At 48.3% G+C, this 72,089-nt stretch overlaps 1 protein-coding gene, 1 long non-coding RNA gene and 1 pseudogene across 2 annotated transcripts; 1 reads left to right on the top strand and 2 right to left on the bottom strand.

Moving 5' to 3' along the window:
- Positions 1–31,545: 31,545 nt before the first annotated feature.
- On the bottom strand, positions 31,546–34,484 carry LOC120674614. The gene is made up of 5 exons (XM_039955768.1): positions 34,082–34,484; positions 33,861–34,006; positions 33,751–33,822; positions 31,887–33,668; positions 31,546–31,812 (listed from the first exon to the last, which is right to left on the bottom strand). The coding sequence occupies exons 1-4, from the start codon at positions 34,482–34,484 to the stop codon at positions 32,082–32,084; spliced, it is 2,208 nt and encodes a 735-aa protein (XP_039811702.1). The 3' UTR covers positions 31,546–31,812; positions 31,887–32,081.
- A 37-nt stretch (positions 34,485–34,521) lies between these two features.
- LOC120675785 lies at positions 34,522–35,633 on the bottom strand. The gene is made up of 2 exons (XR_005675487.1): positions 34,988–35,633; positions 34,522–34,716 (listed from the first exon to the last, which is right to left on the bottom strand). It is a non-coding gene; the product is annotated as an uncharacterized LOC120675785 (long non-coding RNA).
- Positions 35,634–67,846: 32,213 nt separating this feature from the next.
- LOC120675794 overlaps positions 67,847–72,089 on the top strand; it is a 7,804-nt pseudogene continuing 3,561 nt past the window's right edge.

Here is a 72,089-nt window from a genome sequence, read left to right as displayed (position 1 = left end):
CTACCGCACTAGTAGTGACGGGCCATATAGAAGAGAAGGCAGGGTGAGGAAGAAAGTGAGCGAACCGAAGCAAGTGCCAACGCAACGGAGGATGTGACATGGAGAACGACGCATTGCTCTTGGACGCATTGGCATCTACATATTCCATTTTCCTGAGGTACGACACGGCGTAGGACACGATACCTCTCGCACATGAAGTGTGTGGTGTGTCAACTTTTGACCTAGCACGCACGCGTACCGGTAACAAGCAAGCAGCAAGAACGCGCGTCCAAGTGGTTGGCGAGAACAATAGGTGCTACCCTTTCATGAAATCTTTGTTTCGTGGTAGTGGTAGCTGGTGATCTGGCGATTGCCCTCCTGACATGCCTGTGGCACCGCGAAACCTGAAAGATACGTGGCTGGTGCCTGTTTACCCCATTTGTTCGCTTCTATACGTACGGTGCGCGTTAGATATCTCAAAATGTGGACAACGAATGAAATGCCAACAAAACTCAGGATGTGGCGTGGCATTCTTCTAGCAGGAGCCTCCACGAAATTACACAGGACACAATGGCTCTTGCCTGCATTGTGTCAGTTTTAATTTTATTTGAGGTATATCGCCACTCTTAGCACGTGTACGGGTAACGAAGCAAACAGGATAAAGAACGCGTCCAAGTGGTTGGCGAGAATAATAGAATATAACGGGTAGCGTGCGTTTGTTAGCGCTGCCTGATCATTGCTGAGCTTGTCTGGTTGCGCATTGTCGAAGCAAGCTTTCATTATCTCTGTTGTTAAGCTGATTGAGCTGTGTACGGCGATCACACATGTACTTGCTCATTCGTATTTAATTCGGGATTCATATATTTTTCTTTCACTCAGTTGAAGATTCCGTTTCCATGATATGCGGGGCCCGCTCCCCCGGTCACTGAAGAGATCGACCTACTGCTGGCTACTGTACGTCAAGATCCTAGCTAGCATCAGATATTCCTGTGCTAATTAATCCATGTCATGGCCAGGCCCGCGAGTTCACAGGTCCATTTGATCTGTTCTCGCTTTCTGCTCTCAGATTTTTCTTTTGCCAAATTTGTTCCACGTCATTTTCCTTTATTATTTTGTTAGGAAGACCGTACCATTTCCTTTGTTTTTGGGACACTTGTTTGTTGTGTAAGTGCAAGTCATATGATTGCATTGCCTTCAGCTTCAAGGCTTCGTTGTTCCATTCTCGAACTGCCAATAAAGGAGTTTGGTGTCAGTTTTGAGGTTTTGTTGTTGACTGTCTTTAAGAAAATAAAAAAATCTAGAGATTGAGGAATGGGATAATGATTGTTAGTACTATTCCCTCCATCCAAATGTATAGGAGCTGCAGTTTTGGGGCCAAAACCAGAGAGTGAGCTTTTAAACCAAAGCAATCGAGTGTGACTGTGACTCAGAGGAACTAGATACGTACGTTGGGTAAATAAACGAAACAGTATAAGAATAATGCACAGCATGAGAGCCACAGCCACATGCACTTCGCTATTGATGCGCATGTTGCATTCAACAGCTAGTAGTGGATACTGTGGTCCATCCCCGATAACAGGTCGTCGTTCATTGCGTACCGAAGGGATGCGATATTTGTGGTGCTTGTTTCCGTTTTTTTAGGAAAAAGTTCATATTTCAACCTCCAACTATCATGTTTGTCCGATTTCCAACCTCGAACTACAAAACCAGACATTCTGCACCCTTGAACTGTTAAAACCGGATGAAATACACCCCCTAACCCAAACTACCCTAGTTTTGATCCGACGTGGCAGATGACAAATCATCAGTGGGACCCACATGTCAAACCCTTATCCTCTCGTCTCTCTCGTCGGCCCCGGCGGCCTCGCCATCTTCGTCGGCCCCGGCGGCCTCGCCATGGCCTCCTCCCTCCTTCCCATCTCTCTCGCCGGCGCCCTCCCTCCCTCCCTCCCTCCCTCCTGGAGCCCTGCCGCACCGGGGAGATGGAGTTGCGGCGGCCCCTCCCTTCTCTCCTCCCCTGCACCGGCTCCGCCCCATCCCCTGCTCCATCTGCCGCCGCCCCCTGCAGCTCGCTAGGTTCGCCGCCGCCCCGTGGAGCTCGCTGGGTCCGCCGCCAAGGGTGACGCCGACTGCGGCAGCGAGCTTCTTGATGCCGGCCTGGAGGGAGGCTCTGGATCCAGGTGCCCCTCCCCCCTCCCTCGTCTGCCCCGGCCTCCTCGCCATGGCCTCCTCACTCCCTCCTCTCCTGGCCTCCTCCCTCCTTCCCCATCTCTCTCGCGGGCGCCCTCCCTCCCTCCTGGAGCTCTGCCGTGCCGGGGAGATGGAGCTGCGGCGGCCCCTCCTTCCTCTCCTCCCCCGTGCCAGCTCCGCCCCATCCCCTGCTCCATCCGCCGCCGCCCCCTGCAGCTTGCGCAGGGCCATGGCGGCAGCGGCCGGAGCCGCGCGTGGCTATGGCGGGGGTTAACCGCGTGCGAGGGCGAGCGGGAGCGCAGGGGAGGACGCGGCGGCGGCGAGGCGGCGGCAGGCGCATGCGGACGGGTGACGCGGCAGGCGCATGGCCCACTTGTCTGTGAAAGAAAGAGAGAGAGGAGAGGGTAAAAGGAGAAGCTGACGTGGCTACTGGCGCCACGTGGACGGGTGACGTGGCTGAAAACCGGGGTGGATTCGGCTCAGGGGGTAATTTGCACTGTTTCGTTAGTTCAAGGATGCAGAATGTCTGATTTTGCAGTTCGAGGTTGAAATTCGGACAAACGTGATAGTTGGAAGTTGAAAAATAGACTTTAGCTTTTTTTTTATGGCGAGATGGAGACGCGGGGAGGAAGCGTATCTGGCAAGATCAATACGAATGGCTAATATATGTCTTGGTTGCTACAACGCATCTCGTGGTGGGTTTAATGAACCTTATTTGACGTCATATATGCTAACATATCTTTCGTAAATTGAATGTTCGAGAATCTTGACAGCTGCCCCTGTAAACTCGTCGACACGAGACCACTCTTTGAAGTCCCAACAAAATAAAATAAAAAAATTGTTCACCAGGTTGTTAGCTGTATATATAGTGTACATGCATGGGACCGGGTGCGTTCGACGTGATCGCGAGTTGTCGTAGTACTCCAGCGCATGCGCATCGAGAGTTGCTCTGTGTATGCCTTGTGTTACATCGATGGAGATTCGTGCCCTGTTGATTCCGGCGAATTGATTAGCGAAAAAGGAGAATGGACCAGCCCCACGCCCCCAGCTGCCCCACACATATATATATTTCGGTAGACACGGAGAACAATAGTACTATATATCCGGAAGAAAACCAGCAGGGGATTTATACTAGAGCATCTCCAGCAGTTTGGCAAATTGAATTGTCATCTTTGATTTTTGGCAAAAACGTTAAAAATACCCCTCCAACAGTTTGACAAAAGACTTGGCAATTTTTGGCAACTTGGGAAAAACCAGCCTCCAGCGCGTATATATACGCACGCGGCGCGCGGTTGGCATCGTGGTTTATAGTCAGGTGGGAGGGTGAAAAAAGAAATAAATAACAGAGAAGGATTCCTGATTTAAGTTTTCAAGAGGTGGAATGGCATAAATATAATTTTGTTTCTCTCTCAGGGTTCCTGATGTAAGTTAGATCTGGATTTGGCAAGTGAATTATGCCAAATTATTGGAGATAAGTTCTTTTTTTATTTGGCATATTTTTTTAGAAGTTGGCAAAACACAAGATATGCCAAATAAAATATGGCAAACTCTTGAATATGCTTTTACTGTACTGGTAGGTGCAGCCAACCGAGCCCGTGGTCCGTAGCATTCACCGGCGGGTACTAGTAGGTGCAGCCAACCGAGCCCGTGCTCCGTAGCATTCACCGGCCCCGACGCACTAATCGATGGATGGCTCGCTCGCCTCGTCACCCGAACTCGCTGGTGGCTGGTCGCGACCTTTCCCAGCGCGCGGACAAGGCGAGGGACAGACGGGGTGGTGGTTGATGGCAGGCGACACTGCCTGCCTCGCGGACAACGCGGAACGTCCGTTACGATTGGGAGCGCAGATGGTCATCGGTTGCCTGCTGGGGGCTACTGCCCGCTGGCGCGTAGCGGTGGCGGCGGGCGTGGCCACGACGGGGACGGGCCCGCATGGCCGCCTCCTGCTGATTGCCGCCGGCTCGGCTCGCTAACCATCAATCCTCGGCGCGGTCCCGGCGGCGGACGTGGCGCCGGCGGCCTCCCCTCCCTACCCCGGGCCCGACCGCCCCCGGAAGCCACCTCCTCTTCTTTCTCGCTCAGGAGGCATCAAGGCAGGCTGCCTGATCAAGTCATGATCGGCGATCACCCTCCAATCTCGAGCGCATGGGGCGCCCCCAATCAATCATGCAGCGGGGAACCGTCGCTGCCCGCGTGACATCGGCGCGGCCCGGCGGGCACATCGCTCCCTGTTTTCCGGACCGCCGAGCACAGTGAAAGGACCGGTCCAGCTCCGGCCACGCCGACGGGTCACGTCACGTGGCGGCCGCGACCAACCACGTCGGATTCTTCGCTCTCCCACGTCGCTGCTTGCGTGACCCGCTACTGTTTCTCCACCACCTGCGCTCCGGTGAGATCTGCACAGCGCACAGCGGACAGCGCGCCCCGGGGCCCACCGAGGATACTCGCGGGCCCCGCCTGCAGGGCCGCACGGGACACGTGCGTGGCTGGCCGCCCGCTCGCGTCGCGCGTGTTTGGTGCTGCGCGCTCGGGTCGACCGGTGGAGGAGGAACGCGGCGGCGGGCGGCGTGGAGAGGAGAGGGGATACGACACGGCGCACGAGCGCCGCGCGCCAGCCGGGCGGCGGGGCGGGGCGGGGGCGGCACGGGTGGACGCGGCGACCCCGCGCGCAGTGCACAGAGGGTTTGGAAGCAGCTGGTTATTTTCTTTTCTTTTCTGCGATCCTGTCGTCCCTTGGCGACGCGGAAATGCAATTGATCTTTGGACTGCGTGGACAGGAAGGGATGTCCAGGGACGGAGACGGCCGCTCGGCACACATATCGATCGATCAGAGGTTTATCTGCGGTTGAAGGTTCTGGAGCGACGAGCAAGGATGATGGAGATGATTCTGGGATAGAGCTATATATACCGCGTCAAAGGCAATGTTGCGTGATGATTGACGCTCGTGTTTCACCCTTTCCCCGTTCGTGATCCGCGGTAGATTTCTGATAAGGGCAACGGCAACATCTTAAGGTTCTTTCTTAGGTTTTTGCAGATAAATTTTGATATGTCTATGTTTTGACATAGCCTAGTTTTGGTTCGGTAAATTTTGGAACCCAACCAAACAGACCTAAAATGTGCAGGTTGTACAGCCTTGAGGAACGTTCTCTTGTTTGACAATACTTCCTTCTTTCTTCCAAGTTTTCCAATCAACAGCCCTGATGAACATTCTCTTGTTTGACTTTGACCGCCATGCACACCTGACCGAGTTAGAGAAATCGGGCCGGAAACGCTACAAAGCGTGATCGACCACCGCACAAACTTTTTTCAGGTTCCTTGCGGTGAATAAATATGCTGAGTCAGATGCGGAGTCCCATCTGTACGTACCATGAAGTCACAAGCTTTTGGTCATTTGCTGAAGGTCGGTGGGCGGTGGCCGTGGCGAGCCTATAAATAAGTACATATTATAAAACACGCGCAGGTTCCTTGCTAAACTATGCCCGTGTCATTGTCATGCTAAACGTAGTTATGGAGTTTGGGCAAGCAACCTGATCGTCACCCGGAAATTAGAGAAGAATAACTGGCGCCGCGTAAGGGCCCCATCAGTCGGTGCTGCGCCTTCATCAGAAGGAGACCGTTCCATGTTTTTTTTTGCTCACAGTGACCATTCCATTTATTTACTGCCACCTGATTCGTTCGTCGATCATGTGAATATTAATTCTAGCTAGGCCGGCCATACGCCGTAAGCTTACACGAGATGCGCCTTGATAGATTAATGCAATGATGATCTGAGAAATCAATGCAAACAAGAGGTTTGTTCAGGTCAAAATGTCCACGACGAATCCCAGGCCATAAGATGCAATCGGCCGGCCCACCATGCATGACACATGCAATAGGTGGAACACCTACGTATTTTTTGATACAGACGAGTTCCGGTATATATATTGTCACGGCCCCTCTGTTTTGGCGTGCCGCGCGTCGACGCCGGCGCCGTGGCCACGCGTCGGCCATCCTCGCTGTCCGTGCGAGCCAATGGGAGAGCGACGTCGCGCCGTCACCCATACCGAGACCGAGTTCGGCGGGTCGACGCCACATGCCGGCCGTCGAGCGCGATTCATCCCCTTCTCCGGCGTTCCTCTGATTCGACGTGCGTTGCACGAATCGAGGCGCGCTGCACGTCACCACCGCCACCGGCCATCCTCGTTCAGCACGCCCATCCGCCCGCTCGCTCCCTTCCCATTTAAGCAAGCCGGCCCCTTTCACCTCGAACCCTAGCCCCAATTGCCCCCAAATCACCATTACCGCCGCCACCCGAGCTCCGTCGCCGCCGTTGATTCCTCGGGTGGGGAGTTTCTCCTATCCTCGGCCGATTCCGAGCCTCACCCCCTCCTTCCCTCTCCTCTGCAGGGCCCTCGGCGGAGCCCTCCGCCCGCCGCCGGTGCGTCGCCGCTCCCCGTCCGCGCCGCCGCCGGTGAGGTCCACTGCCACCTCCTCATCGTCGTGCGCACCTCCGCCGGCCTGCTCCGGACCCGCCTCGTCGCGCCGCCTCGCACCGCCGCCGCTCGCCGTCGCCGCGCACACGCGTGCGCGCACGCACCGTGTCTTGCCTTGACCCGGCGGGTGGGTCTGCAATCTTGAAAAATGCATAGAAAATTGTACCGACCTCAGAAAAATGCGAAACTTGTTTTGTTGGGTCCGTACCGCTGAGATCTACTTAGAAAAAAAATGTTGTTTTGTATGTTTCCTTGCGGTTTGTTAGGGTTTTAGTGTGTTTTCGTTTGTTCTGTCTGAAAAGGGTTTAATGTAGAACTTTTGGCTGGAAAGTGATAAAAGGGTGAAACCAGTTCTGTTAGCCTTGTGTCCATGTCTAGTATCTAAGATAATTTTTTTGGATTTGTGTGGGTATGTTTGCATGCCTTTTCTGATTTACCTTGTTTCGAGTAGTTGAAAATTAGTATATTTATGATTAGTTATAGGAAAATGCTTTTGCCGCAAAAAAAATTTTCATGAGCTCTTTGTAATGTCATCTGCATGCTCAATTTAAAATGTGATTTATGCTTGCCGTATAAGTTTATTTCTTAATTCTTGCATCGCATTCATGCATTATAGTGACCGAACCGTTGGAGGTCGAACCCGTGGAGCCCATCGGGTCCGTAGAGCCTGAACCCGGAGTCCCACTTGGTCGAGCCAGAAGTTAACCAAGGCAAGCAGCTAAGCATGATTCCTTGCACCTATCTAATTTGATTAGTTTAGTTATCTCACTTGGGTACTGTGGGTTGCATATATATTATGTATGTATTGCATTCTTGTATCTATCTGCGTGCATTATTCTTCCTTGATTTGTTATCCTTGTTCTTGGCACTAGTTAGTCAGTTAATTACATAACTTGACTAGATGTTTAGCCCTGCTTAGAATATTTATTTTGCTCGCTAGACAGGAATAGTTTGGAGGATCACATTTACCAGTTACCCTTGATTGCACTGGTTCGATTTGGTTGTGAAGGGTTTGGTAGTATCGAGATTCGAGCGGAATGGTAGGGCCTAAGAGAATGAAGTCACATGGGCATAGTCCGCTTAGATCGTTTAAGGACTGTCCGTGGATGACGTCGGCTTTGAGAACCTTTCCGTGCTACCACATATCCAAATAATGGTACGGATGAGCCAATTACCTTCTTTGACTTGATCATTAAAGCCCGGTCCCAGATGTGTGGCCAACGGGCTATGCAGGGAGGCTTAGGGGTGTCCCCGGTGCACCTAAGTTACTCGACACACAAGCTGGGCGTACCCTCAACGGTTGAGCCTCGTTGGAAACGGTTGACGCGAGTACCCCCTCATCCAATTTAACTGGTTGGGTGAGTCGCATGGTCCTTGCGTCGTGTGGGTAAAGTAGTACACCCTTGCAAGATTTAAATCAATTCGAATTGCCGCGCTCTCGGTTATGAGCAAGCTCTTTGTCAATTGAACTCTTCGTAGAAAGTTTCGGTTGAGATGGCAATGGTTTATGTCATAGCTATGATCAGTTATATATTTTATTACCCTCTTAATCAACTAAAATTACTTGGGGTTGGGTAAAATTATTAACTCTGATAGGTGGTAGCGTAGAGAGCTCATGCTTATGCAATAATTACTTAACCTTAAAGCTTTTACATGAGCCATTGCATAATCCTTGTTTATTTAATCGCGTAAGTCTTGCGAGTACCTTTGTACTCAGGTTGCTTTCTAAATCTAGTTGCAGGTGAGTCGGAAGTGGTGTTCGGCCACTTCTACCCCGCTGATCCAAATGCGGGAGAGTAGTAGGTCGCTGCGGTCGTGGTGGTGTCCTTGACCAAGACACCGTCATCTTAAGTATGTTGATATCGTAGTCGAGCTCCGTGAGAGCATGTAAATTCAATAAACTCTAAGTTTCTGTTTAATATAATTTTTGTGAGCCCAAGGCTTGTAAAGGAAGTTAGTTTGAACCCTCCTATGTTAAAACTATGCTGAACTTGGTAATGTAAAATTGCTCTGATGGTTCTGTAGTGACATATCTGATTGTAAATGGTATGTGCATATGTTGGATCCTGGACGTATGTTGGAGCACATACCGGGACTACCGGATTTGATGTTATTTTGGACGGATGATGTGTCGGTTATTCGTGTCTCTAGATGTGGGATAACACATGGCACGCTCTCCGGCCAGCACGTGTTAACTTTCATCTGGATGATAATGACCGGCGGTTTGTTTAAAATAGTATCAAATTGGGCGGTTCTCACAACGGATATCAGAGCCGAGGTTTCATAAAATGAACCTAAAATTTGCTTAGTAGGGTGAGGGTAAAATAAAAATTTGATTACTTCCACTAAGATTTATTTTTTAAAAAATTTTGAACTTAAGGTAAAATGCTAACTTTCTTCCTTCATTTTAGAGCTAATTCTTCCTTATTGCTTCATTTGTTTAATTAAGATATGCTTAACCCCTCTTGTCTTCATAAGTAGCGGGAGCGTAGGAAAACCCTTTCACTTGCTGGAAACCTTTTGAGCCTTTTATCGGGGTTGAGAAGTTGGGAATCACCCATTGTTCTAAGTGCTAGTAGGAGGATTGTAGCGCTGCTGGGTAATGCGGTTGTTTCGGGTCGTAAGTGAGTGCTAGAACGCTAAGGTGTGCTCACGATGTGAGAAGATGTCATGTGCATTCATACCTTGCATGCATGCATATTTTCTTTTGGTTTCCAAATCTGCACCTAACCAATCTTTTGTGCCGTGGTCTAAATTTCGTTGATTTTGTTCTTGTTAATTTTAGTGGGTCAAATCTACCCTTTCTCTTAGATATGTTATTCTAATGTTGGTTATGTGTTAGATTTTTATCAACATATTGTCTTTCCACCCTGCCTTTGAGTATCATTCTCTAACTTTCATTCCTAACCGCTAATCGTTTTGTTTATTAACAGGATGGTGTTGCGTTCGGGAACTGAGAGGGATGGTGCTAATGGTTCGGGTGGCAATAACAACCATAGCAATGAGGTCCCCCTTCCTGACCCTCCCGTTCATCCAACCCTCGCGGACGTCCTGGCCCGACAAACTGAACTCATGGCGCACATAGTCAATCAGATGGGCAATGCCGGCAATCATGGTCCAAGAGGTGAGCCTCAAGTGAACAGGTTCGGGGAATTCTTCCGCACCAACCCTCCCATCTTTCGTGGCTCCAAGGATCCTCTTGATGCGGATTTCTGGCTCAATATCATTGAAGAGAAGCTCGCTCTTATTGAATGTGAGCCACATGAGAAGGTTCTCTTTGCTGCTCATCAACTTCATGATGCCCCTGGGGCTTGGTGGCGGAATTTCAAGGCCTCTCACCCTGCTAACCACCACTTCACATGGGGGGAGTTCCGTACAGCTTTTCGCTCCTTCTATATTCCCAAGGGTATCATGGACATCAAGAAGAAGGAATTTCTAAATCTTACTCAAGGAAATCGTGATGTAATGGCCTATGTCAATGCCTTCAACACTCTCTCCCAGTATGCACCTGAAGAAGTGGCCACCGATGCCGAGAAACAAGAACGCCTGTATGATGGGCTTTCTGAAGAATTGCAAGACAAACTCTCCACTACCAAGTTTGAAGACTTCAATGACTTGGTGAATATCGCCATCAGAGCTGAGCATAAGATGAAGAATCTTGAGGCAAAGAACAAGCGTCACGCTCCTTCCTCGGCTGGCAGTAGCTCCTCAAGTCCACGTCTGGGGCCTCCACCTCCTCCACTTCGGGCGCCGGGTGCTCAAGCTCCACGTCCTATGTGGATTGTGCGCCACCCTCAACCTCCTCAAGAACAAGCTCCTAGGCCGGCCAATGCCTGTTGGAACAACCCAGGTGTTGCCGCAAAGGGGCCATGCTACAATTGTGGTGGCATAGGCCACATCTCCAGGGACTGCCCCTCTCCAAGGTGTGGCGGTGCCTCCAATGCACCCAGGCCCAATAATCGTTCTCCTCAAGCATCGCGTCAAGAAGTCAAGCCACAACAAGTTCCTAAGCACGGTCGTCTTAATTACACCACCGCTGAAGAAGTTCCGGAGAATGCGGAAGTACTCATGGGTACGCTCCTAATCAATTCCTACTCTGCAGTTGTTCTTTTTTATTCTGGGGCAACTCTTTCATTCATCAGCAAGAAATTTATGCTGCATAGTAAACTTGAGATGCAAACCCTACAAGTGCCATACCATATAGAATCACCAGGTGGAGAGATCATCTCTAGAAACTTTGTGGATAGGGTTCCAATTCTTATTGAGGGAGCTACTTTTCGTGCTAATATTCTCATCCTTGATAAGATGGGCTTAGATGTGATTCTTGAAATTAATTGGTTGGGTAAGCATGATGGAGTTATCAAATGTGGGCCCCGCACTATCGATCTTTTGCACCCCTCTAGGTGTAGAGTTCTCCTCTCTCTTTCCAAGATGGAATCTCATCTGTATGCTTTGACAAGTATCAAAGCCACTGCATTGGAAGATATTCTCGTGGTTTGTGAGTATCTAGATGTCTTTCCAGAAGAATTACCGGGTATGCCTCCTGATTGTGAGGTTGAATTTGTCATAGAGCTCAAGCCCGGAACAACTCCTATTTCTAAACAACCATATCGAATGCCTCCTAATGAGCTAAGGGAGTTGAAGGAACAACTCAAGAATTTATTGGACAAGGGTTTCATTCGTCCGAGCTCCTCTACTTGGGGATGCCCGGCTCTTTTTGTAAAGAAGAAAGATGATAGTTTGCGGATGTGTGTTGATTACCGTCCGTTAAACGAAGTCACCGTCAAGAACAAATATCCTCTTCCTCGGATTGATATCTTATTTGATCAACTCTCGGGAGCTCGTTATTTCTCCAAGATTGATTTAAGGTTAAGTTATCATCAAATCAAGATCCGGAAAGAAGATATTCAAAAAACGGCCTTCTCTACTAGATATGGTCTCTATGAATTCACTGTCACGTCCTTCGGCCTCACCAATACTCCAGCTTATTTCATGTATCTGATGAATAGCATCTTCATGGAGGAACTTGATATCTTTGTGATCATCTTTATTGATGATATTCTCATTTATTCCAAGACCCAAGAAAATCAAGCTCGTCACATTCATACTGTCCTTCAAAAACATAGAGAACATCGTCTTTATGCCAAGTTCAGTAAATGTGTATTTTGGCTTGAAGAAGTATCTTTTTTTGGTCATATTCTCTCCAAGGATGGCATTACTGTAGATCATAGTAAGGTGCTAGATGTTTTTTATTGGAAGCAACCTCAGAATGTCCATGAGATCCGGAGTTTTCTTGCACTTGTGGAATATTACTGCCGGTTCATAGAGAACTTTTCTAAAATTGCAAAGCCTAAGACCGAGTTACTGAAGAATGGGGTCAAGTTTGAGTGGTCCCCAGCTTGTGAAGAAGCCTTTCAAACCCTTAAGGATCGTCTCACTACCGCTCCAGTTCTTGCTCAGCCAAATATTTCCAAGAGTTTCGATGTTTATTGTGATGCTTCTCGCATCGGTCTTGGCTGTGTTCTTATGCAAGAAGGCCGAGTAGTGGCCTATGCTTCTCGACAACTCAAGCGACATGAAGAAAATTATCCTACCCATGATTTAGAGCTTGCGGCTGTTGTCCATGCTCTAAAGATATGGCGTCACTATCTGCTGGGCAATTATTGCAATATCTACACCGATCATAAGAGCCTCAAATATATTTTCACTCAATCTGATCTCAACATGAGGCAACGTCGGTGGCTTGAATTAATTAAGGATTATGATATTGAAGTGCACTATCATCCCGGTAAGGCAAACGTCGTCGCTGATGCACTAAGCCGGAAGTCTCAATGCAATTGTTTGACCATAGCTCCTCCTGTGCATACTCTTTGTGATGATCTTCGGAAACTTGGAATTTCCATAGTCAAAGAAGGCTATCTTGCCACTCTCACGGTCAAATCTGACCTTTATGATCAAATTAAGGACGCCCAAAAGAAGAATAAAGGTATGGCTCGAATTCGGGAATTAATGAAGGAGGGCAAAGCTCGATGTTTCTCTACTGATAATGAAGGAGTTCTATTCTTTGGGAAGCTTATTGTGGTGCCTAAAGATCATAACCTCAGGCGAATTATTCTTGATGAAGCCCATAGTTCTCAATTTTCTATTCATCCGGGTAGTACCAAAATGTATGAAGATCTCAAGCATAGATTTTGGTGGACTCGCATGAAGCGAGAAATCACTCGATATGTCACTGAGTGCGATGTTTGCCAAAGAGTTAAAGCTGAGCATCTCAAGCCGGCTGGTACTCTTCAACCGCTACCTATTCCATTATGGAAGTGGAAAGAAATTGGAATGGATTTTATCACTGGGTTACCCAGGTCTTCTCAAGGATATGATTCTATATGGGTTATCGTGGATCGTTTGACAAAGTCGGCTCATTTCCTTCCAGTTAAGACCACTTATCAAATTAAGCAATATGCGGAGTTGTATCTCACTCGTATTGTATGTCTTCATGGTGTTCCTAAAAAAATTGTCTCTGATCGTGGTACTCAATTTGTCGCTCACTTTTGGAGAAGTCTTCATGAAACCATGGGAACTGATCTCACCTATAGTACTGCTTATCATCCTCAAACCGACGGTCAAGCCGAGAGGGTCAATCAAATCCTAGAAGACATGCTAAGAGCTTGTGCTCTCATATATGAGAAGAAATGGGTTACTTGCTTGCCCTTCGCAGAGTTCTCCTACAACAATAGTTATCAAGCAAGTATCAAAATATTTCCTTTTGAAGCCCTCTATGGAAGACGGTGTAGGACTCCTATTAATTGGTCCGAATTTGGGGAAAGACCTTTCTTTGGTCTGGATTTGGTAAAAGATGCCGATGATCAAGTCAGAATTATTCGTGAGAATCTTCACATTGCTCAATCTCGCCAGAAGACTTATGCTGATCGTCGACGTCGAGAACTCCATCTCAAAGTTGGCGATTATGTTTATCTCAAGATCTCTACATTTAAGGGCACTCGCTGTTTCCAAGTAAGAGGAAAGCTATCGCCACGTTATGTGGGACCTTTTCGGATTATCAAGGAAGTGGGAGCAGTGGCCTATCAACTGGAACTTCCTCAATCACTCTCCGCAGTGCACAATGTTTTTCATATCTCTCAATTGAAGAAGTGTCTTCATATTCCCACCGACGACATTGATCTCGAGTCACTTGAACTTCAACCGGGACTTACCTACGAAGAACACCCAATTGCCATTCTTGATCGGGATGAAAGAAAAATAAAGCGTAGCATGGTGAAGTTTGTAAAGGTTCAATGGAGCAATCACTCTGAAGATGAAGCCATTTGGGAGCGTGAGGATCGATTACGTCAAGAATACCCGGAATTCTTTTCCGAGGAGTAAGTTTTCTCTCTATCACACCCCACTTCCTTGATGAAGTTCATAGTTCTAGATGTTATATATGTGGACACAGTCACCATCAAAATAAAAATTCTAAAAATGTCTCATCACATCACATCATCCCTGCCCTTGTGCACTATCTCTTAGATATTTATCTTGTCTAGGTGAATATGGCCAACCGAGTCCGAGTTTTCTCCTTCCCCTCTTGTTTACCTAAATCTCAGGACGAGATTTTCTTAAGGGGGGAGAGTTGTCACGTCCCCCCTTCGGCTCCTCTGTTTTGGCGTGCTGCGCGTCGACGCCGGCGCCATGGCCACGCGTCGGCCATCCTCGCTGTCTGTGCGAGCCAATGGGAGAGCGACAACCCGCCGTCGCCCATACCGAGACCCAGTTCGGCGGGTCGTCGCCATGTGCCGGCCGTTCCTCTGCTTTGACGTGCGTTGCATGAATCGCAGCACGCCGCACGTCACCACTGCTGCCGACCATCCTCGTTCAGCACGCCCATCCGCCCGCTCCCTCCCTTCCCATTTAAGCAAGCCAGCCCCATTCACCTCGAACCCTGGCCCCAATTGCCCCTAAATCACCATTACCGCCGCCACCCGAGCTCCGTCGCCGCCGTTGATTCGTCGTCTCCGGTGAGCCGTGGCTCGATTCCTCGGGTGGGGAGTTTCTCCTCCCTATCCTCGGCCGATTCCGAGCCTCACCCCCTCCTTCCCTCTCCTCTGCAGGGTCCTCGGCGGAGCTCTCCGCATGCCGCCGCCCAACGCTGCCGCGCCGCTCGTGCGTCGCCGCTCCCCGTCCACGCCGCCGCCGGTGAGGTCCACCGCCTCCTCCTCATCGCCGTGCACGCCTCCGCCGGCCTGCTCTGGCCCCGCCTCGTTGCGTCGCCTCGCGCCGCCGCCGCTCGCCGTCGCCGCGCCCTCGCGCGGGTCAAGGCGCGTGCCTTGCCTTGACCTGGCGGGTGGGTCGCTGGCCCATGGGCTCCGCTTGTCGGCCTCTGGGCCGGCTCTGTGGGGTGCGTTTAGCAATTTTGCTAGAGATTTGTGATGTTTATATATGTCTGCAATCTTGAAAAATGCGTAGAAAATCGTATCGACCTCAGAAAAATGCGAAGTTTTGTTGGGTCCGTATCGCTGAGATCTACTTAGGAAAAATGTTGTTTTGTATGTTTCTTTGCGGTTTGTTAGGGTTTTAGTGTGTTTTTGTTTGTTCTGTTCGGAAAGGATTTAATGTAGAACTTTTGGCTGGAAAGTGATAAAAGGGTGAAACCAATTCTGTTAGCTTTGTGTTCATGTTTAGTATCTAAGATAATTTTCTTGGATTTGTGTGGGTATGTTTGCATGCTTTTTCTGATTTACCTTGTTTCGAGTAGTTGAAAATTAGTATATTTATGATTAGTTATAGGAAAATGCTTTTGCCGCAAAACCAATTTTCATGAGCTCTTTGTAATGTCCTCTGCATGCTCAATTTAAAATGTGATTTATGCTTGCCGTATAAGTTTATTTCTTAATTCTTGCATCGCATTCATGCATTATAGTGATCGAACCGTCGGAGGTCGAACCCATGGAGCCCACCGAGTCCGTCGAGCCTGAACCCGGAGTCCCGTTCGTGGTCGAGCCAGAAGTTAACCAAGGCAAGCAGCTAAGCATGATTCCTTGCTCCTATCTAATTTGATTAGTTTAGTTATCTCACTTGAGTACTGTGGGTTGCATATATATTATGTATGTATTGCATTCTTGTATCTATCTGCGTGCATTATTCTTCCTTGATTTGTTATCCTTGTTCTTGGCACTAGTTAGTCAGTTAATTACTTAACTTGACTAGATGTTTAGCCCTGCTTAGAATATTTATTTTGCTCGCTAGACAGGAATAGTTTGGAGGATCACATTTACCTGTTACCCTTGATTGCACTGGTTCGATTTGGTTGTGAAGGGTTTGGTAGTATCGAGATTCGAGCGGAATGGTAGGGTCTAGAGAATGAAGTCACATGGGCATAGTCCGCTTGGATCGTTTAAGGACCGTCCGTGGATGACGTCGGCTTTGAGCACCTTTCCGTGCTACCACATATCCAAATAATGGTACGGATGAGCCAATTACCTTCTTTGACTTGATCATTGAGGCCCATTCCCAGATGCGTGGCCAACGAGCTATGCAGGGAGGCTTAGGGGTGTCCCCGGGTGGAGCTATGTGTAGGAAGAGGTGTCTCCGGTGGACCTAAGTTACTCCACGCGCAAGCTGGGCGTACCCTCAATGGTTGAGCCTCGTTGGAAACAGTTGACATGAGTACCCCCTCATCCAATTTAGCTGGTTGGGTGAGTCGCATGGTCCTTGCGTCATGTGGGTAAAGTAGTACACCATTGCAAGGTTTAAATCAATTCGAATTGCCGCGCTCTCGGTTATGAGCAAGCTCTTTGTCCATTGAACTTTTCGTATAAAGTTTCGGTTGAGATGGCAATGGTTTATGTTATAGCTATGATCAGTTATATATTTTATTACCCTCTTAATCAGCTAAAATTACTTGGGGTTGGGCAAAATTATTAACTCTGATAGGTGGTAGCGTAGAGAGGTCATGCTTATGCAATAATTACTTAACCTTAAAGCTTTTACTTGAGCCATTGTATGATCCTTGTTTATTATCGCGTAAGTCTTGCGAGTACCTTTGTACTCAGGTTGCTTTCTAAACCTATGTTAAAACTATGTTGAACTTGGTAATATAAAACTGCTCTTATGGTTCTGTAGTGACATATCTGATTGTAAACGGTATGTGCATATGTTGGATCCTGGACGTATGTTAGAGCACATACCGGGACTACTGGATTTGATGTTATTTTGAACGGATGACGTGTCAGTTATTCGTGTCTCTAGATGTGGGATAACACGTGGCACGCTCTCCGGCCAGCACGTGTTAACTTTCATCTGGATGATAATGACCGGCGGTTCGTTTAAAATAGTATCAAATTAGGCGGTTCTCACATATATGTAGTCCGCGGTAAATAAATCTGTAAGTAATAAGGCCTTAAAATTTAACACTTTGGCTTCAAACGTCAAGTACACGTGTGTTCAGGATGTAACCCTTATTACTACGTACGATACGTAGACGCTGCATTAAACTAAGCTACGGATGCACTGTGGCCACCAGCATGACAAATCTATATACGTTAGCTGGAACCCAATTGTAGTACGAACCAATTGCAGTGTATATATTGTTTGTTATATAGTAAAAGACTTAACATACATCGTCTAGGTTCAAAAGTCAACTTTGCCTTTCACGGCCTGTACATCGTCCTGTTAGATTATTTATCTAGCGCTCCTATATATATGCATGTAAATTGTAAACTGTTTCTCGTTTGTGTGGTTATCTATACATCAAGCATATGGTCGTAAAATATATATATCATAAATGAACACAGATCCAACTCAGAGCTCTCGAGGAGATTAAAAGAATCGGACAAGAGTATATAGTACTATACTATATATATTTTGTTGGCGTCAGTACCACCACCAGTAGCTGGTACCTTTGGCCTAGACCGAGCTTAGGGAGGCCAATTGGTACCGGGTTGTGCCACGAACCGGTGCTTATGTTGCAGCATAGGAACTGGTTGGTGGCACGACTCGGTACCAATAGGCCTCGGATCGTGGAACGACTCGGTACCAATTGTGTCGGTAGTGGCGCCGGGTCATGCCACAAGTCAGTGCCAGCAGTAGCACTAGCCAAAGCGAACGCCTCTGCGCTGTACGTTCGCACGTGCGCCTCCCACCAAGAGCCTCAGCCGCCGTGCCCTCGATACGCAGCCCCGCACTGCCCTCCGTACGACCGCTTCAAGTCCTCGGCCGCGCCCTTGACGCGCCGCCCACACCGTCGCGCCTGTGAACGTAGTAAGGGCATGGCTGGGTTGTGGTGATTGCACAAGCTGTGGAAAAAATTTGTGAAAAAGAATAAAGGAGCAGTCAATGAAGGGAGGAATTGAAAATTTGTGCGAGCAGCACGTAGTATTCATTATGAGGGAGATACTAGATTCTAGATGCGGGTTCTACCACAACGGTCACATCAATAAGCTTTCCGCATCGAACTCGTGAGGGGCTTAGTACTTGCTCTATAAACATGACTTGTATATTTGTAAATATCTTTAAACGTTATGTCGTGTTGTTTGTATGTTTGTAAATATATTATTGTAGATAAATAACTTAATTATATGATTGCCATTGGCTTTTATTTACTTTTGGATATTCTTTGAATTTGAACGAGACTAATGGACGTATAGTACTATAGAGCTCGGATACGTATAGCAATTTTAAAAGAATAAACAGTTATAAACAAATTAAATAAAACTAGATTTGGAAGAAACGAGAACAACACTTTAATATCGGTTGAAAAGACCAATTGTAACCAAAGGGGTCACCAGCTTGCGTCAGCGTGGCGACCCTTTTTGCATTGGTTGGTCTTTCCAACCGGTATCAAAGATGGCCTTAGGCATTAGGTAAAATAGCCGGTGTCCTAGACCATTGGGGTTTTCTAAGGCACTCTCCAATCGGTGAAGATGACCTGCTTTCTAGTAGTGGCATGTACTCCCTCCGTTTCAGATTGTAAGTCATTCCAAAATTCTTGAACAGTCAAATTATTTTTAATTATGTTTAACCAAAATTATAAAAAAGATTACAAATATTTATAGCAACAAATAATATACTATATGAAAGTATATTTAATGAAGTATCTAATAATACGTATTTGGTATCATAAATGTTGTACTTTAGTATATTATAAATTTGGTCAAACTTGAAATATTTGACTCTCCAAGAAAGTTAGAATAATTTACAATTTGGAATAGAGAGAGTATGTCCTAACGAACACAGATCCAACTCAGGGTTCGAGGAAAAAATTTTGAACAAGAGTAAATGATGTACTATATAGCTATATAGCAAAACATCACTAATAAATTGAAATTAGGAATATAGATAATTTTATATTATGAGATGGAGCAAAACTTTATGATGGTTACATTGCGAAGATTATAGATTGGTAATATATATAGAATTTATGATATTATTAGAATCACCATGAGAATTTGTTCCAAAGTATATAATTAATTTGATTTAAGATAACATTTTAATATTGCTGCTGCCGCCTTATACCAAGTCAATACTCTAACCTTGCAAAATATACATCATTTCAGATTCTCCTCTTTATGCAGGTTATGTAGAAAGGGGTTAACCCAATAACTAAGTACTTCTTCATATCTTAGCTAAGCTATATGCTACGACTAATATACGTCTGTACTAAGTAACTATTCTGTCTCCATTTAAAATTATAGTTACGCTTTAGATTTGTACTAGGTCAAACTGATTAATTTCGATCAAGTTTAAAGAGAAACACCAACATCTACAACATCAAATTAATTTCATTGCGAATTCAGCACAAAATATATCATGCACAATAATGCATTTATTCGATATTCTAGATGTTAGTATATTTTGCACCGAGTTGCTTAAAGTTAGAGAAGTTTGACTTGCAATAAACCTAATAAAATCGAGGGAGCAGAGGAAACAAATTCAAACTGTGTTCTAATAGAATCGAGGGAGCAGAGGAAATAAATTCAAACTGTATTATAATAGAATCGAGGGAGCAGAGAGGAAACAAATTCAAACTGTATTATAATAGAATCGAGGGAGCAGAGGAAACAAATTCAAACTGTGTTCTAAATAATGCGGTTAGGTCGGAGGTCGTCGTCCGCTACTCCGCTAATATAATAATGTACGCTGCCACACGATTCACATGGACGTTTTACCACGCATGCATCTGGACAAATTGTCTGTATGCACCGGACAATGGGTCTGTTTGGAATCGCGTTTCTCGCGTTTGCGGTGGCGTTTGAGCGGGATAAGCGGAATAATCCCGCCGAACGTTCTGCGACGGACGCGCGACTGGGAGTCGCCCGCGTTGTGCAGTTGGAAGAAATGAACTGGGGACCCGCGATTCCAAAAAGCGAGCTTGGAGCCGCGTTCGCGATGCAGAAACAAACAGGGCCATATTGGGCGGCTTTTAGCTAGCTGCATCGATCTGTCACCACTGGGTAGCTTTTCATACCGCTTTTCTATTATTGTCACTCCTACGCTATGTGTTAACAGTCTAACTGATATCGTAGACGTACGTGCTCAACACGTGGTTTTGTGCTGCACTGCTCCTGACCGCTAGGTAATAATATAATGGCCGGAGTGGGGTGTGTATGATTCATTGAAGCACGGCTGCCCAAGGCTGTAGTACATTGTCCTCTCTACGTGTAAAGAATTTCAAACGTGCACAACTAGAAAAATAGACATTAGTACCGGGCCGGAACCCCCGGTTAGTACCGGTCGGACACCCAGTACCACTTGGTCGGTACTAAATGTGCCTAGTATATGCCAAAATGCCCGGTACTAAAGAGATTTTTAGCACCAACTGACCGGCACTAAATTGTTATGCCTGCCAAGCTCGTGGCTTTTTTTTGTTTCTTTTTCTTTTCTCATTTTCTTTCCTTTTTCTTCTAAGAGCGCCGGCCATCACAAACTTTAGAATTACACAATCACAATCTTAAAAGAGTCACAACAATCACAACATTCCATTTCACAAGAATCGAGAATTCATTTGACAAATCATAAGAATCACAAGATTATACAACAATCACAAGCTTTTATTACATAAAAATCAGATCCGAATTCACAATAATTATAGGACTTCACCGGTCGAATTTTCGGCCGCTCCGCCACCCGTGCGCCTCTGGGAGGCCGTGCGCCTCTGGGAGGCCGCGCCCCCGGCCTGCTCCGTCGCCGGGGTGGCCTGGCCGCCGCTCCGCCGCCGGGAGGCCGCGCCCCGGCCTGCTCTGCCTCGCTCCGCCGTCGGGAGGCCGCGCGCGTGGCCGACTCCGCCCTGCTCCGCCGCCGGGAGGCCGCGCCCCCGGCCTGCTCCGCGCCGCTCCGCCGCCGGGAGGCCGCGCCCCCGGCCCTGCTCCACGCCTCTCCGCCGCCGGGAGCCAGGCTCCCTAGTTCAGATTTGTGGTGTAGGGCAATGTGCAACCTAGTTCAGATAGGGGAAAAAGGCTAATAACTATACATGTTCGGATATAATCACCTGGATAAACACATGTTCAGACTAACTAGATTGCCAAAAAAGCTAAAAAAAGGGCCAGCACAAAAAACACAAAATCGCCACCTAAAACAATCTCAGAGCACATACACACAAATTAGCCTATAGATGCTACAGATGCATGAAGCACATAAACAGAGCACATGTGGGGCCTTGGATCATGCGGGGCTCGAAAAATCACACACACATGCATCAATTTCGGTTGGGTTTGGAGTGAGGCATCCAATCAGGGGGGATCCAAGTGAGCTGCTCACCTGATTCGGGTCTGGGATTTCTGACGAACCCCCTGATGATTTGCGCTTGGATCCTGCAGATATGCTCGCTGGTGAGCTCCACCAAACAAAACAAAACAAATGGATTAGGATTACCTCCGCTCGCACAAAAACCTCAGGAAATCAAAATCACCGAAATCAAACGCGGATGTGCTTGGACTAGGAGTGAGGAGAGGCATGGATTTGGGGGGAGGGGGGCATGAACTCACCTGCACTTCCTGCGGCCTCTCGATTCCAAAATGACCTTGATGATAACCTCCACCAAAATACAACCACAAAGCAAATCAGAGAAAATCAAAAAAATCGCTGCATGCTCGAGCGGTGAGGGGGAGTAAAATCCATCAAATCGGCGTGCGAAAAAGGAGAGAACACCTACCTGGATAGATTTGTGCTTCGACCCCCCCGGAGTGCTCTCGTGAGATCCCTAGATGAGCAGATTCGGGTGACCAAAATGTCCCCCACAGAAGAGAGAGGAACCCTAGAGAGAAGATGAGGAGAGGAAATGAACCCACGAGAGAGAGAAAGGGAGGGCCGGGAAATGAACGGGCGCGCAATTCGATGTTTTGAATGAAAAATCAACGTTACTAATGATGCGTGGGCTCGCGGGGTTAGAAGCGCGTGGGCCCGCTGGCCGTGCCGGTAGATGCAGCCGGCCGTGTGGGAGGCCGGGAGGCCGCACCCCCGGCCCTGCTCCGCGCCGCTCCGCCGCCGGGGAGGCCCGGCGCCCGCTCTGCCGCTAGGAGGCCGCGCCCCCTGCCCTGCTCCGCGCCGCTCCGCCGCCGGGAGCCAGGCTCCCTAGTGCGCCGGCGGCGGCCGCCGCCGAGAGGCCGTGCGCGTGGCCGACTCCGCCCTGCTCCGCTGCCGGGGCGGCCCGCCCCCCGCTCCGCTCCGCTGGGAGGCCGCGCCCCCGGCCCTGCTCCGCGCCGCTCCGCCACCGGGGCGGCCCGGCGCCCGCTCCGCCGCCGGGAGCCAGGCTCGCTAGTGCGCTGGCGGCGGCGGCCGCCGCAGCCTGGCGCCACCGCGACCTGGCGCCGCTGCCACAACCTGGCGTCGCCGCGGTGGTCTGGTCGCTCGAGCTGAGAGAGGAGAGAAGGGAGATGGAAGGAGAGAAGAGATAAGGGAAATAGGAGAAGGGAAAGGATGAACAGATAAAGAGCCGCTAGTGGCCACTCATCCCGCAGATTCTTTTTGATGTGCTCGCGTTAGTACTGGGTGGATGCTCCACCCGGTATTAACAGAATATTTTTTGTACCGAGTGTAGACTCTACCTGGTACTAAATATTCTGGATGTCAATTAATACGGGCTGGAGCCACAAGCCGGTATTAAATAGTCGCTGGCCATTGCGTTGCTCGTGTCTGTGGAGCTTTTTAGTGTCGGCTCGGGATTCCAGCCGGTACTAACCGGCTCCCAGGGGCACTGTGAGTTCCGTCCGGTACTAAATTGATCTATTAGTACCGGACCAAAGTGCGACCGATGCTAACGTGTAGGGACGAATGAGCCGTTTTCTGGTAGTGGTGCATGTCGTGGTTAACGGCCTGCTAGCCACCTCAGGCCGCAATGTACATACACAGAAGAAGCGCCAGTGACAGATTGGGATTAGGTATGTGGATGTGTAGCACATGATATATAGGTGTTTGCACTTTCCTCACACGTGTGTACACACGTGGCATGTAAATTAAGCATCCGTGTCTCCACGTGAAATCCGCTGAGACCAAAACATATAATATATATAGTTTGACTGGATGACGTACGGCCGGCTCATGCCTGGGCATGCAGTAACTTTTTTTATTATCATACGTACTTATAATGTATATAAATCGTCATGTACGTGCGAAACCTGCGAGGAAAATCAAACATGCAGGATAGGAAGCAAGTGAGAACTACGCGGACACACTAAAGTAAGCTAGCTGGCAGTTCAGTGCAGTGTTCAAACGAACAACCATAGTATACTGCTAGCTAGCTAGTGATCTTGCTCTGAATTGATCTAACGGCCGGGCACGCGCCATGCGTGATTGAGCTAGCCTAGCATTCTGTTGTGATTCTCGCGGGCCGGCCGGGTCAAAGTATAGCTAGCGGTTGTGACGTACGTGTCCCCGAGACCGGCCCCGACCATCTAGCTTGCGAAAACTCAGACGCTATCTGATGATCTGATCGATCATGAGCGTTTGTGTCTTGCTTGCAGGTTAAGTTTCAGGAGTTGAAATCGTCAATAAGATAAGGAGCACAGGCGATCGATGGACAAGTGCACGTGATAACTGCACGGCGGATGTGCATGCCTTGTTTTATATATATATTTCTTTTTTATATGATACCGTTGATTTTTTTTCTTCAATTTTGACCAATATTATTTAATTAATCAGTTAGGTAAATGAAGTGAAATAAGTACCTTTACTTCTATTATCAAGAGTCTCTTGAATCTAACTTGAAGATTTGGCTATTTGCATAAATATTTATAGAAAAGACGAATAGTCAAATGAAGAAAAAAAGTCAATGGTGTCATATATTTAAGAACGGAGGGAGTATATAGATTTTTTTTCCTTTGACACGCGATTGAGGAGTGTGCCGCGACTCCGAGGTTGCGTACATGTACATACCTTGCTGTGGTTGGAGGACACGATGCAAGTCTCTGCCAAAGTGCCAATGCAAGGCGTTGTGTTCGTCGGAGGGGAGCGATCGACCCACTTGCACACACAGTGTCGCACGAAGACATGCATGCTGGAAGTTTGGACTGCACGAAGGTATGTAGCTCGAGTGTTTACGACTCGACGAACGAACAAACAATCCAAGGATATGATATATCATATCATCATGCACAATTACATATAATAAAGCATACAAATCCTTAAGTACGTACGAACATATATATACACTATATGTCTAAGAAATATTAAAGGACGGAGTACGCAAGGATATGATATATGTCTTCGTGGTAAGGTATGTACTCCCTCTGTCCTGAAATCACCATGTAAGGAACCCACAAAAAAATACTTCCATTAGAGACTCTGAATTAAAACGAGTCTCAAATATTATATTAGAGACGTGTGTCAACTTGACAAGTCTCTAATGTGTTAGAAACAAATGGCTGTAGGCATTGTCACCTCCATGTGGGTCCCAACCGATGACTGCCTTTCCTCTCCCTCCCATCCCTCCTCCGGCCCTCCCCGTGAAACCTCTCTCCAGAGCACCGCACCCTAGGGTTTCGTTCCACACCCCCGCGCGCCACCGGATCCCGGCGACAGCGCTCCACCCTCTGCCTCCCGCCGTCCCGCTCCTGTCGCCGCCGCCCAACCCGGCCGGCTCCTCCACGTCGCATGCAGCTCCTCTAGGTCGAGTCAATCCCCATGGCGGCTGCGGCGGCGGCGGCGGTTCCCATTGCCACAGCGGCGGAGGAGGAGGCGCGGTTATTTCGGCCGCCGCCACCGCCCCGCGATCTGCTTTTGCTGCTGGTGTGCTCCGATCTGATCCGTTTCCTGATCCGTCTGTGTGTGCAGGCAGCAGGCAAGTCGGCCGTGCTGAACAACCTCATCGGTCACCCGGTCCTGGTGAGCTCCTAGCCTAGCATCTCAGCTCCTCACTACTACAGAATAGGCGATTCAAGAACAATTCTCCGGATTTATTGTTGAGCAAGTCCTCGATCCAAAAGGCGAATTCTACTATGATGGAATATCTAATATTGACAATCACAGCAAATATGACAATATACGCATATATATGTAATTAAGAACGAATATAACTATGTAAATATATATGTGTGTCTATGTATTAAATTTCTATTTATGAGTATGTATGTATTAAATTTCCAAAAGGCGAATTCTACTATGTAATTAAGAACGAATATACCTATGCAAATATGATGGAGTATGTATGTATTATATATATAAGCACTCCAATAATATATATGTGTATATATATATATTTATATAATATTGGTCCTAGACATTTTCATATGTAAAGGAATTCACATGTATAGATATGTGTATACATATATATATATAAGTGAATTAATTTATATATGAAAATTATCTAGGACAAATATTATATAAGTAACTATATATATATGTATATATTAGTGGAGATCATATACACTGAATTCCAATACATAAGTTTAATTGAAATGCAAAAGTATAATTGAAATAGAAAAAGAATTGAGAAAAGAAAAACATGAAAAAAAAAGAGACCTTTTGTCCCGGTTGGTAACACCAACCGGGACAAAAGGGTGCGCCAGCCACGTGGGCGCTGGCTGCACCTTTTTGTCCCGGTTGGTGTTACCAACCGGGACAAAAGGTCCTCTTTTGTCCCGGTTGCCACACCCGGGACAAAAGGGCACCCCCTTTTGTCCCGGACAGGCGTTCCCGGTTGGGAAACCGGGACAACAGCGGTTTCCCAACCGGGACAAATCAACGTTTTTGTAGTAGTGCCTCCCCCCCTCCTCCCTCGTTGTGGCATCTGCGGTTTTTTTTACGGGATTTGGGTGGTGGTGGTGGTGTGCGGTGCAGCCGACGGGGGAGAACGGGCAACGCGGGCGCCGATAGTGGTGGACCTGCAGAGGGAGCCGGGTCTCAACAGCAAGTCCATCGTGCTCCAGATCGACAGCAAATCACAGCAGGTGTCCGCAAGTAAGTTGGATCTCGTCGCTGTGCTTCCTGCATCTATTTGGGGACTACACCTGATCTTGAATTTGACATTTCCTGTTTTGTTCTGTTGTGGTACAGGTGCCCTCCGTCATTCGCTGCATGACAGACTTAGCAAGGGGGCGTCTCGTGGATCAGGGAGGGTCCGCGCTGATGAGATTTACCTCAAGCTGCGGAGAAGTATAGGTCTGTCTGCGACTGCGAGTAGTATAATCATTTTAACAAACCTTAACTGTTTTCCCCCTCCGCTTCACTAGCATGGTGTTGACTGCTGAGTATATCGTCTCACTTTTGGTGATGGTGGGGATGTACTTGTAGTAATGGAATAATGATGAAACAACTATTGGCCTGCTGTATTTATGTTTGTGGTGCTGTATGCGCTGTTTGCGGTTGCACACTGCTCTGTGGAAACAAAGTAACAGGAGAAACATTTTGCGAGTAGTCCATTTCTTATCTATTTAATGTCTTGGTGAACCCTATCCCTATGCATAATCTCTTTTCTAAACCTGCTTTGAGTTAGTTGGCCTTATATTTTGTTCTGCTTTATAAAAATCCCTCACATTACTTGAATGTTGCAGTAATATGCATGCTCTGCTTTCGCAATTCTATTACAGCTGCGCGATGAGCGGATTAAAGACCTGCTGGAACCATCTCAGCGTGACCTTCAGGTATACTTTTGACGAAGAAACTTGTTCAGCAGTTGCAATAGCTGTTAATTTATGCAGTAACTTATCCAGCTTCCTTTTCCTTTTTAGATATAAGAGAGAATGGTGGAAATGGTATCCATATAGAAAACCTGACCGATGAGTATGTGTCAACAGTAGAAGATGTGAATCAGATCTTGATGAAGGTATAATGCTATAAGCACGATGAGTTCTAATACATGTCGTTCTCTCAATGTTTTTAGATTGTGTATATGAATCGGATCAGGACGTTGCTGCTTGAATCTAGAAATTAGTCTAACAAAAAAAATGACAAGACATTTTCCAAACTATGGAACTGATCGATTGGTATGATGATTCTAGGACTGTAAGTTTCTGTGATAGAATTATTTTTGCACCCATGTGATTTGCATAATCCTTCTATGCTGCCATAAATGTTACACTTAGAGACATAGACTAATCCAGCATTACTATTTCAAATTATGGTTCACACTGTACAGCGACAACTTTGAGCCATATGATCAACACATTGCTACCTCTCCTTTTCCCCTTTCCTTTTGAACTGGGGTGTTTTCGTCTCAATGTTGTTGGGGAACAAAATGAAGACCCCGTGCTCGTGTACAGCCACTTACACCACCTGGAATATAAAAAGTTCCTATGGACACACATTGAGAATTTCCATTGTGGGCCTGATGATGGTTCACTGTTATTATTGAACATTTGCCACATGATCTTTTGAGTTTATATTGTGTGACAATCTCTGGTGCACTGTAGGAAAATGGATTGCTTCATGTTAGGAAGGTGCTCAGAAGGCTCAGGCAGCCATGTTTTCAGATCCGAACAAAGTTCACAAAGTTTCAGTTTGGTTGTTGGCTATTAGATCTACCATCAGATTTTCTTTAAATAGCTAAATATCTATTGGATATGAAGTGACAAGCAAAATTAATTACTATCTCTACTGCCTGCAGCTTGCTAACACAGAGGAGTACATTGATGGGCAATTCTCTAGGAACCTATGAGAGATTTTGATCAGGTAGCCTTTTTTATCCTTTGCAAGCATGTGCCAAGGGTAAATCGTGTCATCCTGCTGCACTAGTCCTAAGGGTGGTGTGGATGTGGATCTGCAGAATTTCTATTTCAAGGAAATAAAGCTAGGGATCCTTAGAGTTAGTAGTTGATATGTATGAATTCATAACAGATTGAGTATGCGTATCTGCAATGTATATATGGATAGAGCCTATGTATTTGTGATGTATATGATGTCTATTTCATGTCCTATTTGTCTTTTTTTTGTTTTTTAATTCATCATCACAGACGAATTTTCTTACAGTCACGTCTCTGATGAGACTCATTAGAGACGAGTTTTGCTACACACGTCTCTGATGACCCATTATCAGAGACACGTTTTCTCTATACACGTCTATGATGACCCATTATCAGAGACGTGGATTTTTGCGCCTGTGTTGTATTCACATCACATACGTGAGTTTAGAGACGCGAATTTTTAGTGTCTCTAATTAGCGTTTAAACACGTCTCTAATGAAGGGTTTTTACATAGTGAATGTAAGTCATTCTGGCATTTTACCAGATTCATTGAACATTCTATTAATTTGGACACAGTAAAACACTCCCAGGATGACTTACATTTAAGGGCGGAGGGAGTACGGTCGTATTAGATATTTCGTGAAACGTGTCATGGAAACCGGAGACACGTCGCGCGCATCTCCCTGGGGTTGAGAACGTGTGGCCATCGATCGGCAGTAGTGGCCATCGGACGCCGCCCCGCAAATCGATCCGTGACCACCGCCCGGCACATGCGGATGGAATGGGCCCGTCATATGCAGGTTAATTATATGCGCGCGCGTTCGTTTGGACGGAGTACTATGTTTAAGTTGTGGTTAGTTGGCCACACTATGGACTTGTGGATTCTGAATGGATGGTAGGGCCTAATAAATCGGCGTGCATCATATACTATACGTATCTGTCTATATATATATAGCCGGCCGGCCAATAAAGTCGGCCCGATCGATCATATCGATCCCTTTTCCTATCCGGGGCATGCTGTCTCGTGTAGTCGTGTGGCACGCTAGCTCGTGCCCGACCGGGCCCGCGTGCAGGGAAGGGCCCACCTGGCAGGCGGGTCGCGGGCATATTTGCTATCTACCACACCCTGGCCTTGTTGTCGTTGTCGTCGTCGCTCTCTGATGGAGTGGGTGGTGTGTGGTCGGAGGAGGGCCATGACCATTTTGGTGGCCTGCGCGCATGGCGCCATCCATCTCCAACTTAACAATGAAGTCTTCATCAAGCGGCGGCGAATCGGAGCGAGGAGAATTATATTATTGCCGGCAAGGACGGTCGAGCTGCTGTGATGAAACTCTCCATCCCTCTTTTTCTTCATAACAACTACGTTGTCATCACAAATGCTACAATGTCACTGTATTTAATGCGCATAAAATCCTTTTATAGAAACTTGCACTGCCAATAGCCTAACATGATAGACCACTCATCAGTGGTTGGTGCAGAGACCAGCCATCATGTAGCTTGATCAATAATGCACTGCACGCATGCATGCACGGCGCTCGCTCGCTCTCCCCACAGCACATGGCGTTCCACCGCTAGCTGCTTGTAAACGCTTGTTGTCTGGGTCCGGTCCAGAGTACTGCGATGATTGATGAGGCGGCATCTCTCTGCTGATGACCTGAGTACCTGACCCACAGGGGCGGAGTCAGGAATTTATTTTTTTATTATTAAAAAAGGGGCTAACTACACTAATTTATAAAAAAATTTAATTAAAATTTAAATGTTCAATACAAATTCGGGGACGGGCAGGCCCCGCCCCCCCCCCCCTACGCCCATGCTGACCCATGCATCCTAGCATGCATGCAGATCCTAGCTTGCTTGCACTACCGTACCTGATCTATGGGATATTAAGGAATCCTAGCTACAAGATAAGAGAGAATCCGGCCAATAATTGTGGACACGCATCATCCGTTGTCATGACGATCTTGAGCAGATGATTATCCGATCCGCCGGGAGCTAGAGTATTGTTATCCTTTCTTCTTTTTAAATTGCCGGCGGCATGGGCGCATGCATCCCTGCTGCTGCCAGTATTGTATTGCTACGTGCTTCGAGTAAGTGGATTTCGGAACAAATAAATACATATCATCGAGATATGCCAATCTCCGGGACGAATAGTACTGTCATAGCGTGGGTTTTCTTAACTAAATTTGGAGGAGATTTTTAAACTTTTTTTTAGTTGAAAGTTGAAACGAGCGGTGGGTGCCGTTAGTTGCGCAAAAGTCAAAACCATGTGAGAATTTCTTCCCCCTTGAGCTAGTCGTTACTTGGTCATTAATTGATTTTGCGTGCACCCTCCCCCTAAACCACCTACACTCAAGCTTACTGTCCGTTTTCCGATGACACGTACCGCACATGCATATATGTATTTGCTGTGTTCGTTTGGCTTGTCAGCCAACTAGATAGCAATACTGTTCTCTTATACTAAATCAGCACCAGCCACCAGCTACCAGTCAGTCAGCAGTACTGTTCTCTCATAACAAATTAGCACCAGCCACCAGCCACAATCAGACGAAAAATTTTGAACTGTTTTCAACACTTTTATTTATTCATAATCAGTTCAAAACTGTGTTCCAGACTTAATACCTGAAAGTTTCTGTTTTCCATCTCTTTTCCCCGAGGAAAATTTGATGATCAAGTCAACTCGACTATGCTCTACTAGTAGGGACCAATTATATACCAGTATGACAAAACACCCGCCCACGATTCCTGTGAACAGGAGCTGACGGGAAGCTGATGCGGCGCACACAGATCGAGCTGCGCGGATTTGCTTGCTACTACCGGCCCAGGTCGCAGCAGCCAGAGCCCAGAGATTAGGCGCTCTCGTGATGTACGTGTTGCTGTGCTACGTAGTCATATAACCCTACGCGTGCACTCCCCGTCGGTGCAAGTACTAGCAGTTTGCAACACTGACTGCAACATGGATCGATTCCACGTGGCGTTGGTGGCGAGCGCTGGTGGCTTTGGTTCGTTGGTCCTAACCATGCGTGAATCTTCTTCTACCGTGCGTTTGAAGGAGGGGTGGTCACTGAGTTGGGCCCAGAAACCCCTCATTCTTCTTTCGCTTTCGCTAAAAGCCACTGCTTGCTTGGGCTGTATTGCTTTAGTTGGGCCGTAACCCTGCCACGCTGGCCCACTGGCCAGTGTCGATGCAATTTTTGGGAGTAATATAACCCTGTTTAGTTTTCAAAAATTTTCTTATAGTTTTCAAAAATTTTCTTATAGTACCCATCACATCGAATCTTCGGATACATGCATAGAATATTAAATACAGTTAAAAAACTAATTATATAGTTCAACTGTAAATGACGAGATGAATCTTTTGAACCTAATTAGTTCATGATTGGACATTAATTGTCAAATAATAATAAAAGTGCTACAGTATCTAAATCAAAAAAAATTCGCAAACTAAACATGGCCTCAGATCAGGGTTCACCTTACCGACGGTAAAGCGATTTTCGCCAACTAGCGGTATCGGTAAACCGGCGGTAAATCGCCGGAAACCGCTAGAAACCGCTCGAAATGACACTTCAAATTCAAAAAAACCGGTAACCGTTGTGTACCGACCGGTAATCGATGTTTACCGACCGGTAACCGTCAGTTTTAACCGGTAAACACCGTATGACTTTGGAAAATTAAAAATTTTGGCAGCATTTCACCGTAATTTTGTAAATATCATTACTGATGGTATATATTAAATAATTATATAACATTTACACATACATAGAATAGAAGTTCATATCCATAAAAATAGAAATTCACATCCATAGTCCATATAGATCATCAGAACAATAGTCCATGCAAATCATCACAACTACAGTCCATACAAGTCATCACAATCATAGTCCATACAAATCATCACAACCGTAGTTCTTACAAACCATCATCGTCAATATACATAATACATAGTAGTTCACACGATACATACCACATGGAGTTTATTCTTCAGTCTCATCCTGTTGATATGAGCTATTGCCATAGGCTCCATAGGCCCCATATGCGCCATAGGCACCATATGTCGCATATCCTTGAGCCTGCGTATTGAACGTGATGAAATTTTGATGAAACAATAAAAATAATACAAACTAGTTGCTAAACCGCCATTTACCTGCACATTGTAAGCATCTTGCATGTTGGTGCTTGTATAGCCAACATAGGGGGGTGGCAAATAGGGTACTCGATGTGATGATGGATATGCATATGGTTGGTCATATGGATAGTGTGGATAAGTATAGTCTGTGTTCACTGAGCTAGAGCTATCATCATCATGGGGAATAGAATGACGTGCACTGCTTCTAGTCTGTCATTGTGAGCTAGGTGCACCATGATCCGTATCTTGTGTGGCATGAGTGAACTGGCTCTCCCCGGTAAACCTCATACCCTCTCCACCTCCAACTACATCATCACCCCCGCCACCTCCGCCTACATATCCCCCACTGCCAATCCCATCATCACTAGCATCGGTGCTGCTGTCGTCACCCCCATCATCATGATCATCATCATCACCGACACTAGGATCAGGTGTGCTGTCATCTGTTCTAAATTCTTCCTCTTCAATGTCATCCTGTCTTTTTCCTTTCTTCCTTTGCCGATCCGATGGTCCAACACGTGTCTTTCTCTTACCAACATGTGTGTCACCAACAGTCTCTTCTGCCCATTCACGTACATCCAAATTCCGTAGCTCTGGAATATCACGTGCAATATCTGTAACGATGGTGCTAGGAACTGGGGTGTCACTTAAATCAGAATCCTCATCCAAAGCCGGCGCTGCATTGGACCTCCCTAGCTCCATCCACTTGCGAATAGCTGATTGTTGCCTATACAATGAGAGGTCCATCATACCGGCAATAGGATCGAAGTCACTTGGCTCAGGTGTGGCTTTAGCACGCTGGATACGAAGCCGAAGGTTGTAGTTGACAAACACCAATTTGTGGAGCTTCTTGTGACCCATCCTATTGCGTAGCTTTGTATGGATGAAGGCAAACGTACTCCAATTTCTTTCACATCCACTTGAGGACACACATTGTGAGAGTAGACGCATCGCTGCCCTCTGAAGTGTTGGTGTATCTGATCCAAACATAGACCACCAACTAGCTGGCGAGGTGGAGCGATCCATTGCCATCCTAATAGCTAAGTCGCTCCCAAATTCTCCATACTTCCTCCTGAAGTACTCATACTCCTGAAGTGCTTTGGTCGCTCTGGTTGTGTCAAACATCATTTCCATCCCCCTCTTCATATCTCCCAGTACACCGTCCGTCACTCCACTTACATAATTGACATATGGATGGAGTGTACAAGCAGCTTGCACATATGTTTGCCTTGTGTTTTGATATTCCATGAGCACTTCTCCCAAAGTTGGAGTCTTGTCATGATCAGCAAATCTCAAAAAAATGTATAGAGGCTCAACATCATCAATAACACTCTGCATGGCATTCCACCAGTCAAGTGCTGTGAGAGACCGAAATGCATACTGACCTTCAGGTGACTTGAAATGGCGTGAATTTCTGAATTCTGGAGACACCATCCATGCCATGAATTGATCCTTCTTCCTCAAAAAGGTCTCTAGAAACATGTAATTGGTGCCAAATCTAGTTGCATTCCATTTAACCAACTCACCTCCTATGGCTTTACTCATCATGGCATGTAGACTATTTGAATTGTACATCCAGCTGCATATCCTCTGGGCACTTTTGATCATTGCATCGTGCTCAGGCCATTTCCCTATATCCTTCAACATGAGGTTGATGGTGTGTGCAAGACATGGCTGCCACACGATATGGTTGTACTCCTCATGCAACAACGCACATGTCTTCTTGAAGTTTGAGCCATTATCTGTGACAATCTGCACAACATTTTCGGGCCCAACATCACGTACATTTTTTTTGATCTCCTGCATGTGATAGCAAAATATAAGATTCAAGCATTATGAAGAAATGTACATCATCCCATGGTCTTGTGAGTTGTGAACATACCGTTAGCAAGAATGCATGGTCTTGAACCACACCAGTTGCATCACAGACTTCCAAAAGTACATCATCCCATTGCTATAAATTAAGAAGTTGACGACACTGTTACGACTTACACCGGTCCAAGAATCACACATAATTATCAGACCATGTTGTGGCCACTCTTCCTTCCACTTCTCTATCTCCTTTTCAATCTCAGTTATAGTAGCGTCCAAGTACTTGCCATCTATCTCCTTGCCAGTTGGCAGCTGGACACCAACTCCTGCATTAGAACAACGTATTAGCTCAATATTTTGATTTATGTATACTCCTGCATTACAACAACACATTAGCTCACCTTGGTTTTGTGTCTCTATGATGGCTGCCCTGAAATAGGGGTCATCCACTTTCCTACCAGGTATACCAAGTGCATGCAGTGCCTTTGCCCAAGCTTTTCCCACCCTTTCCTTCGCACTCCTACCCTTGTTGGTCCATGGTCCAGTATCTATCCTTGACTGCCGCGGTCCAGAGACGGTCGCTAGGTGGAAATCTCTAAGTCTTTGAGGGATCTGTGTCTGACTCCTCGTCAATCTTGGGCCACCTCCTGAACCAGAGCCACCACCCCTCTCATACCGTGGACCGGCCTTCTGCTGAAATTGAAACTCCTGACGTGATTGATGTAGGGCCTCTTGCATATCTGGATCATCTTCCTCATCTTCCAAGTGCACATAACTACTTCTAGCTGCCTCATCGGCCCTCATCTTTGACAGCTCCCTTTCCATCCTTTTGCCTCTGATCCTGTCAAGCTCACGGTTAAAAAACGTCTTCACTTCAAGAGGGACCGAAGGACAGTCCTTCGCATCCTTCCCACGTTGCGCCAAATGCTCCTTAAGCCTTGTTGCTCCTCCCCCATTCCTCTGTTGATGGCAATAGTTGCACTTCCATCCATTACCTCTCTTCTCTCCATGCTCCCACACCGGATCCACCATTTGCCTACAACCACGATACAACAAATATTAACACAACTACATATATAAAACTAACATGAAAATATATGTACATATTGCAAACATGAACACACATCTTTTTTATTATAGCTACCATGAACAAATTAACATCTAAATAACATGTATAAAATAACATCTACATATATGCATAACACAGTTATTAGTCCCCACTAAACCAACGCACAAACACATATCTACACAACAAACATCTAAAAATCAATGTTAAATCAATAAATACTCGGCAAACCATTGCTTACCGGTCCAAAAGCGACGAAAACCGCTCGGGAATCTCCAAATACCGCTCGGTATTAGCGGATCCCACTCCACGACAGCCACACCGGTTTCTCTACCGACACCGTACCGTCGGTAATCGCCGCCTTACCACCGGAAACCACCGATTTACCGACGTTTACCGGCGTCCGCGGCAGGCCGGCGGCCGAGCGAGCGATTCCCGCTCCTACCTCCCGGCTTCCGCCGCCTTACCGGCGATAAATATCGTCTTGAAGCCGAAATCGACGGGGATCGCCTTGATATCGCCGGAGCTCGGGCGAAAGGGGTGGAGGGGGAGGGGAAAGTGACTCACGGGTTAGATGGGGACATGGGGGTGTCGGTGGGGTAGTAAAAAAAGCTAATGGGTTAACGGGTTAATGGGTCTTAACGGGTTCCGAATGTTTTTTTATTTTTTTTCGGTGCCCAAATGGTCAAATATTTGAACATGTTCTATATCAGAATGATGTATGTGATCTCTACTTTCTTACCATATTTTTGCGTAATTTATTTCAAATTTTTTTGAAAATTTTAAACTTTGGCGAAATTTTTCATAATTTACCGCCGGTTTGTGTTATCGCCTTTCACCGGTATCGGTAAAAATCGGCGGTAACCGCCGGTTACCGATCGGTAAGGAAAACCCTACCTCGGATGCAACTTTTAGCCAGTGTTGATGCCACTGGCCACTGATTTCTAAAATGACAATTTTTAATGTCAAAATTCTCTTCTGCCTATAGATAGGAGTATATAGATGTGCTGCCAAGACCTGAGCAAAAATGGGCCCGGCTGGCCGGCTCGATGGCCTGAGCCGTATGGTCCAAGTCCGGTCCTATTGGACAATCGTTTCCTCCCGAAATACACGCTCTTCACAAACCGGCACACGAGCAATTCATGCACAACAAATCGAGACAACTTCTTGAGCAATAATGAAAAAAAAATCTTTGGCTTCGGACAAGACTGCCTTTCTCTAGTACATCAGCAGGGAATTAATAAGGTTTTGATGGCATTCATCTCCAGCAGACATCATGCTTGGTTTTAGCGGAAGGGCCCAGCAACCAATTGGCAGTTCTGAGACCATAGCAGAGCAGGTGATGAACTGGCCGGCGCCCACGCCGTCGGTAAGTATAGTTGGCTAAACGGGCTGGGCCCGACGGGCCGGCACTGACACGACCCAAAAAACAACAGCCCGAGAACAATCCGGTCCATGACAGATCGTGCTAGTGCCGGGCCTGTGCCAGGCCTAGTGCCGTGCCTGGGCCGCGATCGCGGCACGCGGCCCGAGCACGAGCACAGCCCGCTTAAGGCGGCGGCCCGAGATGGCGCGGCGGCGGCCCGATAGCTTCCTACCGTTGAATGTGTTTGGATGAATAATAGTGGTTGGATCAAAATCCTATCTAAAAAACACCAGCGTCTCAGCCCTCCCTCTCCGACTCCTCGCGCCGCCGCACTCTCCCTCCGTCTCCGAGCACTCCGACTCCCTCACGAGCGTGTCTCTCCGACTCCCTCAAGCCCGCTAGCTCCGACCTCCCTGTTCCTCCTTCTGCCTTCTCACTACAGCAGCCCCGCCGGTGCTTGGGTGGCCGGCGTCCGGTGATGTGAGCAGCGGCCTCGCCCACGGCGGCGCTCGCGCGGCCTCGTCCGTGGCGGCCCGGCGGCCGGAAGCTTTCTCGAGCTCTCCTCCCCATCTCCCTGCCCCTGCTTCTCTCAGTCGCGTGGCACGGCCGGCATCTTCCTCGAGCTCTCCTCTCCGTCTCTCCCTATCCCTACTTCTCTCATGCGCACGGTGGGTCGCCGTGCCCATCGGCACGACACGGCACGGCGAAGCCCCCGTAGTGCCGTGCCTGGGCCGCAACTTCGGCACGGCGGCACTACGCGGCACGGCACGGCAGTGTCGCTGTGCCATGCTCCACCGAGCCGTGCCCGTGCCCGTGCCGTGCGGCCCGTTTGACCACCTATGTCGGTGAGGGCGAGGCTGGAGCTCAGGCCCACCACGAAGCTGCCGCAAGTGAACTCCCTCACTTGCATCTCATTAAAGCTAGTCATTTTTATATTAAATCTATTTGGATATATAAATATTGGTATTTTTATAAATTTGATCGAAACTAAAATTATTTAACTTCTTGGAAAGTTAGAGTTATATTTTTTTAATTTTTGAGACGGAGGGAGTATTATACAAGTCGATTTTTCACCGCCATTGTTGATTTGTAGTTTGTTTTGGGTAATATTGACTGTAGGATAGCATTATATTTGGATCGCTATGACAGCAAATACATGCTTTGTTCAATGCACCATCCCAACAATTGTTTTTGCTCACGTCTGCATAGAAAATGTGCAATGGTCAAAATTTGACAACAAGCAGACAAACTGAGTTAAGGTTCTTTTTTTTTATATAGTGGATGAGCTCTAAGGCGCAGACCAAGGTAACCCGGCTTATATATATAAAAAAAGAATTGCTCGTGGGTATTTTTATCAAGCAATAAAAAACCGGCTCGTCGCTATTGTAACGTTTATCTTGCTTGGTCTACGCCTTGCACGGTTCCCACGCTGAGCAAGCTGCCTTCTGATGAATCGTGTCATCAATGGCCATGTAAGAGTTTGTTTGGTTGAGTTGTGGCTTTTAGAAAAATAGTTGTGGGTTGTGTTTGTGAAAAAAACTGCTGCAAAATATGAACTGTGAGAAAGTCGAAAGCTGTTTGGTTGGGCAGCCGTGGCTTTTAAAAAAACTGCTTAACGGACCTCATATGTCATCCATAATCCTTCCCACTTATCTCTCACCCTCTCTCACCGATGAGCAGACCTTGCTTGTCAGCTCCCTTCTCCCTCTCACGGGTTAACGCGGCGGCCAGGGGTTCGCTGGCATGGGCGCGGCGGCGAGGCCTCGCCGGCCTTGCATCGGAGGAGCCAGGCCCGGTTCGGGGGGGGGGGGGGGGGGGGGGGGGTTCTTGGCTTATGGTTTACTAAATCCTGTGCAGCGACGCCTTGTTGCTTTGTTGGTGTTCCCCTTTCTATCTTTTCATTGGTTTGTCCTGTTGCCGTCTCCGTCAGGTCTATTAGACTGACCCCATTGGATCACCGATCAAGTGATCACCTACGATTACTGTCTGCCCATTAAACCATTACCCTTCTCTGACCCTCCCTTTATTTGCTGATCAACTGATAGATTCAATACTGACTATCCTCTCATGTCATTTACTACCTATAATTTTTAGCACGACAGAACATAGCAATGAGACTAGGAGAGGAGACCTGAGCGTCTGTTTGAGTGAACCAATCTTCTGGTCAGGACCAGGTGTTGATTGAGGTTTGACTCCAGTGCATACTTGACTAGTAATTGTGCAATTGTATTGTTCTTTAATTTTCAGCATGAAGAGGAGTTTATAGAATCAAGAGTGAGAACAACAATGTGAGTGATTATAAGCACCCATTTAATTTATCTCTTACAAAAATCATCCGTTATGAATGATAAATCTGTTTTTACAAAACATGTTCATGATAAATAAAATTATTTGATATGAACATTTATCTACATTAACTCATTAAGTGCTTCGAAGCAATATTATTATCATTAGTATTATAAAAGGGCCCCGATTTCCTAGTACACCCCGGGCCCCCAAAATCTTAGGACCGGCTCTGGGAGCAGCCCACGGCCTGGGCGCGGCGCGGCGACCGACCTTGCCGACCTCGCACCAGAGCTCGTGCCCCCACGGTGACGCTCGCCCCTCACGATGGAGCATGCCCCAAGCGCTACTCCTACCCACCACGGCGGAGCTCGCCCCCCACGGCTGAGCATGCCCCCACAGTGGCACCCGCTCCCCACAGCAGAGCTCGCGGCGGCGTCCATGCAGGAGGCGGTGGTCACCCCTCATTGGCCCTCGCGCCGGAGCTCAAGACCGCGGCAGAGGCTTGTGCTGGCGTGGTGGAGTTGCTCGGACTTGGCGCCACGGGGGAGGAGGTGGCCTTCGACTAGGGAGGAGGGGGCCGCCAACGTACAATCCCTAGCGCCACCACCCCTCTGCTTTTTTGTCGAGCCAATACAAGGAGATGAGGTGGGAAGAAGGAAAAAAATTGAAGCGGTACGTGTATAACAGATGGCAGGTGGGTAATTTTGTACCGAAAAGCAAGTAAAAGCAAGGAGGGAAGGTACTTCTAGATTTGTATTATACAAAAACTGGCTTTGGGCAAAAGCAGCTGTGGCTTTTAGATCCTTTGATTGGGCTTTTAGCTTTTGGATGTAAAAACCACAACTAAAAGCCCTAAATTTGATCCGTTTTGTGTGTTGTGTTGCACCGTTGTGTCGTGTGTTCTGCTCCTACAGTATGTGAGATTTGTCAGTTGTGGTTAACGGGCCGAGCGTGTCAAAAAGTTTGAATCCAACAGCACATAGCTGGGCTTCATCGGTCTTTTAGAAAGAAAAAAAGGCTGGGCCACAAACGGGTCAGACATACAGCCTTCTGAAAAGGTCTGGGCCACAAATTGTTCGGACAAACAACAGAAGCTCACAACGGCTTGACAAGTCCATTACGAAGCTGCATTCAAAAAAAAAAGTCCATTACGAAGCTGTGCTGCACATGCTATAAACAAAAGGCGCTTAACGGGCTTGCTATTTTTTTTTGGAAAAAGCATTCCATTAAACGTGAGCTCCAGGTTTATCACTGGATACCAACGGAATACAAATTCTGGTGCATGGTCCATGAATATATTTGAGGCATCCACGAGACCACGACCAAGCTAGCACAATAGGCAGCCAAACTGTCTGCAACATGCTCTACTACAAACGGAGATTTCAGCTGGAGGCTAGGGGTTCCAGACAGAAGAAGGTCGCCGAGCCGCAGGCCGGTCCATGAGAGGCTGGGTGCGGCCCGACGGGACCGCTCTCCAGATCGGGGCTCCGGTGGGGTGGAGGGGAACGATGCAAGTTCCCCCGCCGTCGCGCACTGCGTTCGCCGGTGCTGGGAGTAGCGGTCATGCCGGCCGCTCTGCTGGCCGGTCCGGGGGTTTTGGCGCGGCGGGTATGGGACGACAGTTCTGTGCTAGTGCTGGAGTCGTTGACGGCGGCGCCACCGCCGGCGCCGGGGTTGACAACGGAGAAGACCGGGATTTAGTGCACCGTTGGGGTGACATTTGCAGAATGTGGACAACCTGTTGACGCCTTTCAGGGCCAACACACGAACGCACTCGAACGTGCGGCGCGAAGAGGCAGCTCGCTGCAGCGCCTCCTGCGTAGACCGGTCAGACCGGTCGCCGCCGGCAGAACGGTGACGAAGCCTACGAACGTTAGCCCGGGAAGACCCGTCGGGGCAGGCGCACGTAGGGTTGTTCTAGGGTCGGCAGGCCACCTAGAACGCCCTCAATCGACGTAGAGACGATGGAGGAACAGCAAATAGTAGATTGGAAAAGCTAGGGCAAGAGAAAAGTAAAAAGATAAAAGTTGTATTGATTTGATCGATTGGATGCCCTAATCGGCCATGACCTTTTATATTTATAGAGTGGGGTGGACTTATCCCGCAAGAAATCCTATTACAGATCTAAATCTACAAAGAGTTCTAGTTGTACTCGGATTCCAGGTGGACCGGTCTAACCGGTCAGACCCACCGGTCAGACTGGTCGGTGTTGCCAGACCGGCTACATGGTCCAGACCGGTCAGACCGCTCAAAAGCACCGGTCAGACCGGTCTATTCGACCAGTGTCAATTTTGGTCGTCAACATATGGCCCCCTGTTTTTTGGTGATGCTAGCATGCCAAAAAACAAGCCTCTGGACCAAAATTGTCTAAGAACGATGATAAATATGCATCGGCCATATTTTGTTCCAAGGGTGATAAATTCTATCGGCCATATCTTACTTCTTTTTCAAGCTGATGACGAAACAACTTGCTTAGGCCTCCATACCTGCTTCATGGTCGCCGACCTTGCTGGTACAACCTCCACTTGCTGTTCCATAGACTCCTTCTTGCGCACCCGCTGCAGCCTTCTCTTTTGGGTGTGAGACAAGCCTAAAGAGCGCCACCTCGGCTGTAAATATTTGTTGTCTTGCTTTATGTCTTTCTCACCCTCCTTGCTGCAATCAGATTTGCTTTTGACCAGATTATTGCTAGCAACAATCGGTCTTTGAGAGGCACCATAACTTGGATATATAGAAGAATATTGAATAAAATTTGGATGCATATACATTCTACTATAATCCATAGGTGTGTAATAGTAAGGATACAACCAGAACCATGGAGCAATCGGCCCACCAAATGAATATGGCACAAAAGCATTGTTACCTTGTTGAACATGAGAAGCCGATTGCTCACAATGCTCCGATGATGGATTTGTATCTTTATCTTGATATGGTCGCTTCTTCTGTTTCTGAGTAGCTCCTTTCTCCTCATACTTGGCCAAGAGTTGCTTGAAACTCGGCCTCTCCTTTTTATTGTTTCTGAAAATTTTTTAGAAATCCCAAATGGACCGGTCGGACCGGTCTCCAGACCGGTCAGACCGGTCTGAGCAGATCTGGCGTTCTTCTTCTGCTCTTGCCCCCCGAGCGCTGAATTCTTCAATGAATCTTCAGAGACCTTCTTTGCTGGAGTTTCCTGATGAGATTTCGAAGGCTCAGATCTTTCTTCACCAATAATTATATTTTTTCCTTTTGTTGATTCGGCTTGATTTGGCCGAATTAACACTTTAGGATTACTCAATTCAAGCACATGTGTATGTGCAGGGAAAGGATTCTGATCCACCTTCATTTGTGAAACAATTATTCGGCCTTCGTTAACAGCCGATTGAATTTGCCTTCGAAGCACATTGCAATCATTAGTCTCATGAGAGAAAGTACTATGAAATTTGCAATAAGCTCGCCGCTTTAATTCTTCAAGCGGCGGTATGACATGCGACATCTTGATGTACCCATTCTTATATAATTCATCAAATATCCTCTCACATTTGGATACATCAAAAGTAAATCTTTCTTGCCGATCTTTATGAATCGGCTTAAGAGAACCGCAAACGCAAAGTTTATCATTAGAGGACCAAACAAATTCAGCGGTATAAACATCTTTATCTTTATCGTCCGAACAATTGGAATCACACCCGAGCACATAAACAGGACGATTAGGTTTTTCATTGGACTTTTGAGAATCTCTAGCTTCTTTAGCTCGGCTTTCATTAGCCAGAGCCTTTTGTAAGACTTGACTAACATCTAGAAATTCTTGTCCCTCTAGGTTTGCTTTATGAAAATCAAGTAAACCAGCAAAAGCTAGATCAGCTAAATCTCTATCAGAAATTGTCAAACTATAACATTGGTTTCTAGTATATCTAAATCTTCTAATATACTCAGAAACACCTTCATGTATCTTTTGATTAACCGATGTGAGATGTGACAATTTCATTTCAGTTTCACCACTAAAGAAATAATCATGAAATTTTTTCTCTAAATCAGCAAAAGTGAAAACTGAATTGGGTGGCAATGAAATAAACCATGTAAATGCAGCACCCGATAGAGATAAAGGAAATAACCTCAATTTGTAAATATCATTAGTGCTAGCTTCACCACATTGTATAATAAATTGACCTATATGCTCCAATGTAGTCCTACTATCATCACCAGTGAATTTAACAAATTCAGGAATTTTAAACCCTTTAGGATATGCAACATAATCGTAATTCTCAGGGTATGGCCTTTGATAAGATCGGCATTTGGCTTTAGGCTCTATACCAAAAGTTTGCCGAAATATCTTAATCACCTCCTCTTTGATACTACCTGATCCAACATCATCGGCGTTAAGCCGATTTGTGATCGGTGTACTACTAGGTTGAGTAAAGTTCGGCGGTATGGAATGTCGCAACGAACTTGCTGCCCCATATGGCACATTGGCATGAGGTGATGCATTATAATTAATTCAGCTTTGCAGATTAGCCGAATTAGTCACAATAGCATTATTAGTTGGAATTGCCGAACCACGAATTGTCTTATCGGTATTAGATGTAGACGCATTATTACTGACAGACTTCATACCAAGATGTATTTCAATTCGGCTAAAACGATCATCAAACATATCATGCATATTTTGACCAATAAATTCCAACTTATTATTCACATGAGAAGAAACAACATCATCTATAGCATTAGCTATTTCAGAATTAAGGACAGGCTGCTTGTTCTCATCGAAATTTACCTCAAATTGTGAAGCATCGAAGGCGGCATCCGTAGTGACCTTCCCTTGTCGATCGATGGAGAAGTGCGAGATGTACTGGTTCATGGCTTCTTCTTCCAGCTTCTGGATCTCCTTCTCCTTCTCTTCTCTGATCTTCTTCTAAATGTCATCAAGAATCTTCTGATGCTCGGCCGGAAGTTGTTGAACATTCGGCCTCCGGATATTGGCAGAATCAACCTCACCAGGTTTAGGAATACCGGTCATGGCAACCGATTTATTTTTTCTTTTCCTCAGCGGAGTCGCCAAAAAGTATGTTGACGCCTTTCAGGATCAACACATGAACGCACTCGAACGTGCGGCGCGAAGAGGCAGCTCGCTGCAGCGCCTCCTGTGTAGACCGGTCAGACCGGTCCCTTGGAGCGGTCAGACCGGTCGCCGCCGGCAGAACGGTGACGAAGCCTACGAACGTTAGCCCGGGAAGACCCGTCGGGGCAGGCGCACGTAGAGTTGTTCTAGGGTCGGCAGGCCACCTAGAATGCCCTCAATCGACGTAGAGATGATGGAGGAACAACAAATAGTATATTGGAAAAGCTAGGGCAAGAGAAAAGTAAAAAGATAAAAGTTGTATTGATTTGATCGATTGGATGCCCTAATCGCCCGTGACCCTTTATATTTATAAGGTGGGGGTGGACTTATCCCGCAAGAAATCTTATTACAGATCTAAATCTACAAAGAGTTCTAGTTGTACTCGGATTCCAAGTAGACCGGTCTGACTGGTCAGACCCACCGGTCAGACTGGTCAGACCCACCGGTCAGACCGGTCGATGTTGCCAGACCGGCTACATGGTCCAAACCGGTCAGACCGCTCAAAAGCACCGGTCAGACCGGTCTGTTCGGATAGCGTCAATTTTAGTCGTCAACACAACCCTAGTTCCATGAAGCCAGACCTAGCTTTCCTCTATGGTGAAAAAACTGCTAGCCAGGCTGCCCAGTGGGACCCAATGCTACAGGAACTGGTTGGAAGTCAGGCCATGCCTCACGAGAAAGGCGCTGGGGCAGAGCTGAGCGGGGTGCAGGAGACTGTGCAGGACATGGGGGCGTTCTTGGGGTCTGCTTTGGAGTGTCTTTCTTTGGACACATCTTCGTTTGACCCAATGGTGGCTGAGGCAATGGAAGGTGCTGGGAGGATTCGGGTTGACCGGGTGTTGGCTGTTCCTGTGCTGGAGCCTCGTCAGGAGTCCGACGTTTGAATTTCTGATTTGCCGCCGGGGCTGGGGCTGGAGTGTCCCACCCAGGTGGATGTGTCGCTGGGGCTGGGCTGTACTGCGCCGCAGACCGTTGGGCTGGCCTGCTCCAGTGAATTTGGGCTTTGTTCTGAGTTGAGCGGGCCGCGGGTGGCGACTGCTGAAGAGGGGAGGGCTGCTACTTTGCTTCATGGGGTCATGGTTTCAGACGCTTGCTTACCTGTGGCCTGTGAGCTCCCTCCCTACACGAAGCTGCTCCAGGGGCCATTGTTGAGTACACCGATTAAACATCAGGATGAAGCATGCTCCAAGGAGTTTCAGGCTACCCAGAAGAAGGAGGCTACTCCAATGATGGCCTCACGCAAGAGTACCAGAATTGCAAGCCGCCCGGCGTCCACCCTAACAATGGAGGAGCAAGCCACTGCTCTACTGACGAAGAAGACTTCTTTCCTGGATCGTGTGAAGGACTGAAGGGCACCCGAGCCTGGAGTGCTGAAGACATTGGCAATAAGTTTGCCAGCTCTCATAACAACACAACAACTCCATCCCCCCCCCCAGCGCTCTCCCAGGCGACTCGGGGGGCGACGCCGCCGCCGCAGAAAAAAACCCCGCCGGGGCCTCCGTTGGCCGCCATCGCCGCCGGCCGACGGCGGCGGCAGCCTCGCTGCCTCTCCCTCCCTCCAGTCCCCTTCCTTTCCCACCTCCTTCCTTCCTCTCTCTGCCTCAATCCTAGCCTGGTGCTCTCCTCGTCGCCGTCATTGCTCCCACCGCCGCCGGGCCCGTTTCCGGCCGCCGGAGGCCAGATCCGCCCGTCCGGGGGCCGGATCCGCTCTTCCCTTGGCTGGATCTGCTGGCCCTGGGTAGGGCCCTTCCCCTCCTCTGCCGCCGTCTTGCTGCGGCGTTGGGTCGCAGCCTGGGCGCGTCGCCGCCCCCGGCCGTCCCTGGCGTCCCTGCCGCGGTGTTCGCGGCCTGGTGAGGGCGGGGCGCGGCGCCGCCCCCGGCGGCCGTGCCTGGCGCCCCTGCCGCGGCGCTTGCGGCCTGGTTGGGGCGGGGCTGTGGGTTCGGCGCAGATGCGCCCCCACTGTATAGGTTCGGGTGTGGTCCGGCCGTGGTCAGGGACTCCCCTGCGCCTCACGTCCATCTTCTTCGCGGCTCCCTGCTACATGCCTGCCTCCCCCGGCTGGGGTTGTCGGGGAGGAACAGGGGATCTAGGCGAAAGCCACTTGCTCGCTTGCGAGCCGGTGATGTCGACGCCTACGGGCGCCGACTACCTTGTTGAAGGCGTCACCATCTCCCCCTCTCCCCCTTCCCCTCCGGCGAACTCTTCGGGTGAAAACCTTGACCAGTTTGGTCGGACGATGGTAGCGTCAGCTGCGCTACTCCCTTCCTGAAGGCGTCGTCTTGGAAGTTCTGCGAACTGCAGTGGGCCCCCTCCCCTGCTCTGGTGTCGTTCTCGGCGTCACGACGGCGGCTGCTGAACCTGCCTTCGTTTCATGTTGCCCACCATCACTCAGGTTGCCTTGGTTGCTTTGTGTGGCGGATGCTTTGCCGTCTTGCGGATCGTGGTTGCTCTCGGACGGATGCTTTGCCGTCTAGGTCGTTGTTTAGGCGGATGCTTTGCCGCTAGGGTCGTACTTCTTGGGTGGATGCTTTGCCACCGGGCGGATGCTTGGCCGCCGTCGTGCTACTGGTGCTTGCTCTGAGTGGATGCTTCGCCGCTCAGGTCGTGTTAGGTGGATGCTTTGCCACCGTTTCTTTTGGGCGGATGCTTTGCCGCCATATCTGGTGTGGGTGGATGTTATGCCACCTCTCTCCTTCTCTGGCAGATGCTTTGACGCCGTGTACTGCTGTCGGGTGGATGGTTTGCCACCGCTTGGAAGGCATCCTCGGTGATGGTGTATCCTTTGTGCAGGTTTAGTTCTAGGGTCGCCGGTTGGGTAGCTAAGCTGGTTGTGGCTTCCCTCTTCATGCTTCTTCTGTTGTATGTGTCGTTTGTTGCTGTGCGTTGGGTTTGTAGTCCTTTTTCAGTGTTTCTCTGTCGTTTATCCTTAGTTCTCTTGGGTCGGTCAAGCCCTGTTTGGCGGCTACAAGAACTGTTTGTAAACTGCTTTCTTCTTAATGAAATACGTGCCTTGGCACGGTGTAACGAACATGGCACCATTTATGCCATTTTGAGTGATTTTGGTGATCGAATGATAACACAACACTTGGACTAATATGACTGTTAAGATGATCATTCTCATGCTTTTATGTTCAAGTGATGACAAAGAGAAAGAGAAGATAGGCGTAACAAGGCCCGAAAGGCCGCCCCTACGGGGGTTCCGCTACCCGGTTAGCGGACGGGGGTCGAGGGGGAGCCATCCCTCGCGGGTCTCAGGGCAGCGCCCTGAAAGCTCTTCGGTCAGTAGCACCGGAAGAACCGACGCCATGGGCATCGGAGCATCCGATGGTAGTCGGAAGAACCGACGCCATGGTACTTTGGTACAGAAGGAAGTCAAAGCCAAGTCAGCCTATAGGCACCGGTTGAACCGGCGGATCAAAGAGGGGCATCGGTGCATTGGGCATCCTATGTTCCAGAGACGGTGTCAAGCGCCCAGGGGAAGTTTCTTCAGCACCGGTTCTACCGACGGTACATCGGAGCATACCATCGGTGCAATGACGTCAGCGCCCAGGAGAAGTTCATTCAGCACCGGCTGAACCGGTGAGGCATCGGTGCATTGCATCGGTTCAACCGGTGGTCACTACGTCAGCTGCCAGGAGTTCAACGGCTACTTCGGTTTATGAGTGACCGGAAGAACCGACGCTACCCCTGCCAGAGGCATCGGTTCTTCCGATGGTACGCAGATTTTCAGCTGACCGTTGGAGCAACGGCTACAAGACTTGGTGGCCTATATATACGCCTCACCCCGGCCATTTGAAGATTGCTGGAGTCCCAAGACACCTCATACACATCCAAGAACATCTCCAAGCCATACAAGAGCTCATAGATCATATCCTTAGCCCTTAGCACACTTTGAGAGTGTTGTGTAAAGGATAGCTCTTAGTGAGTGAGTTTGCAAGGCCTAGAGCCTTTGTGTTGTGGTTCTCTAGTGAACCAAAACAAGAGCTTGGTGCGCCGGCACCTTGGAGCGTGAAGCTCGCCGGCAACGTCATCGACCCTCCGACTTGGTGTGGAGCGGCGACGACATCTTTGTGCGGGGGACGTGGAGACCCCCATCCTTTGTGGAGAAGCTCCTTAGTGGAACCCGGGGCCAATGTGACCGTGATTGTGTTCACGGAAGAGACTTGGTGGCCGAGTAGCAATACTCTTAGTGAGTGCTACAACAACGTGGATGTAGGTGTGCCTTTGTGGCTAACCGAACCACGGGATAAACACCCGCGTCAAGAGTTTGCTATCTCCTATCCCGCTCGTTAAGCTTCCGCATTTCATACTAGCAATTTGTGTGCCTTTACTTTCATAGAATAGTTTCTTGATAGGAAAGGCTATAGGTTGCTAGAGTCTTTTGGGATAGGGTTTTCACACTAGAACAACGTAGTTGCACATCTAGATAGCATGTTTTAGTTTAAATTTTGTGCAAACTAGTTGGAGCTATAGGTCTAAGTTTTTAGAGTGCCTAATTCACCCCCTCCCCCTCTTAGGCTAGAGCACCCGATCACTTTCACACGGTTGCGAAAAAAAAGTTTGCCAGCTCTCTGCCAGATGAGGAAGTCTCCGAGTACCGCGACATCTTTGGGCTTGGCCATGGGGACGGCATGGACGCGCTCTGTGGCGCGGCCGTGGTCGCCGACGCTTGATGTTACAGTCATCCTTCTGTGTGTGCGTGCGTGTGTGTGTGTGCGTGCGTCCTTTGTGTACCTGTGTTACTTCGCTCAGTGTGTTATGTGCTTCTTCCCACTTGTTGTGCCGTCCTCCCTCCCCCCTTTCCCCAACTCTACCTCTTGTTGCTCCTTGTCGATCCTGCTATTCTTTAGCAGGGTCCTTCTTCCTTGTTCTCGTGGGTTCGGACATGTTGTCCGGTGTTCTTCAGTTATAATGATTGATCAGAATTGTGTCCTCCTAAACTGGAACGTGCGCGGGATGAATAACCCTGCACGTCGGAAGGTGGTCAGGGATCTTTGTGGGGAGAATAGATGCACCATCATCGGCCTGCAGGAAACAAAGATGCAATACATTGATGATGCAGTAGTGATTGATACTCTGGGGCCCAATTTCATGAGAAATGATGCTGTTCTACCAGCGGTTGGAACCAGAGGTGGTGCTTTACTTGCGGTACATGAGGACTACTACCAGATTCTGCAAACAGAGGTGCGCCAACACTCAGTTTCGGCAAGGCTGCAAGCAAAGACGGGGGCAGTAGATTGGTGGCTCACTGTAGTGTATGGCCCCCAAGATGAACAAGAGAAGATCGCTTTCCTGCATGAATTACGGGACTTCAGGCAAACAATTACTGACAAGTGGTTGGTGATCAGGGACTTCAACCTTATTCAAATGTTAACACTCGACTGATGGGAATATTCAGGAATTGGGTCGATGACCTTGAGCTCAAAGAATTGAGTCTGAATGGAAGAAGATTTACATGGTCAAATGATAGGACACAGACAAGGATTGACAGGGCATTCTGCACAACTGATTGGGACCTGATGCTTCCGGGCTGTAATTTACAGGCGCTGTCCTCATCGGTGTCTGATCATTCACCCCTCCTTCTGCTGGGACAAAGAGAGGTTACTTCTTATTGTGGGTTCCGTTTTGAGGTTTTCTGGCCCAAAGTACAAGGCTATGGCGAGGTAGTTCAGACGGCGTGGAATGACAATCTTGCTCTTACAAACCCTTATCTCCGGCTACATACTAAGTTGCAAAGAACAGCCAAAGCGCTCAGGAAGTGGTCCAGGTCGAGGATTGGCAATGTCAAACTACTACTCTGTGCGGCTAAATTGCTTGTTGGGGTTCTGGATGTGGTACAAGAGTTTAGGCAGTTGTCGATGCAGGAAGTATCGTTGAAAAGAGACCTGAAAGGAAGAATTCTGGGACTATCAGCGGTTGAGAAACTCAGGGCCAAGCAACAATCACGTCTGACGGCGGTCAGGGCAGCAGATGCAAACTCCAAGCTTTTCTTCCTGAGAATCAATGGACGCAAACGAAAAAACTTCATCCAGAAGATACAAACTACCACAGAAACTGTGTATGATCACAAAGACAAAGAGAAGCTTATTCACCGCCACTTCAGCAACCTTTTTGGCACCCCGGCGCAGCAACGGTTCACATTGGACTGGGAAGCACTTGGCCTGCATCCTATTGACCTACGGGCTCTGGAGGAAGATTTCACCGAAGAAGAAGTGCACGCTGTGATTCATGACTTGGCAGTGGACAAGGCACCGGGGCCCGATGGCTTCATTGGGGCATTTTTCAAAGCAAGCTGGCAGGTGATAAAGTCTGATCTCATGGCGGCAATCAACCACTTCTGTTCCCAACAATCGCAGCATTTCAAGCACCTCAACTCGGCACACATGGTTCTAATCCCCAAGAAGATGGAAGCCAACTTTCTGACTGACTTCAGGCCCATCAGTCTTACAGCATCGCCAAGCTGGTGTCCAAGCTACTCGCCAATCGGTTGGCGCCTTATCTGAATCAGCTAGTATCCAGAGCTCAGAGCGCCTTCGTCAAAAGGCGCAGTATCCATGACAATTTCCTATACACTCAAAACCTAGTCAAGGAACTACACCGTGCAAAGATTCCAGCTTTGTTCCTCAAGTTGGACATAGCAAAAGCCTTTGACAGCGTCCGATGGGACTATCTACACGAGGTCTTAACTGCAATGGGTTTTGGTAGAAGATGGTGTAGCTGGATTTCTATCCTGTTGTCCTCATGTTCAACAGCAGTTTTTCTCAATGGATCAAGGGGAAGATGGTTCAAACACTTTAATGGACTAAGGCAGGGTGACCCATTATCACCGATGTTGTTCATTCTAGCCATGGAGCCGCTACAGCTACTTATTCAGAAGGTGGTGGCTGATGGAGACCTTCAGTCAATCTCCCCCAGGGCAGCAAGATTTCGCCTGAGCTTGTATGCCGATGATGCGGCAATCTTCCTGAAGCCAATGACTAAAGAAGTGAACAAAGTGCGCCAAATCCTGTCAACTTTTGGGGCTGTGTCTGGTCTGCTAGTGAATACATCTAAGAGTGCTGCATATCCAATCTGTTGTGTCAGTGTTGACCTTGATCAAGTCATGGCTCAGTTCAGATGTCCTGTCAAATCCTTCCCATGCACTTATCTCGGCCTACCTCTGCATACCAGACAGCTGCGTAGAGTGGAATTCCAACCTCTAATTGACAAGGTTGCTGCTAGGCTGACTACTTGGAAGGGCAAATTTCTAAATCGTGCTGGCCGTCTCACTTTGATTAAATCGGTGCTCTCATCGATCCCAACCTACTTCCTCACGGTGTTCAAGCTGCAAAAATGGGTGATCAAACAAATGGATAAACTCCGAAGGAGCTTCTTGTGGAAGGGTACTGCAGAAACTAATGGAGGGCATTGTTTAGTGCAATGGAAACGGGTGAAGCGACCAAAGAAACTAGGTGGCCTTGGTGTTCCAGACTTGGAGATGTTCAGCACTGCTCTCCGGCTACGGTGGTTGTGGTATGAGTGGACAGAGCCCGACAGGCCATGGATTGGTGGCCATATCCCAGTCAATCAAACTGACAGATCCTTGTTTCGAGCCTGCACCACAGTTCAGGTTGGTAATGGCGCTCGAGCTAAATTTTGGGATTCAAGTTGGCTGCAAAATAAAGCGCCAAGGGACTTTGCTCCATCATTGTACAAGGTGGCTTGGCGCAAGAACCTGACTGTCAAAGAACAATTGGTAAACCACAACTGGACAAGAGGCCTTTGGCGTATGAAATCAGTTGAGGAGATGGCAGAGTTCGTTAGACTGTGGGACTTGCTACAAGATGTGCAGCTGACTGATGATGAAGACACAATCACATGGAAGTTTACCCCAGATGGCCAATATTCTGCTAAGTCGGCATATGAAGTCCAATTCAGAGGATCTTACTGTGATTTCCATCAGAAGTGAGTCTGGACGGCGCATGCTGAGCCCAAACATAAACTCTTCACATGGTTGTTGCTCCAGGAAAAAATTTTGACAGCTGATGTCATGCAGACGCGCCATTGGCCTTGTGACCCGGTGTGCACCCTCTGCCGGCAGTCCCCTGAAACTGCAAGCCACCTGTGCTTGCACTGCCCTTATGCGCAGAGGGTATGGGATCTTGTGCAGACATGGACAAATAATCTTATCAGGAAGCCAGAGACATCACTCAGCATTGAGGAATGGTGGTCTCAGGAGATGCATTTGCCGACAAAGGAGCAGCGACGAACTTGGGCAGCAGTCAATATGTATACAGTCTGGAATCTGTGGATGGAACGAAACCGAAGAATTTTTGAAGCTAAAGAGGCTGATCCGGAGACGGTCATTCAGATGATCAAGGAGGAGGCCACACTGCGGTTCAGAGCTTGTGGAACCCCTGCGGTTTCTTTGTTCCTATGATCATGTTCCTATCCTTGTTGTCCCGCGTTTTCCCTAGTTATTTATGTAATACAACTATTGTAAGACTCCGCATTCTTCTCCTTCTAATATGATTTGACAGTGCTCCTGCCCTTATTTCAAAAAAAAATCAAAATACAACAAATCTCGTGTTTGCCTGAACAAAGCCCCGTACGGTATGTACTCCTATCCCAAGCAGATGATCTAAGTGCTTCACCAAGAACTACTGCATCCGTCTCCATAACAATATGAGTCATTCCCAATTGGACAGCATGCTCCACACTGCGCAGCGCTCCTACTGCTTCTGCATGCAGTGGACTTGAAAAGCCTTTGCAGCTTTCCAAACCCCACTTCAAAATGTGCTATTGACAGAATCAAACCCATTATTGGCTGTTTGTTGAGCGATTTTGACAGCATCAATGTGCAAGTTGTTGGATCAGTATCTAACTAATGCATGGTTTACGGCATGGCGCGCAGCACCTGGCAACAAGCTAGAAGCAAGAGTGACGATGCGCTTTGCAGCAATCAGTATAGCTGTTTACGGCGCGATATGTATGCCATGTAGCCTCTTCACGTGTTGGTGGAGAGTGCCTCCGGAATGGACGAACACTACAACAGTGAGGAAAAGTGCGCTCCTATCAAAGAGAACAACTCCAAAACAGAAACAAGGCTTCGCTCAGTTAAGCACAACTCTCTCTGCATTCAATGTGTCCCATCAATGTATAGGGGTCGGGTATTTATAGGTGACGGTTCACCTACCACCCTTCATTATTACACTGTAATACCCCCTAACAACTATATTCCCGGTATATTCTCGGGGCACAACCATATTTTTACATCACTTAGAAGATTATATCCAGGCCCCTTTCTGCCCATTGGGCCCATTACAGCCCACCAGGCCCAGGTTCGCACATCATCGTCCGGTGAACACGATCCCTTCGCGGCTTCCGAAGTGCTCGCTCCCCTACGCCTTCCTTTGCTGGTCTTCGTCTTCGCGAACGGCGCATCGGCCTTCGCCTCGCTTCGCTTGCCTTCTTCTTCGCCTTCGGCGCCTTGGTTTTCGAATCTCTTCGCTTCGCTCGGCTTCGTCTTCGCCTTCGGTGCCTTGGTCTTCACCTCTATTCGCTCGGCTTCGTCTTCGCCTTCGGCGCCTTGGTCTTCGCCTCTCTTCGCTCGGCTTGCCGTGCCGGCAGAAGACCATGTCGTGGCATTCAAGCTGTGCGCGGTCCTTCGGTCGATGGCCGAAGGTGACGCCCCCAACATCACGACTGGCTTGCAACAACTTGATAAGCAAGGAGGAGACGACCAGGACAGAGTATGTTTTCTCCACTTTAAGTCTTTAAGTAGTGTTGCAATATACATACTATATCTTCCACCAACTCCACGTCTCCGGCTGTCTCTCCGTTTCTTGTCCCCTTCGATCCGGCCGTCCTGCTGCTGCCATTGGTAATCAGCATTTGCTTTCGTCAACATGCATGTCTCTCCTCGTACTATTGGCGCTGCGATCCACACTGATAACCAAGAAGCGCGCTGCACACGCAAGCCATTGCCGTCGTCATGGGTTGTTGCGTCGTTTGGCTCTTTTTTTGTTTTCTTTTTACTAATACTTAGGGTAGTGTCTACAGCACAGTCATCTCTTTCGCAAGAAAGAAGATGTGTATGTGCACTTGGACTCGGCATGTACCTGTCTATGGTTAGGAACGAAGCTAACGTCAGTTGGATAGTTCTGTGCGTCGCCGCTCGCTAGCAGAAACGCATGGCACTTCTTATTGATGCTGGGGTCGGCCCTAGGGAGTCGGAAGCTGGCTATTAGACCTCCGGCCGGCGACATCGGAAATAATATTTAAATCGATGAATAGTAGAAAAAATAGGTCACTAGCGGTACGTTAGTACGTTGGTCTAGAACGGATTCCAAAGTTTCTCTCCTCACCTCTACCGAGGTGCCTGCATGCCTGTGTGATGCGCTCTCTCTCCTCCATATAGTACTAGCGATTTCGCTACTCCGCTGGAGGAGGCCTTATGCAAATTAACTATGCTCGGCAATGATGATCCAGAGTTGTTGTGTGCCCTGTTGTATCGCGGGTGGGTGGAGTCGCTCCGATATCTATCACTACTCACTAGTAGTACCGTCACCACCTAACTCCTAAAACTAAAAACAAAGTGAAAGTGTTGTACTGCTCAACCGTAGTATATTGTGTACATATTGTCGAACTACTGATCAAAAGAGATGGCGAAGCTAAATTATAATGGATCCCCATAGCTTAACGAGCTAGTTGAGTGTGGGGTGAGATTCCATGGGATTTCTTTAGAGTATAGCTGACGTGTCTACACGTATGGAAAGGGAGCTAATAATCTATTGAATCAAGCAACTTGTAGAGAAGGATTTGGATCAACCGTAGGTTGTATTGATGCACTGTGTAGTATATATACACGTTTACAAGAGAGCTCTAGGCTAACGGACTCATCTAGATTACAGGAGCCGCGGGTGACGCCGAGCGGGGCGCGCGGAGCGTGGAGTGCGTGGAGCCGTGCGGAACGAAGCCGAGCAGAGCGCGTCGTGCGCAAGACCGCGTCGCTCAGGTACATGAGTTCCAACCCCCCCCCCCCCCCGCAGTCTCAGCTCATGGAACCGACGCAGAGGCTGGACCGGAAGTCTTCAAACAACGCCGTCGGCATACCCTTGGTGAATATATCTGCGAACTGACGGGCGCTCGGAATCTGAAGAACGCGAAGTTCACCAATGGCCACCTTCTCCCGAACGAAGTGGATGTCGATCTCGATGTGTTTGGTTCGCCGGTGATGGACGGGGTTGCGAGCCATGTACACACTGGAGATTTTGTCGCAGTAGGCCACTGTCGCCTTCGGAATGGCGCAGTGAAGCTCGCCAAGAAGTTGTCGGAGCCAAGAGCACTCAGCCACCGCATTGGCGACGCCACGGTACTCCGCCTCTGCGGATGATCTGGAGACAGTTGTCTGTCGCTTGGAAGACCACGAGATGAGCGCATCGCCGAGGAAGACCGCGAACCCAGAAGTAGAACGGTGGGTGTCCGGGCATCCTGCCTAGTCGGCGTCCGTGTATGCGGTGATCGTCCGCGACTTGCCAGCATGAAGGTGAAGCCCGAGCGTCATCGTTCCCTTGATGTACTGAAGGATCTGTTTGAGCATTGCACCGTGACACTCCATGGGCGCATGCATGTGCAAACATACTTGCTGAACGGCGTAAGATATGTCGGGCCAAGTCAGTGTCAAGTATTGCAGTGCCCTGGCCATGCTTCTGTACCAGGACGCCTCCTTCATGGGCACGCCGTCGCTGCTGGAGCACTTGGCTTTGGAGTCGGCCGGGCTGGTTGCTGGCTTGCAGTTGGCCATCCCGGCGCGTTCCAAATTGTCGAGGGCGTAGGCGGTCTGTGAGAGAGTGAATCCATCGGCGGTGCGGCGAACATCCACGCCAAGGAAGTAGCTGACGGGGCCCATGTCCTTCACAGCGAACGCGGACTTGAGGTTGCCGATGAGCTGTTGAAGCAGCGCCGGCATGGAGGCAGACATGATGATGTCATCGACGTACAGCAGGAGATATGCCATGGACGCGCCCTGGCCGTAGATGAACAACGACGAGTCGGAGCGAGACTGCCGGAAGCCGAGCGAGATGGCGTGTTTCGCGAACCTGGTAAACCAGGCACGTGGTGCTTGACGGAGGCCGTAGAGCGAGCGGGAGAGAAGGCATACGGCGTCCGGCTGGTCCACGTCCTCAAACCCTGTCGGCTGCTGGCAATGAACGCGCTCCGAAATGTTGCCGTGGAGGAATGCGTTCGAGACGTCCAGTTGGTGAGCAGGCCCGTTCTTGGGGGCGATTAGCATCAAGACGGTGCGGATGGTCGCTGGTTTGACGACGGGGGAGAAAGTTTCGCCGAAGTCGATCCCCGGTCGCTGATGGAAGCCGCGCACCACCCACCGAGCCTTGTAGCGCTCGAGAGTGCCGTCGGAGTGGAGTTTGTGTTTAAACACCCACTTGCCGGTGATTACCTGCGCGCCAGGAGGTCGAGGGACTAGCATCCAAGTCTTGTTGCGTTGGAGAGCGTCGAATTCTAACTGCATGGCCTGGTGCCAGTTGTCGTCCTTGAGAGCTTCACGGACGGAGCGCGGGAGGGGTGACATCGCCGGCGCGGTGCTCGCGAGGGCGTACTTGGGGTATGGCTTGAGGATGCCGGCCTTAGCACGTGTCACCATGTGATGCTGTGGAGGCTGCGGTGCTATGCGCGTCTCGACATGTGCGGGCGTCATCAGTGTGGGCGAGGCTGGCGTTGGCGAGAGGCTGGAGTCGCGCGACGAATGCAGGGCCGACGTGGTGGGGACGCGTGGCGTCGGTGGCAAGGAACCGGTGGCAGCCGAGGACGGTGACGCCGCTGCTGGTGGGGATGCAGGGATGGCATAGTACACCTGGCGGTGAGGGCGCGCGGGCCCCGATGTCGTCGAGGTGGGTGGAGCATCGTCATCGGTGTGCACAGCCGTGGGCGTAGACGACGTTGGCGTGCGTGAGGACGTCGTGTTCCGGAACGGGAAGACATTCTCGACAAAGGTAACATGACGCGAGGTGTAGACACGTCGCATCTCGATGTCGTAGCAACAGTATCAGCGATGGTCGCCGGGGTAGCCTAGGAAGACGCACGCCACAGAGGGCGGGCTGAGCTTGTTCGCCGTCGTTGGCATGACGTTGGGGTAGCAGAGGCAGACGAAGACGCAAAGCTCGTCGTACAGGAGTGGTGCGCCGAGGAGAAGCTAGTGTGGCTTCATGACCCCCGTGGCGCGGCAAGGGCGCCGGTTGATGAGGTATGTCGCCGTGTTCAAGGCCTCCGCCCAAAGAGAACAGGGAGCTGCACTGTGAATTAGTAGCGTGCGAACACAATCGTTAATTGTACGTAAGATCCGCTCGGCCTTCCCATTTTTCTGTGAGGTATAGGGACAAGAGAGGCGGAAGCAGGTGCCCTGTGCAGCAAGGAAAGTGCGCAAGGTGTGAGTGTCAAACTCGCGTCCGTTGTTAGTCTGGAGGGCAAGAATGGGCAGCTAAAACTGAGTATGAACGTAGGAGAAGAAGGTGCGAATGACGTCCTGAACATCAGACTTGTTGCGAATCGGGAAAGTCCATATGTAATGAGTGTAGGCATCAATCAAAACAACATAGTACTTATAACCCGAATTGCTGTAAACTGGAGATGTCCAAACATCGGAATGCACTATCTGAAAAGGGAAATAAATGGGTGTATCTGAAGAAGCAAAAGGCAGCCTAACATGTTTGCCCAGCTGACAATGATGGCACGAGTTAGCAGCTGATTTATTACACTGGAAATCAAAGGACTGGAGAATCTGATGGAGAGCGCGCGAGCCTGGATGCCCAAGGCGGTTGTGCCACAGCTCCACCGTTGGTGACGACGAGGCAGTGAGGGCTTGGTGCTGTGGCAGCCGCAGAGGGTAGAGGTCGCCGGAGTTCTCACATCGGAGCTTCACCGTTTGAGTGGCCAGATCCTTGACAGAGAAACCAACGGGATCAAATTCAATGGAGACATTGTTGTCACGGGTTAGCTGTTTGATTGAGATCAGATTCTTAATTAGAGAGGGAGTAACAAGAACGTTATGGAGATGCAGAGGGGCGGATGATGTAGGAATGGTGGCGTCGGCTGTATGTGTGACAGGCAACCGTGCGCCATTTCCGACAGTAACAAAGGAGGGAAAGGGAAGAGGCCGATGGGAGGAAGTGATACCGGAGGCGGATGACATGTGCGAGGAGGCGCCGGTGTCGAGGTACCAATCTGCAAAGCTTGGCGGCTGGGTGGCGACGCCGGCATTGTTGAGGGCGGCGTAGAGGGCGCTGGTGTCCCAGGCTGACGCGCCGGAGGAGGATGAAGAGCCTGGCGCGGGAGAAGGTTGGTGGTGAGCCATCATCGCCTGTTGGGCCGGGAACGGTGGACGGGGGCCCAAAACGCGAGGCAGGCGCGCGGAAGGGCATGCCCCAGGCCTGGACGAGCCCAGTCCAGGGGTTGAAGTTGCCCATCCATGGAGCCGGTGTGCGCTGGGAGGCACCGCCTGCGCCAGTGCCGCCGGAGGGTGCGGATCCGCCGTTGGGACCGTGGCCGCGACGCTTGTTCTTGGTGCGGTAGTTGCGGTTGCCACCGGTGTCGCCGCCGGGGGAGCCGCCGGTGCTGGAGGAAGGGGCCCCATGGCCAGAGGAGCCCCCGTGAGAAGCGGATCCGCCGGAGTTGGCTGGACCGCTGTGGCCTGCGAGGAACACCTGACCGGCCTCCATCTTGTCATCATGCTTCAGCTGGAGTTCCTCAAGGGCGAGGAAGGAGCGCGCGCTCTGGAAGGTGTGGGGCGGGCGCCTGGAGGTGATCACCGGCTTGACGTGGCGGTACCTGGGGTTCAGCCCGCGGAGAAGGTTGAGCACTTGGCTCGTTTCCGAGACGGGCTGGCCAATGTCACGAAGTTTGTCGGCGAGGCGCTTGAGATGGGAGCAGTACTCATCGATGCCGGCGTCTGTAGCGAAAATGGCGTCTCATGCCATATTTCAATATAATGTTTTGGTGATTGATATAGACAACACAACACTTGGACTAATATGATTGTTAAGATGATCATTCTCAGGCTTTTAGGTTCAAGTGATGACAAAGACAAGATAGGCGTAGTTAGGCCCGAAGGGCCGCCCCTATGGTGGTTCCGCAAAAATCCAAGTCAGAAAGATCAAAACAGAGACAATTTACTATTATCGGTTAAACCGACGATAGGAAAATTGTACTCACCGGTGCAATGGGCTCAGTGGAGACCAAGTCAGTAGAGTGCACCGGCTGAACCGACGACGGGAAAAATGAAGGCGTCGGTGCAATGGACCCAGAGGCTGAGGCTAGGGTTTAGCACCGGTTAAACCGACGATGCTCAAAATTGAGTGTCGGTGCAGTTGTCCAGAGACTCCATTTTTCGGGAGTTTCTGAGCTTACACTCACCGGTTAAACCGACGGTGATTTCAAGAGCGTCGGTCGATTGATCAAGTAGCCGTTGGAAGACAGTAACGGCTAGAAGAAGGGAAAGTACACTCACTGGTTGATCCGGTGTTGACAAAACTGGAGCGTCGGTTTAACCGACGATAAGAATTTTTGTCAGCCTTTCCCAACGGCTCTTTTGGGGTGTGTGGGCTATATATACCCCCAAGGCCGGGTCATTTGAGGTTGCTGGAGAGTGCTGGAGTTGCTGAAGCCTACTACACTTGAAGAACACCTCCAACCACCATAGAGCATCATTGTACATCATAGAGGCTTAAGCACACTTGTGAGAGTGCTTAGTGCTTGTAATAGGGATTAGTTCTTGCAAGAGCTCCCTTGAGAGAAGCCTTGCTGCGGCAAGCATCTTGTGTACTCGTTGTGTGACCCTCCAACTTGGTGTGGAGAGGCAACGACACTTTGTGCGGGGAAGAAGACCCCTCTTGGTGAGAGGCTCCGATAGTGAAGACAGTGCTGTGGGTGACGCTTCGAGAGAGACGGTGGCGGTGGCCTTGTCTTGGTGACTTGGGGTCACTTAGCCTTTGCTTGCCGGGAGCCTTGGTGGCGAACGCAAGACGGTGATCAAGCGGAGAGACTCGGCATCACACTTGTTCGTGTTGGACAAGTGGCCGTGGACGTAGGGAGAGACTTGGTGTCCTAACCGAACCACGTTAAATCATGTGTCTTGGTGTCTTCACGGGAGTTTGCATATTCTCTCCCTTACCTCTTTACTTACCGTATTACGTTTCCGCATTTACTCTATCTTGCGTGCCTTTACTTTCCTAGTTAGTTTGATTAGGATTGGCTATAGGTTGCAAGTCTTTTAGGGGTAAGTAGAGAGTAGCATAGATAAACCTTAGTCATAACTAGCATGTGTAGGACGTGTTAGGTTTATCTTATGCAAATAGATTGAGCCCTAGGATAGAAAGTGATTAGCGACCCTATTCACCCCCTCCCCCTCTAGGGTCGGACACCCCGGTGATCCTTACAGCGTCGCCTTGCGTGATGGACCGCAGCTCGGTCTCGAGGAGGACAGCACGGTGCATCTCGTTGTCGTGGAAGAGATCCTCGACGGCGCCCCAGAGGGTGAACGCGGAGACACGCGGGCGGTAGACGATGTCGAAGACACTTTTGTTGATGGTGGTGTAGATCCAATTGACGACCGTCTGGTCGATCTGCCGCCACTCAGCGGTGCGCTGAGCCATGGGCGGCGCCGAGCGGACGAACTCGTCGAGGCCGAACTTCCCAAGGACGGACTCGAAGAGGCACCGCCATTGCTCGTAGTTCGCGGTCGGCAAGTCAAGGAGAACGGGAACGTGGGAACGGATGTTGACTTGCTGCACGACGGCGGCGGGAGCGGGCTGTGGTGCGCGCAGGAAAGGGGGAGAGCGGAAGCTAGAGAAGAGGATCAAAGGTAACTGATACCATGTAGAGAAGGATTTGGATCAACCGTAGGTTGTATAGATGCACTGTGTAGTATATATACACGTTTACAAGAGAGCTCTAGGCTAACGGACTCAGCTAGATTACAGGAACCGCGGGTGAGCCAGGCAGGGCGTGGCCAGCGCGCGCGCCTTGCGGGCGACGCCGAGCGGGGTGCGCGGAGCGTGGAGCGCGTGGAGCCGTGCGGAACGGAGCCGAGTGGAGCGCGTCGCGCGCAGAGCGCGTCGCGCGCAAGACCGCATCGCTCAGGTACATGAGTTCCAACACAACTAGCTGCTATACTTCGCTCCTTTGTCCTGTTGGGGTGAGAGATGCCTTGACGGAACCAAGTTTTGTTGTGAAATGAACACTAAATCTGGATTTGTACGTCATGCTATTGACATGTGCACATGCATATCGATCGCAATCATCACTGCAAAACTGAAATTACAGGCAGGTGATAAGTCGTTCATACACGTGTTTAGCCATTCGACCGTCTATAGGTTTCACGTGCACATAGACATAGTGACCACCTATATGAAAAACAATTGCCATAGGAGGTACACCTGAACCACTTGTGATAATATTGGGGATGATTTAAAAAAAACTATAGCCCACCCTACACATGTGCAAGTCAGAACTCACGACTTGCGTGCGTGCCTGATGTTTTATGCTTCGAACACACGACCTCTCCCGGCCCATCACATGATTCCTCTTTACTGTCCTATACCATAGAAGTGTTGCTAATGGCAATATGATAACCTTTCCTTTTACAAACTATGTAAAATGTTTCAAGGCATCTGGCATTTCCTTAATGGACTGGAAACTGTTTTTGTTAAAAATAGTCTTCCTTTGTATCCTTTGAGAAAAGTCCGCTTTACACTTTTAACTACCACAAAAGTCTGATTTTCAACTTGCAACTACAAAACCAGATACAGGTGTCATCTTACCGTAGAAAGCCGGCAAACTTGGTCCTTGGCTCGTTTCAAATGTCATTTTTTTTTCATTTTTTGGAAGTTTAAAAATTCCAATTTAAATTTGAAGTTAATAAATAATTCATTTAAACTAGAAAAATATGAAATTAGTACCCATGTTTTCTAAAAATGTTACCTATATGTTGGTAATCCACTTGTTAGTTATTTGTATCTAATTTATTCATGTTCCCAAAAATGTCTTTTTGTTTGTACTCACACTACCATTTTTTGATGGACTAAGATTCAAATAACTAAAAAAAAGAGCCCTAACAGTTAGCTTACATTTCCAGAAAAGTATTTTGCTACTAATTTCATTTTTATGTGATATGAATTAATTTTGGATTTTTTTTAGTTCGAACCAGAATTTGTTGAGTTTCAGAAATGGAGGGCCACCTTTAAAACCACCTGATGAAGGAATAAATTTGTTCAGTCTCGACAATTGGATGGCTTTTGATATCTAGTTTTGTAGTTTAAAGTTGAAAACTGGACTATCATGCTAGTTGAAGGATATAAATTGGACATTTCCCTTATCCTTTTTTACTATGTTGAGTTGGCAATGGAAGTTTATAGAGAGAAATGTCATGTCCATCACCAACTCTAGTTACACCTAAAGAATGTTTGCAAACTATTTAAGACTAATGGAAATGTGATTTTATACCATATAAACATCTTCATTAGTGAAGGATAAGTGACAAGATGCCACAATGGTGTATACCGTTTCTCGTATTCCAATAATGCTCGAATACACATTGTATAGATATGCAAATGGACATGATATATTCATCCATAAAATTTCATTACCAGACTCAACTTAATCATAAGGATATTAAAATGGTAAAATTTAGAACTTTTTAGAAAGGCGGCGGCATAATTAATATAACTATATATTTGAAGCTAATATAAGTTCATAAAACGAGACAACATATGGACGGGGATAGCTAATCGATGGGCCTACCACGCATAAGCTCTACGGAGAAACCGGATACCATTTGCACCATCAACTTGACTTGATATGCAGCTTCCTTTCGCTTAATGTAATTTTACTTTTTTAGTGATTGTTGCGTGTCAAGTTGTCGTTTTGTACTGCTACTGCTTTCTTCAAACTCTTGTGGTTAGCTGAGATGCCCGCCGACACCCGCCGTACATGCATTATTGATGCTTCATTCCTTTCACTTAATGATTGATGCTTCATTATTCTTATAGAACGTTATTGGGCGGGCACCATATGAAATATGTAGAGATTCTGTCTGGCACCTACTTCCTTCCAAAACAATGGAGCGCGATCATCAGCAGCAGGCCCGGATGACTTGCATTGCATCAGTCAGCCCCGGGCGGAAGGGTGTGCCACCGGTGCGGCCGCTCAGGGCCCTCATTTTTTGGGAACATCACATCACGATCAAACTTATTAATCCAATAATTGTTAACTAGCTCCCTTGTTCCTAACTGGCCGGCCCAAATATAACTAGACGTGATAACGGATCATGAGAATGGTAGTCTCTTCACCATCCAATTTGATCCTTATTGATTCTAAGTTGAAAATTATAAAATATTAGAGTCCGGTCTTTAAATTATCTAGGCCAAATTTTAAGGCTCTTCACCTCTAAATGTAATTGACAGACGCTGGACGCACGCCCCTGGCCAAAAGACTTGCTGGCCCCTGACAGATTGATTCCAGTTTCAGCTAGAGTTCTGCAGCAGTCTTTTCTTTCAACACCTCCTGCAAAATATCATTATGTAGATAAAGCTGAATTAGGGCAAGCGCCTTCTGATCCTTGCGGATCTCCTCAGGAGTCCAATCAGCCTTCCTCTTGCCGAAATTATCCAGCGCCTCATCATAATCATGAGTTTGCGCCAGAATCCCCCGCATCTTGACTTGCCATAGCGAGAACCTCGTGTTGTAATCCAGCAAAAGAAGATCGAACTTCATCGACGCCGACATGGAACCCTGATCTTCAACCACAGCTCTGGTACCACTTGTTACGAGTAACGGCGACTAAACGATGAAATAAGTAAGATCAATCACAGCGGACACACACGATTTTACATGGTAAACCCCTCCAATGCGAAGGGGAAAAATCACGGGCGCCAACCAGCAGCACGTCTCACTATTTTCAAGAGTTTGGGATACAACGCCGTATGACGGCTTACAAGAGAATTTATAAAGGTGAAACCCTAACGGGCCATACAATCCATAATCCATACGGCCCGTCCCACTTGACTGACTAATATGGTCAATTGACCGATGTATCGGTGAACACGATTGATACCCGTCAGCTAACCGCTGACCGACTTATACTGTGAACACGATGTATACCCGTCAGCTGACCGACTTATACCGTCAATACTGGCCATAGCTGAATTTGGATCACAACTCAACATGAACTGTGGAAGATATGCAAGATGGAGGAGTAGGAAGGAGCAGCAGTGACGCAGGTGGAGCAGAGGAAAAGAAGCATCGAGTAGGCACTATTGGCTCGCATGAAGCAGGGATAGCAGGGAGAGAATGAGAGCTGGCGCGCAAGAGAGAAAAATAATGAAGAAAAAAAAGTAGAGGCTTATGTCTAGAGACTATTGGCGAAGTTGTGGACTAAGGGCGTGTTTGGCAGAGCTCCAACTCTGCCAAACCAGCTCTGGAGCTGCTGCTCCACCACAGAGCAGCTTTACCGCGGAGCTGGGCTCTTATTCTGGAGCTGCAAAAATGTGTTTGGCAAAAGTAACAACTCCAGCTCCGGAAACAGAGGTTTTGATTGGATTTCCCTTCTGTGCCCTTGTTTTTTTTTGTTTGCTGTCCTTTTCTCCCTTGCTGCGCCTAAAACAGAAATGTGCATGGCGCAAGGTGGAATTTTTTTTTCAAATAACAAATTGACATGCCATACATTTGATTATGTAACAACTTTGATCATCACACTCTTTTAACACACATCAATTGTTCAAATGCTAAGAAATATTTCACTAATCCATTACCAGCTAGTTCCACCCAAGAGCGAGTGCTGTGGCAATTTCATCCCGAAAAGTATCCATACAAGTGGCACTGGCTTCCGCAGTAGATGTATCTGATGCGTCTGCTAGAACAGCAAATCATTTGTACCTTTTCGGTATGGTAGGCATAAAATTAGGATCACGATCAAACCGAGCGAAGTCTGCATCCTCACTGTTATGCTCACGAATGAAATTGTGGAGGACCATACAAGCAACCACTACCATTTTTTGCTTCCACCTGGGGTAGTTCCCCATCCTGTAAAGAATTTGCCACTTCATTTTCAATAAGCCAAAAGATCTCTCAATCACATTGCGAATTGATGAATGTTTGCGATTGAATTTTTCCTTCGGGGTTCTAGGTTCCGTACCTCTATGCCACTCAGGCATATGATACCTCTCACCCTTATATGGTGCTAGATAACCGGGGCGATTAGGATACCCCGCGTCGACCACGTAATATTTACCTACAAATGATAGAAAAAATTAATAACATAGTTTCATGGTTAATGGTTGTAATTTAATTATTGACATTGTTTTTACCTTTTGGAGGATACGTAAAGAATTTCTCGTCCACACTCAATGCATTGTATAGCACACTTGTGTCATGCATAGATCTCGGTTGTCCCGTTGACACATATGTGAATCGCATATCGAAATCACAAACTGCTAAAACATTTTGGGTGGGTATCCCTGTTTTCCCAATATACCTCACTTGCTCATCCAGGTGGAAGTGAAACCCGAATATGTGTGCCATCAAGTGCTCCAATGAAATCTTTGAAATATGGATACGCCCGCTTATCATACCTTATCCTCCTATGGATCCTATGAAATTTTGGGTCTTTTGGCCTAATGAAATCCTTTGCCATGTCCATCAAACAGTAAAGAACATCTTCAAATTTTCTACTAATAGTTTCACCGGAGTGCTTGAATCGATTTTGACATTTTCTGTTGGACTCATTTCCCGCACAAATGAATAATAAAATGCCTAAACTCTCTATAGTTGACATGTGCAGCGATGCTTTCAACCCATACCTCTGAACCAATAGCCCATGGAGGTCGAAGAAAATTTTTGTACTCATGCGCAGTTGGCTATGGCATTCTCCAGGAGTGTTGAAAAGCTCCAACATAAACCCCATTCCACTAGGGAGCTATGGCCTTTCTCTTAGCATTGCCAGGTGTAGGAGAGATTTCCAAAACCTCATCACCATTGTCGGAGTCAATATTAGCACCCATATCATTTTCTTCATCATTGTCGTCCAAGCCAATATGAGCAGGGGGGGGGGGGGGGGGCATCTCCACTAGGGGTATGATCGGGTTGGAAGACATAGGATTCCAATGATCTATCTCTTCATTTATGATGCTCCCAAACATTACATTCATCTCATCTTCATTTTGGAGAGGCCTATTCTTAAATTTCCCGACTGCCAGGTATGTCCTAAATAATTAAACTACAGTAAGCAATTGTATTGTATTCAAATTATAGAAATAAAGAAAAATATTAGATGCATGAGAAGTGCTCACATTTTTTGTTTTTTCCACCACTCGGCATCCATGTTGATAGTTCCCTTGTCCCAATTCCAACCGGTTCCGGTTTGTTTCTTCATCAATTTTCTCCAAGCACCTAAATCAGCCTTCAACTTGTCCCATTTGTTCTTAAGTTGAGATTTTTTCAACATAATACCGGTACACTGAAAAAACATTTCATTCGCCTCGGTATAGCCCACATTATTCAAATGAGTGTTTGGCCTATTTCCTTTTCTAACTTGTTCAGCGAACAACTTGCAAACAAGTGCGGTATGCTCATCATTCCAAGCCATTTGATCACCCTATCCATGATTCTCCATAACATTGTTGAAATTTGCTAAGACAACACATGTATGAAATTCTAGATAGAAGAAAAATATACCTCGTCATCCCTTGATTTTTTGTTGCCACGTCTGCTACCACCGGATGCCGATGTCGCACCAGTTCCCGCCATGTCGCCTGGGCCGTGCTGCCCGCCGGCCGTGCCCAGACCCTGCTGGCTGGCGTCCACGCCCAGGCCATGAAGGCCGTCCGCGCCCAGGCCCTTGTGGCCGCCGGCCATGCCCGGGCCGTGAAGGCCGGCCGCACCCACGCCCTGCACACTGCCAGCCGCGCCCACGCCGCCAACGTCGGCCGCCCCAAGGACGTCATGGCCAGCCACACCGCCGCCTGCAGATGGAGGACGAAGGCCTACCCTAGGGTTTCTTCTGGGTTGATTGGAGGAGGAAAACGGAGGAGGCGGTGGAGGAGGAACCGAGTTCGACATCCCGGCGGATCTCCGGCCACCTGGACGCCGTGATGATCGGCGGCGCCGGCGCCCAGGGAAGGAGATCGGAAGAGGAGGCGGAAGAGGAGGCGTCGCGGGAAGAGGAGGCGCTACGGCTGGGAGACGACGGAAAAAAGAAGAAGGCGAAGGGGTATGTGTAACGAATGGCAAAGGTGGGTAATTTCCACCAACTCCACAAAATTAGAGTTTGTAGAGCACCCCTTGAGGTGCTCCCTGGAATTGGTGGAGTTGGGAGCTAGATTCATATTTTCTACAGATCTGGAGTTCGTGGAGCTGAGGCGTTTGGCTAGAAAAATTTGGAGTGGAGCTGTTTTTTAGGATCTGGAGCTGCTTGGAGCTGTGCCAAACACGTCATAAATCTAAAGTCGAGAAAGTAGGGACAACCTCTACTTAAAAAGTAAAGATTCTGAAGTAGAGGCTATTGTTGGAGTTGCTCTAAGGTATTTACAATAAAGACAATATTTTCCAGGAGGAAACCATGTTTTCTAAATCAGCCATTAATTTTTTAAGTAGTGCAAGATGTTTAGATAGCTTGGGACTACCTATTATCTTCATTTCCGATGTATTCAATTCGTTGCACCTTCCTGGTGATTTTCTTGTTAGGTGAGATGCGGAACTACAAAATAAAAATGTTAAGTATGAGGTTATGATTTGACATGTTATAAAAACTAATTCTATATTCACAGGATGGATTTTTCTTATGACGGTTTTTTCTTATCTTGGTTATATAATTAGCAGTATGCGAGCAAGAGAGAGCAGGGAGAACTGTGAGTGAAAGAGAGTATGGGAGAGAGGAAGAGCTAAAATAGTAAAATATATGTAGAGCCTATGACCCAGCTTTGCAAACCCCATCATGCCACACCGTCCTCGGCTGAGGCCTTCCCAGGCCGTGAAACGCGGGCAGGCGACGGATAGGCAGAGCATTCTTTAAGTAACCCGATTAGCATTGAGAACTACCTTGGTTTTTACTTCATAAACCTTAACAAGGAACTCAATCCTACGTTTTGTCAACGATCATCACCAAAGTCAATGATATTTGTTTGTCAGAATATTATATGTAAATGACGTGTGTGTGTGTGTACTGCCTCCAAAGTAATCCGGCTTATGTATCAATTATCGGTCAAGACTCACGACTGTGTCAAGACTCAAGACTGCTCCCTAATTCTAGTTCCTATATACTCCATACAACACCATCGCGCAATATACACGAAGGCCCTGCACTGCAGCACTACTAGCTAGCGAGCTCGCCATCGAACAATCATCAAACACAGTGCCATGGGGTTCGAGGTGCGGAGGACGAGCCGGTCGTACGTGCGCCCGGCCGCGGCGACGCCGGAAGGCTCGCTGGAGCTGTCCGCCATTGACCGCGTTGTGGGGCTGCGCCACATGGTGCCCTCGCTGCACGTGTACCCGCCGCGCGGCCGCGGCGCCGCCGCCGCCGGCGAGGGGAAGCGGCTGCAGCAGCAGTCCCCGGCGACCGTGGTCCGGGAGGCGCTGGGGAAGGCGCTGGTGGACTACTACCCGCTCGCCGGGCGGCTCATCGACGGGCCGGCGAGCGCCCGCGTCGAGTGCACCGGCGAGGGCGCGTGATTCGTGGAGGCCGTCGCGGGGTGCAGCCTGGAGGACGTCGCGCGCCTCGAGAACTACCCGTTCGCTATCCCGGAGGGCGACCTGCTACCGGACGAGGCGCCCGGCGTGCAGCCACTCGACCTCCCTCTGATGATGCAGGTAGAACAACATATATCGTTTCATTTGAAATTGGTTAGTTCAAGGACGCATCTTTCCGGAGAGCGCCCTCCGGATAGCAACTCCGGATCCTCAGCCGGTCAACTCCATCATATCAGTGTTATTCACTTCGTGCAAAAAAAAAATGTCTCCACGCTCCTGGCTCGATCCCTCCACCCACGCGCACAACCTCCACCGTGCCGGCCGCCGCCATCCTCCATCTCACCGGCGGCGCAGACCTCAACGCCAGCAAGAACCATCGTCCTATAGCCCCTTCCCCTCCCTAGCTCTCCACCTCCACCCACACACCTCTGCCCCTGCTCCCGCTCCCACCACCATCTTCACACCGCTGGCATCATTCCCAACATCGGTAAAAATAACACTCCTAAATCTCCTCCCAATCATTCTTCCCACCCGCGCGCCTCCGCCTCCGCCCCCCCCCCTACCGCCGTCCTCTGCCTCGCCGGCATCACCCTCGATGCCGGTGAGGACTGCCCTCCTCTATCCCTTCCTCTCCCTTTTCCTCCTCCCTCCCTCGTCTTCATCTCCAATGAGCGTCCACACCCTGACCCCGCCCACCGATTATCTTCCGCCACCCGGACCGGCGACATGCTCGCCCTCGCTACAACCACCCGATTGGCCGCCTACCCGAAGCTCCTTTTGGATTTGGCAACACAAGTAACCCCAACTGTAAATCCTGAACCCCAAATCTCGACGCCTGAGCTCGTATCGTCGAGCAAAATCGGAGGTGACCACCATCACCATTGTTAGCCTTCACTTTCTAAAACAAGACAGACTCGTGTTATGCTAAAACGAGAGCCGTCTCGTTTTAGATTTTTATGTTCGTTCAAAATTGAACTAACCAGCATCATTATGGGTTGGGAGTAATTAAGGAATATATAAATCTATCAACAGCTATCCTAAGTAAAAAAATCAGATAACAAGGGTCATCCAAGTGTTGAAATTGGGCAAATTTGGGCCCTTGAGTGGTTTCAAAGGTGTTTCTTCATTTTTGAAAATTAAAAATATTCAAGTTTAAACTAAAAATGTTTACAAATGATTCATTTTAAATTAAAATCTACGGATACTAGTATTTTTCCAAAACTATAACCTACATATTAGCTCTCTACTTGTTAGTTATTCAGATTCAATTTTTTTCATATTCCTAGTATTTGTTTATTTGTGGTTTGCCTCTTATTTTTGAATAAATAAGATTCAAATTGAGCACAACACATTGGTCACATTTTTTCTAATTTAAAATAAATTAGTTTTGATTCTTTTATCTAACCAATTTTTTTTACAAACACAAAATCACCTTCGACACCACCCAAAGGGTAATATTTAACCGGTTTCAATAGTTGGATAGCCTCCATCGTCTTATTTCATAGTTGAAGGTTGAAAGTTGAACTAATGTGCTAGTTTGATGGTGGAGATTGGACTTTTCCCTTAAATTTAATATCTAACCTTTGATGTATTGACAACACAAAATTGACATTTATTGATTAGTTATGAAAATATTATAATACATAAACTTTTCTTTTAAAATAATATATTTCTATACATGTGATACTGTTGGTCAAGTTAAGTTGTTTTGACTTATGATAAATCTAATTGGATTCATACTTATGATTAGAGGAAGTCATGAACAACATATACACAGGTATGGCCATCAGTAAAATTCTATTGGAACTAGATGATTTTTTTCCTATGTTGATTTAATTAATATAAAAAGCATGAAGATATTAAGATTGATAAAAATTATTATACACACTTTGTTGAGGTGCATGTTGACTGTTACTTGAAAAAATAATTATTCAAAAATATAAGAACACTTGAATGCAGTGGGGGAGGGAGGGGCCAGCTGGGGCTAGCGCCCCTCCCAAGGTCAACCGCCAACCACAAGTAGTTATTATCAGTGTGTGCTGATCTATCATACTGCTAGTTGTGTGTATGTTTTTAGGCCAGTTTTAGTGAAAAATGTCATCATACGGTTACCAAGACTGTGAACTAGGTAACCGAACTGAAAGAGTGTCATGGCCCATCCTATAACAATCCCTCTTCTCTTTTTTATCATACCAACAAATTTAATACTTATAACACTCATATAATACTCCTAATGAGATCGGTCTTAATTGCTTTTTCACGGGTGGGTGGGTGGGTGTACGACCTCCTCTATGGTCAAAGACTCCGCCTCTGAACACATTCTTAATCACATTCACAGGCTCGAAACCAAACGTACATATTTCGTAACAGTAAGAAACTGCAGCTGAATTAGAGACTTTGTTCGCTACTCCAAAGTGAGCAGTTTATGGCGTAAGTATCTGCCAGCACTTTGTCTCGGTTGCCGTAAATAAAATATTTATATGGTGTTGTTGAACGGTCGTTAGGCCGTCGAGTTGATTAGTTTGTGCTGCCAGCATATCATAGTGGATACTGATCCTCTGTCGTCACAACACGTACTGTTCCATGATACTTTGCTACCTGACCCAATAGCTCTGGCATTTTATTTCAAAAAAAAAATAGCTCTAGCATGGGCCGTGGGAGCCACTGTCCTTAGGGCAAGCTTATGCTCTCAACCTGCCGGTGGTAACAAAGGACACGTCACCCTAGCCAGATGAGCTGATGGTGGTAGATCTTGCTACTTTAATGATCTCTGTGCAGTAGTATGAACCAATTAGAAATTTAGGAATTCGTGGTGAAGAGTTATGCGCCCAGTTTTTGCTGGCGTATGGTGAGTCACTAGCTTGCTGCTCTCCTGTTTTCTCTCTCTTCCATGTCAGATTCAGCAAGCTCCTAGCCACCCATAAGAACAACTCCAACAAATTCTATAAAACTAGTTGAATCTGCAAATATAACTAAATGGCTCAAAACAACACAATCTAATAGCTTTTGCATCCCACTCGCTTAGCTACCCAGTTCTTCATCCCGGCTCCTTTCTTCGGCAAAAATGTCGCGCCTACTCGACGCGCCATCTACCATCCCGCGGTCCCCCATGCGCATGCGCGCACTGGGCCCTTCCATCTCACCGCCGCGGAGCTCCTCCACCCGCCACAGAGCTCCTCCGCCCACCTAATCCCTCGCCATCCCGCCCCCTCGCGCCGGCGGCGCTGGGCGCCGTTCTCGCCAGCGGCGGGGTGGGGCAGACCCGTGGGATATGCACCCGGGCGGAGCCGGGGTGCTCACCGGCGCGGCGCAGGGTCGCGCAAGGGCTGCCCGCAATGAGCAGCGGCGGCGGCAGGAGAGGCCAGTGCAAGGAGAGCACGGCGAGGTCGCCATGGCTGCCTAGAGGCTATCTTCAATACTCCGTCCACGAGCTTAATTAATCCAATTCCTCACAGGGATAGCCGCTCCATGACCTCCTCCATTGATACCCTGATCCCGCCGGCCGAATCCCCCGCCAAAGAGATGTCATGCCGCCACTGTTAGAAGCGACGGTGAGAAAAATGACGAAGAACAAAGAATCAAACCACAGAAGACACGACGATTTAACGTGGAAAACCCCTCCAATGCGAAGGGTAAAAACCACGGGCGCCAGCCAGCAAGAACATCACTATATCGGGTGTTTGCGTACAACGCCTAACGGCGGCTTACAAGAGGAATAATGAACTGCGGAGCAAAACTCTAATCAAGGGTATATGTACCGGCTCTGGCCCAAGACTCCCGGCGACGGGCCTTCGCTCTGCTCCGTCGAAAGTTGGCCTTTTTCTTGTACATGATTTAGATCACATATAACATACTCCA

The sequence above is a fragment of the Panicum virgatum genome, chromosome 5N (assembly GCF_016808335.1).
Source record: "Panicum virgatum strain AP13 chromosome 5N, P.virgatum_v5, whole genome shotgun sequence".
In the NCBI taxonomy this organism is placed as follows: Eukaryota; Viridiplantae; Streptophyta; class Magnoliopsida; order Poales; family Poaceae; genus Panicum; species Panicum virgatum.
This window is presented reverse-complemented; position numbering and strand designations above follow the sequence as displayed.

Excerpts from the sequence above, each read along its gene's own strand:
- LOC120674614 (XM_039955768.1), bottom strand. The coding sequence starts at position 34,484 with ATGAGGGCCGATGAGGCAGCTAGAAGTAGTTATGTGCACTTGGAAGAT. Across the intron at positions 34,007-34,081 it reads CATAGAGACACAAAACCAAG|GAGTTGGTGTCCAGCTGCCA; the intron begins GTGAGCTAATGT and ends GTTCTAATGCAG. Across the intron at positions 33,669-33,750 it reads ACCATGCATTCTTGCTAACG|GAGATCAAAAAAAATGTACG; the intron begins GTATGTTCACAA and ends TATCACATGCAG.